Source organism: Esox lucius, chromosome 14, assembly GCF_011004845.1.
Source record: "Esox lucius isolate fEsoLuc1 chromosome 14, fEsoLuc1.pri, whole genome shotgun sequence".
In the NCBI taxonomy this organism is placed as follows: domain Eukaryota; kingdom Metazoa; phylum Chordata; class Actinopteri; order Esociformes; family Esocidae; genus Esox; species Esox lucius.
In genome coordinates, this window is record NC_047582.1 from 8001145 (window position 1) to 8071544 (window position 70400).

The 70400-nt window shown below is 41.6% G+C and overlaps 4 protein-coding genes across 4 annotated transcripts; 1 reads left to right on the top strand and 3 right to left on the bottom strand.

Moving 5' to 3' along the window:
* The first annotated feature begins 5229 nt into the window (after window positions 1–5229).
* On the top strand, window positions 5230–10284 carry LOC105027922 (cathepsin L1). The gene is made up of 8 exons (XM_013137021.4): window positions 5230–5310; window positions 6282–6421; window positions 6620–6742; window positions 7628–7780; window positions 7996–8220; window positions 8536–8701; window positions 8984–9101; window positions 9344–10284. Exons 2-8 carry the CDS (start codon window positions 6293–6295, stop codon window positions 9441–9443), a joined length of 1014 nt encoding a protein of 337 aa, XP_012992475.2. The 5' UTR covers window positions 5230–5310; window positions 6282–6292; the 3' UTR covers window positions 9444–10284.
* Window positions 10285–12808: 2524 nt separating this feature from the next.
* Window positions 12809–17448, bottom strand: LOC105027923 (fructose-1,6-bisphosphatase 1). Its single transcript, XM_010900301.4, has 7 exons — window positions 17153–17448; window positions 16255–16417; window positions 16046–16138; window positions 15796–15936; window positions 15562–15699; window positions 13651–13770; window positions 12809–13435 (listed from the first exon to the last, which is right to left on the bottom strand). Exons 1-7 carry the CDS (start codon window positions 17320–17322, stop codon window positions 13247–13249), a joined length of 1014 nt encoding a protein of 337 aa, XP_010898603.1. The 5' UTR covers window positions 17323–17448; the 3' UTR covers window positions 12809–13246.
* A 3265-nt stretch (window positions 17449–20713) lies between these two features.
* On the bottom strand, window positions 20714–43063 carry thbs4b (thrombospondin 4b). Its single transcript, XM_034297073.1, has 23 exons — window positions 42680–43063; window positions 29353–29550; window positions 28774–29021; window positions 27980–28079; window positions 27593–27675; window positions 27432–27483; window positions 27088–27239; window positions 26841–26978; window positions 26419–26496; window positions 26024–26176; window positions 25785–25889; window positions 25475–25582; window positions 25232–25391; window positions 24506–24624; window positions 24295–24347; window positions 23752–23945; window positions 23132–23310; window positions 22988–23036; window positions 22690–22886; window positions 22363–22535; window positions 21672–21811; window positions 21365–21488; window positions 20714–21073 (listed from the first exon to the last, which is right to left on the bottom strand). The coding sequence occupies exons 1-22, from the start codon at window positions 42756–42758 to the stop codon at window positions 21427–21429; spliced, it is 2820 nt and encodes a 939-aa protein (XP_034152964.1). The 5' UTR covers window positions 42759–43063; the 3' UTR covers window positions 20714–21073; window positions 21365–21426.
* A 13618-nt stretch (window positions 43064–56681) lies between these two features.
* Window positions 56682–64469, bottom strand: zgc:73226 (uncharacterized protein LOC402792 homolog). Its single transcript, XM_010900304.4, has 6 exons — window positions 64269–64469; window positions 60139–60292; window positions 59846–59936; window positions 59579–59658; window positions 57691–57837; window positions 56682–57484 (listed from the first exon to the last, which is right to left on the bottom strand). The coding sequence occupies exons 1-6, from the start codon at window positions 64309–64311 to the stop codon at window positions 57436–57438; spliced, it is 564 nt and encodes a 187-aa protein (XP_010898606.2). The 5' UTR covers window positions 64312–64469; the 3' UTR covers window positions 56682–57435.
* Between the last annotated feature and the right edge of the window lie 5931 nt (window positions 64470–70400).

Here is a 70400-nt window from a genome sequence, read left to right on the forward strand (position 1 = left end):
CTATAATGATTAATTGAATTGGGATTCATTATTGATGCGCTAGAGCTTTTTTATCTGTCACTATTTCATGTCAAGTTGAAAGCTCTCTTCTGGGTTTCTGCAGATTGTTCCAGGCCGTCTACACACAGGCATCTGCTGTTCATTCTCATCATTATTTTAGTTTCATATGAATCACATACCAAGATTTGACATCAAGGGACTTTTATCAGTGGCCAAGAATAAAATAAAAGGCTCAATAAAAAAAATGAAAAGGTTCTCAGAGGAGCATTTATAGTGAAATGCCAAGTTTCCACTGAACTGAACTCAGATATGACATCATAATAACAGCCATCAATCATTACAATTACGTGAGCATGCATGTGTGGCTCTGTGAGTGCGTCCACGTAAGACTGCGAAAGTTTGCACACACACACAAGCACCCATGCACACAGAAACAAACCGGAAATTTGCACTAAAGCTCTCAAGTCCCAAGCAGTCCCATATCAGGCTGTGAATCTAGATGATTTTGGGACTGAATGGGACCTTTTTGCTCAGTTGACCCTTAGTGGTTGCCCTTCCTACAGTTTAGACATAAGAGCAATGGCTTTCAAAGCCCTGTTGTTCTGTGAAATAGAACTATAATAATGACCTGCCCAAATGATCTGCCGTTAAATGACTGTTGAACTAACATCAGATTGTTTCTGTGTGAGTCTTTATGGCCCATTAGCACTGTGGCGATGCTAACATTTCTGCCAGTATGAAACAAATGTGTGTGGGTGTTTTCGGTGTGGGTGTGTGTGTAAGCGTGTGCTGCCAGTGCCAAAGGCAATCAGGGGAGTGCAGAGAAAGGCAAAGGCCTGGCAAAGGACCTGAGTGCTGGCGGCAAGGGAGGCAAACGGGAGAGAAAGGGGGCAAAACCTTTGATTCAGGAGTGAATGGACCAACGGACAAGACAGGCAGACTCCTCTTTCATTTGACTGCACTACTTCTTGGTCAGAAACAAATGTTCCATAATGCAGAGCTTGTCCTGAAACAAACCCGATAACAAACATGTCCCCCACAAAAGCTGTCTTCAATCGAGTTTTTACATGAACACGCTTCTGCCTTGATCGAGGCCGTTAAATGTGATCTTTGCTCACATTATGCTTACATATTCATAGAGGAAAACAAAGTATCAGAATGTCTGGGCAAGCAGTGTTAACTATATGTCAAAAGGTGGCTTTTACTTATTCTACTTCCTCTCTTCCTGCGCTGAAAGATTGCATCGAAACAGTAGCCCTTCACATATTAAAAAGGGGAACTTTGATAGAGAGCTCTGAGTTTTAGGAATTGCATACTGCAGCAGGTCATTAAAGCGCAAAGCCCCTTTGCCAACAGAAATAAAATTTCTCGTTAATTGAGCTCCTATCTCAAGTCAAGGTTGTGTTGTTTGTCTCTAGTTTCAGCACTATGTCAATAGACTGCAGGGGCTCAGCGCAATGTTTTTTGATGGATGTGTGCATTTGGGGATGTGTGTGTGTGTGTGTGTGTGTGTGGAAGAGTGTGTTTCAGCTCGTGTTAATTTGAGAAGACAGGTGTGGTAGTGGGAGGCTGTGGGGCTCTGCCTCTTTCCAAATTGACATGTAATGTTTTTCACCCAGAAACAGAGGCATGTGTGCATTAGAACTCTGGCAGTGTTAAATAGTGCTAAGTTGTTTGTTTTTATTGGGAGCACATTTATTATAACACAAGAGAGCCTGTTTATTACCACTGACATACAGTAGGACAAAAGTCAACAATGCATTTTCTACTATACTAAAGTTTACCACTTTTTTATAATATCAAGTTAACATTTTTCAGAGTTGCCTAAACTTGCATCTGGTGCATGGACATTCTAGAATTCTGTTCATTTTAGGCTTATCAACTTCAGAGTCAACTCTATAACTAACTGTTAAAGGTTGCCCTCTAGTGGAAAAGAAAAAATAAGATTGGCAATGAAAAACAAGTAGGTGTTTAAACATTACATACAAAACAATCATAGAGAAGCAACCACAAGTCAATGGTAGGCTTGGAGGGAAATTGGAGTCAGCAAAGGTAATGGTCACATGGCTTTATTGTCAAAACATTGTAATTGGAAAAATCTATCAATACCTGGAAACAAAATCTATACTAGTCTGAGTAGTTGTGGCCTTGAATGCTTATTGCCATGGTATAAGCTGTGGATACCATGGGTATGATAAAACATGTATTTTTACTGTCATGATTGTGGTGATAACAGGTTTATATAGGCAAGAAAATGATCATATACATTTTCACACTGAAGAAGGCAAAAAAAAAAAAAAAAAATTAATTATGACATTTTGTCATTACGGATTTTTTTTAATGTGAACTCACTGCATTTTTTACGAACAGTCCTTAGTCATGCCATGGTCATGTGTCACACACACTGCCAGCTTTTAAAATGGAACCTGTGAATAATACCTTTTCATACATTGTCCAGTAAAGATTTGTACAGCAAATCACTGTAATTGTGATCATCAACGCCACACTGATTGTGTTCTGAGAGAGAAACTCCTCAGGAATACGTGATCATTCTCTGTGTTTCTGTCGAGACACATCAATGAAGTAGTCCTCTTAGAGACCACTTTATCTACCCCCATCAATCACCACGTCAGAATACTATGTAAATCCAGTTTGTGTCCTATCCAATGTCAGAGACAAACAAGCCTTTAAAACAAATCAATTCAAATTCAATGTTCTTCCACTGACACTAAGAGTTTCATAACAATTGTTGGAATCACTGTTTCTCTTGCTTCATTTATCACTCTAATACTGCTCTTCGCGTATTGGGATTATTCCTTCAGGCTACATGTTGTCTGTAATTTCAAACATCCAGTTGGAAAGTACTTATTGCTGTTTTTTATCATTATTTTCTTGATACAGAAGGCTATAAAATTATTATGAATCTGTATCTAACTAATACAGACAATTTAAATAATTTTATCATCAAAGTAGCAATCTACATTTTCCATAAACATTTTGGAAGTCTTTATAGATGTAAACTTTATTGAATATTATTTAAGAAATTTCTCCAGCAGCAAACATTAATTAATCAGGTATCTTTTGTTTTTTGTTTTCTTTTAGAATGACTGACAAAATGTTCTAAAGCAAAAGGTAAAAGCTACATTAGCAATAGTTAGACCTGTGAAATGTATTAATCTACAGGTTTCTCTGGGTTCTGATCTACTGGGTTTAATCATAAACAATAGGTTAGGAAATGCTTTGACATATACTCTGTGTGAAGCTCAGGTGATGCTCTTTCCGAGATTGTGTAGACTGAGTAATTGGGCTTTCTTGATGAATGACAACTTGATGTAATTTTCTGCCCTCTTCTATTTGGCTTATTGCACATTTGTTATTGCCATTTGTACCGCATTTGCCTTCATTGCTCATCTACACATTCCACTGGTAATATACATGTACTTAATATTTATAAATACTTTATAAGTACAGTTAAAGGGTTTCACTTTGTTTCTTTTGCTTCCTTTCATCCTTCCAGTACTGCTCCATTCCATTGCTTCCCCCTTTTGGTTGTCCCTCGTGCAGTTTTTTTTCCCATCAGTTATTTTGTGACACAACAGGTTATCATAAAATAATCAATCCTTATCTAACACAGACAATGTCCTTCATTGAAGGACAGTTACCACATACATTTTGGAAATCTTTCAGGATTTAACCTGTCCAATACTAATCAACATTATAACTATGAAGTATATAAAGTATGGACACTCTTTTAGAATAACAGGCAGTATGCTTTATATAGCTAAATGATTAAGGCAATTTAACGCAAGAGTTATGCCTCTTCAATGTATTGATCACAGAATTTCTGATGATTTTACTATAGTGGGTGTCATCATGAAAATATATGCAAATTATTTTGTCTTTCTTCCAGCCAAATGCTCCATGTGACGATCATGTGGGGCTAACCTGACGGCCCTCTTTTCTATGTTAATTTGATGATTGAGTGATTGAGCTTCATGATGGATTTACTCTAAATTTTCATCTATTATCCTTCTAATTGACTCTGAAGACATTTTCAATAACAATACATTTTAAAGTGTCGTTTGGTGGAGTGACGTAAGACCAATGATGGTTGGCACCAAATCTATTAGTCATGCACTTCCCAAAATTGGTTCTGGAGACCCAAACGGGTGAACATTTTAAAGTTTGCCCTAGCACTACACATCTGATTAAAAACAACAAATGTACCAATAAACATCCATATTTTAGTATAGTTTTAGGTCAAGGTAAAACAGAAAAAGACTGTTAAACTTGGTTTCAACAGTAACAAGTTTGGGAAACGCTGCTTTAGCCTATCAGACCTTTGGTGGCATTGCCACACAGTTGTAGGTCACACAAAAATCTATCAGTATCTGAGGAATGCAGAGACAATCTCAATTGATTTTTGCATTAAATATACTTATCTGTGTCTTTACTCATTTGTTTTTTAAACCGTAGCTATTATATTAATCTATAATGTGAGTCCGAACAACTGTGTGCCTCACAGAGCAGCCAGATTATCAGCATGTCAGCCACAATCTAAAGTTATGTCATAAAACAGAAGGATACTATCAATAAGTTGCATGGGTTGTGTGGCATTTGTTTGCGTTTTTTGAGTGTAACCTTTCTAAGCAACCTAGTTTATTTCCCATGCTAACTTACCAATTGAGGCATGTTTACCTATATTTCAGGCCTTTTTTGTGGATGTTTAAACAGATCAGCTGCGGGCCCAATGTTATCTAAAATGGGTGTTACACATGAAGATGTACTGCTGAGTCCAACAAACATGGTTGTGAATGTGTTTGCTGTATCAAATATCCTCTGCGGCCTGCCCATGATAAGAGAACTACACCGAAATAGGTAACCTTAACCGACAAGGAAAGAATGTTGACAAAAATGACTTGATGATAAAACTAATAATTTTAGCATCATTATTTCCCGTGTCAACACCAAAGACGTTTAATATTAGGTCAACACTCATCAACTGATCTAACATCCACAAAAAAGTTACATCAAGTTCCGATGAAGATCCGCTGATGCACAGGATAACAGACAGATTATCACGTGGGCATCTATGGTTTACCGGGATGTTTACTTGGGGCGGGATCTGCATATTATTAAGGTCCTCTTTAATCCAATCACACCCTCTGTTGTGTGACATACAGACAACTTTAAACGAATCACAACCAGCCCCTACTGCAGAACATATTACCTGGCTTGTATAAAGTCAAGTGCTGTTTCTACATGTGAAGTACAGGAATCTTCACACTTTTACTGCAAGTCTACTGAGAGGTGAGTACTGCCCTAAGGTCTATTTGGTTGTTTGTACAGTATTCTGTCTCTTTTCATTGGGTGATGGTTATAAACGCTGCATTAAACGCAAATCATACAAGCTACAGTTTCAGAATTTGTAGGTTTCTGTTACAAAGATTTCATTGAATGGTTTGATGGATATATAAGTATTACCCTACGATTTAAAATAGATAGTAAAATGTTTCATATGAAATTTCTATTGTTTCTGTAATTGTGTCTAACTATAATATGGCTTTTGTGGTCACAATTGGGGCATGTAATGAAATGTGTCTTGAAAATATCTCGTGATGTTTACGTTTATTTCGTTGCTGCAATAGAAACCGTTAATTTCATGGAAAAGGTGATAACGGCTGATTCAATTTCATATTCGATTTCCTCTTTGTCTTTGCCCATTCAACGGCGTTGGGTCTCCTGTACGACTGCCCAAACGAGATAAACCAGAATGCTGTAACGTTAGCCGAAACAAGGAGCATTCCTCTGCTTAGACATAGTTTAGCATTTATATGTATATTTTAGAAGCTCTAATCCATAGCGACTTAGTGCGTTTATTTTCCACACTGGGGCCACATTGGAATTGGACACTCAACCTTTGCTTTGTAATGGCAATGTTCTACCAACTAAGCTACACCGAGCCCTGCAACTATAACATGAGATGCTGAGAACCTCCACTTGCCTTGAAGTATAAATACAAAATGAACTGGTTGATTTCCTAATGATTTTGACCATCCTGACAAATGATGTAAAATATTAACTTTTCCTCATAGATAGAATACAGTGTGTGTCTCATGTTTTATCCTCCTCTGTGGGTTCTAGGTTAACATAAAAACACTCATAACATATCAGTCAACCAAGTGGCCCAGGGCTGTCCTGGGGCCATACTGAGGGATGTGACAAATAGCTTCTTCCCAGTGAAATACATAGCTGACTGTTACCTCTGTCCTCCTCCACAGCTGATTGAGTCATGACGTCATTGGTCTTGGCAGTGTTGGCCCTGTGTCTGATGGCTGTACATGCAGCCCATGTGTCGAGCCATTGGTTGGATGGTGACTGGGAGATGTGGAAGGGCTTTCACAAAAAGGACTACAACAAGGTGGGTGTTTAAGTGCAAGTAATGGAAGAACATGGTTATCGGAACCTTTCAGTAGCTGCCTACATGCGGCCCCTATCGGTGCATTGACATACACAGAACTGGAAATGACACGTAAATTATTGCATGTATTTCAGCCATAGCTCTGTGGCAGTTTACGACTGCGTACCTCCTCTGATGGTTTTTCACTTCCTGTTTCAGAGTGAGGAGGGTTGGAGGAGGATGGTTTGGGAGAGGAACCTGGATAAGATTGAGCTGCACAACCTTCAGCACTCGATGGGAAAACACTCCTACCGTCTTGGCATGAACCACTTCAGTGACATGGTAAGACAGTTCAGTGACATGGTAAGACAGTTCAGTGACATGGTAAGACAGTTCAGTGACATGGTAAGACACTTCAGTGACATGGTAAGACAGTTCAGTGACATGGTAAGACAGTTCAGTGACATGGTAAGACACTTCAGTGACATGGTAAGACACTTCAGTGACATGGTAAGACACTTCAGTGACATGGTAAGACAGTTCAGTGACATGGTAAGACACTTCAGTGACATGGTAAGACAGTTCAGTGACATGGTAAGACACTTCAGTGACATGGTAAGACAGTTCAGTGACATGGTAAGACACTTCAGTGACATGGTAAGACACTTCAGTGACATGGTAAGACAGTTCAGTGACATGGTAAGACACTTCAGTGACATGGTAAGACACTTCAGTGACATGGTAAGACAGTTCAGTGACATGGTAAGACACTTCAGTGACATGGTAAGACAGTTCAGTGACATGGTAAGACACTTCAGTGACATGGTAAGAAGAAGAACACAGCTGTGATATCTTACTGTGAACCAGGAGTCGTGCTTCAGGCACCCTGTCCAAAACCAGTTTGGCTGAAGCAGAATTTTTACATTGGCTAGACTAGAGCACACACAGTGTAGAATCCGGAAACATTTCATTATGAAAACCTAGATTCAGGTGGCAGGGTTGACGAAAGAAGCAGCATTGTATTAGATGCACGGGTCTGGTTTCTTTCATCAGCGCTTTATAAAGAAAGAGGGACAGATCCTGAGACACTCATCTGTGTGAAGTGCAAGAGCTAAAAACAAATCCTAAGACATAAAAACTGTTCATGTTATCAAAGAACATTCCATGTTCTGGTCAGGGAAGACATTACATCTCAATATGGGTTTTTCCTGATTCCTTCCTGCATAGACCAACGATGAGTTCCGGCAGCTGATGAATGGCTACAAGCACAGCAGTGCGAAAACGCGCATGCGCTCACTGTTTATGGCACCCAACTTCCTGCAGACTCCTGCAGCTGTAGACTGGAGAGAGAAGGGCTACGTCACCCCCGTCAAGGACCAGGTGAGACCTGAATCACAGTCCTTCCATAGAACTGTCTGGTTCCCAGGACATCGACATTTACAGCAGAAGATATTAGGAGATGTTAGCCAGGTGCTACCTAGCGTATACAGATGAATACGTGGTCGTTACTATTGTGTTGTTATTGCCAACATACATGTCGGTGTATTCGCTGAAGTGAGGCACTAATGAGATGTTCAACAATCTCTCCCCTTCAGAGTTCGTGTGGGTCATGTTGGGCGTTCAGCAGTACCGGAGCCTTAGAGGGCCAGCATTTCAGAAAGACGGGCAAGCTGGTGTCTCTGAGTGAACAGAACCTGGTGGACTGCTCTTGGCCCCAGGGAAACCAGGGCTGTAACGGGGGTCTCATGGACCAGGCTTTCCAGTATATACAGGAGAACCAGGGCATAGACACAGAGGATTCCTACCCCTATGTTGGCGAGGTACGGCGCAAGTTTTGTTACATTTTAATCGCATCAGAGAAGTGGTTATTTTAGCCTGATCCTAGCTCTCACAGGTCATCTCAGCTCTATGCGTAGCCTTGTCATGTGGTTGGTTTAGAATCCTTTTCAGTTATCTGCTGCCAACCAGTCTGACTAACCTGTCTGAAATGTTTCTCCACCTCTCCATTTTACCACCTCTCCATTTTACCACCTCTAAATTGTATTGGGATTTATTTTACAACAGTGACAATATTGCTAAACTCTTGGATGTTTTTCCTCACTAATGTTGACTATTAATCCTCTCTGACTATTTAGGAGGGTCCTTGCCGCTACCGAAGTGAGTTCAGTGCTGCCAATGACACCGGCTTCGTGGACATCCCCAGTGGCCAGGAGGTGGCGCTGATGAATGCAGTGGCTGCTGTTGGCCCCGTCTCTGTCGCCATCGATGCTAGTCACGAGTCCTTACAGTTCTACCAGTCAGGTGACTAGAAATTAGCTGTGCAGCGTAAAATATGTGTGTCTTTGATTAGCACATCACATCCTTCGTGTAACACCCTGTAGTTACTACTTGCAAATGTGTTGTCTTTCAAAACTGATGCCAGCTAGCAGCTAACTAGTAAATGTCTTCAAGTCAACTAGTTACAAGCCAACAAGTAACTACATTGAAATAACTACCGTAAGCTTTAAAATCGGGTACATGTAAACTATTCTCTGAGATGAACACTGCCACTCAGCCCTTTGATCTAACAACATTACGTTACAGGGATCTACTATGAGAAGGACTGCAGCAGTGAGCTGCTCGACCACGGGGTTCTGGTTGTGGGATACGGTTTCAAAGGACAGGATGTGACTGGCAACAAATTCTGGATCGTCAAGAACAGGTACAGATTAGAGATTTTCGGGAGGTTTTACATGCTACACGTCACCTGCGAGAATGGTCCATTTTCTAATCGGAGAATATTCCTCTCGACAACACCAACGCCTTTATTTCAGTGAAATGTTGGTGTTGAACTTGGCTCTATAAGTCATCAGCTCCTCTATAGCATCAGTAAATTGCAATGTATATATTCTTATTTGCCTAAGCAAATTAGATGACACATTGCTTTGTATGTCTTTTCCTCAGTTGGAGCAGCAATTGGGGAGACGGAGGCTACATCTACATCGCCAAAGACATGAATAACCACTGTGGCATCGCCACGGCAGCTAGCTACCCGCTTGTCTAATACAACACGAAAGAAATGTTTCAGTTAAAAAAAATCTGAGAAACATTTTCTAGAACGGCCACAATGACTCATACTGTCCAGGTCTCTAAAGTGAGGCTATTGCGGCGTATGCTCCTAAATATTTAACTGAGCGACTTGGATTTGCATTTTGGGAGCAACAGTGGCATAAACAAATCACCCCGATAATAATTGTTGTAATGATTAGGTTTTGTTTGATCTTTCCACCCCCCCAGTACATCAGAGAAAAAGACAGAGCTGTTTACTTGAGTAGCAGACTACATCAAAACAGATTTTAGGTCAGACAGTTCAGCCGAATGTTCAATACAAAGACTCTTATGCCTACATGGCAGAATGATTTCATGACTGTTGGGCCTTTGATGAGGGCATGGGGCACACTTGTCAGAGATTTCCCCTAGATCTTAAAAGGGCTTTTCTGATGGGGTTCAACATTAATGTTGTTTTTGGAACATCACATTTTGTAGGTTTTCTTTTTTAAAACTGTGGTTGTTGAAGAATGTATAGAAAAAGCAACTTAATAATAACAAAACAGACTAAAATTAGAAGATTATACAGAGCCATATGAAGAAATATTGCTCAATATGATGTTTTTTTTTTTAAAGCTGGGCACACCAGCTGACCAATAGCAGATCTAAGTGTAGAGCCCAGGTGGTCTTCTACATTGTTTTATACTTGATTTTGTGGTGTGCATTTTATGTAGTATATTCGTTCCGTTTGAGTTAAGGGCATGTTACTGTTGTGACCACTGATGCTGACATTCCTAGTTATCGGCCTTTTTTATTTACACAGATACATGTGAGAAAAATAAACATTTTAAATTGTATTTTTTTTGTGTTTGCTGTGCTTCTTTTGTGAGGTAGTAATCAGTTAGCTATAATATGTTGATAACTGTTGTCATTGTAGTCTTTGAAGACTAAATGATTAAAAATACAAATTTTCAGCCTATGAAACTTGTTTTTGTTTTTTGCTCTTAGGTCAAATATAAGGTCACTGTTTGTCTAAAATAGTCTTGGTAATTTGATTTCCCACACAGCCTGTATCAGTATCAAAAGTTTTCATAGTATTAGTCATGTACTGTCCCCAATCCTCATGTACACACAGCATACATTAAAAAACAACAATGGTTTGAATATGGTTGAATATCTTTTCATATTCAAGGATACATTTCATACCAGCATTTAAGCAGGAGTTTCTGTGTATTGCCGCATGCTTACAAGTGGTTGTTTCAGTAGATAAGATTACAAGCACTTCAGAGCAGCCACACCCTATTTCGAAAATAGTCTTCATGGCACAGATAAGACTAGCTTTAGCCTGGTGGAAAACACTGTAATTTACCAGTTTAAAACTCTGGACACGTACAATAGCCTGTGTCTTATAAAGAGAACACAATTACGTCAGAGGGATGTTGTTCATCGCGTTTGTCCAGTGTATATGGAATGTCTAGCTGGTCCCAATTTGAAATCTCAACCTTGTGCTGCCTTTATACTGACTGCAGAAGATTAAATGACTTTGCTAACACAATCAACTGTATTTCAAGAGATTTTTTGTCCCTTGGCGTTAGCATTAACCAAAGAGCAAATAAGTCAGTTGTCGTAGTGTGTCTGTTTGTTTGATGACACCAGATATTTACTGTAATTACCCCTGAAGGTGCAGTCTGTAGCCTATTTACAAAGTGTGGAGCAACAGCCAGTGATAGCACTAAGACACTGAGAAAAAACAGGGCTGTACATTTTTTTGGCTTAGTCTTTGAAAGGGAGGGAAAATGTGAGGGAGAGAGAACGGTGCAGCCGGTTTCCTACGTGGTCTTCATCTGCAGACAGTGTTTCAGTAAAGACACTGCATAGTAATCGAGAGCCAGGAGCGTGCCAAGTGGAAGTGATTAAGCTTCAGGGCTGTAGGACTCTGTGTTCCATCTAACAACCCATGTACTTTAAAGAAATTCACTGGCGTGTAACAAGCGCATATTAACACTATTCGGCTATAAGTTTCATTTAACTCAATGTTCCACTTTCAGTAAAGAGATTCTGTAATGGGGGCAAGGCAACCGCAGTCAGACAGACCTGTTTTCCAATGCAGGGGAAAGCTGATACGTGTAATGTGCTAGCCTCTTCTCACGCACAAAATGAGTACAGATTCCCATTCAAGATGCACCTGCCAAGTTTCCCATGCATCCTGTGACTCTGACGTGGATTGGACTGATTGGTGTTGGAGCACACATTTGAAGCACAGGGAGGACAAGAAACTATTTAGGCCCATTTAAAATGGATGACCAGGGTTTTTTAATGTCATTAAGTAGTTGTTGGGATAGGTCATTATTTTTATTTTTTTACACTGATACCATGGCAACCGACGTGCACTGTAGTGCTCTCAAAGCCTTTAGAAAACATCCCATTTTACAGTAGAGTAGATTCCCAGCCGAGCAGATACATCATAAATCTAATGTGAATTATAAGATCAACAAGTCATTGATAACAGTGTCCCTATTTGAATGCTCTGTCATTCTCACTGATTTATGACACATGATGATGATTACTGCAAGCGTTTTCCTGTCAGATCCATTTACCGCTGTATTGGCTTTTTAACAGCAGCACTAACAGCAGAAACTCTTTTCCAGTCACGGGTAATTATTTCTGCTATTTCAGCTTCAGAGATGCCAATCTGATGACTAATCACACTGAAGAGAACTAGAGAGCGCATGCTGTTTTCTTGTTTTTCTGTCACGTCGAGGGTCCATTTTCCCAGACTCAGCACTGTTAGACCGCATCACCTAGGCCTCAGGGTGACGGGCCGTGGCTGAGGTCCGACGATGGTGCTTGTAGTGTTATGGCCTAAAACATAACGTATTGTGTAATTTGGAATCATATGCCAACTCGTGTAATGTCGAACAAAGGCTGTTCAGTTGTGGTCAGTCTCCGTTCTCGCCCTCAGAACAGCTTGGCCGACTAATACCTCGCTTCCAGTTGGCTCATTCATCCCTTACATTTTTATGTCACCTTGCTGTCGCCTTTCATTCAGAGTGCATATATTTATGTAAATCCCACCTTATTCTGTGTTTGGGAAGGTGTTACCATTCAACTTGCTGGGTAAAATAAAGATGGGCATTTTTTTCCTCTATTGGCTATAGTCAGATTTTCCTAACAAATTCTTATATTGTGAAACACATAGCAATTAAGCACAATTATAAACATCTGAACATGATTGACAACCACATCCAAGGCTTTAGCATGGTAGTTATACAGTATGTGTGCTAGTCGAGTTCTCTTTAGCATCAGTGTCAAATGCATGGATTATGAACTGTGAGCATCCCCTCCTGGTGAGTTAGCAACACAACATAAAAAACTATTAAACAGATTTCTACATTAGATTTTATTCAAAACTCCTTAATGACCAAATTAAATAAAACATGACAATCCTTCATTGTATCATTACATTTGGGCCATGAGGGGGTTGGCCTCTCAAGTTTAGTGATCCCAACTAATCTAGGTTCACAGTAAGAGACTTCGATGGCGTCCTGGTAGTTAAAACAGGCTTCCTCCCCTCTCTGAACTTGTCCAACGAGAGCAGGAGAGGAAAAGAGAAACATACTTTTTCCCTCTCCAGTGACTTTGGTTTAATACCTGATCAGTAAAAGGGGGTGAAACACAACTCAGCTTGTTCACGGGAATCAGTCAGAGGAAAGCGCACCACCGATCAACAAGTCACCTCAACTTTCATACAACTGGGTATGATACAGTGTATGTATCCAGTGAAATACATCTATCCAGTGTGAAGTGTATCTATCCAGATCACATGCGGGTCTTTTTGTAGACGGCAAGGTACTCCTGGACATCTTCAGGAGAACCCAGGACCACAGGGACTCGCTGGTGGATGTCGTGTGGCTGGATGTCTAACACATTGATTTCCCCTGTGGTGGCCATGCCCCCAGCCTGCTCCATGATGAAAGCCATGGGGTTGCACTCGTACAGCAGCCGCAGCTACACAGGTGGAAGGCAAACCATGGTCAGGGTACATTCAGATGAACTTGTTTCGTTAATAGTTTTATTGCTCATCTCTTGGTCAGTCGAGAATGTACTGAAAAATGTGCACTATCCTTTTGGTTTCTTCTATGTAACCTAATGTTTCATAAAGTTGCATTTTCTTTTTAAGTAGTTATTAAATGAATGTGAATTGAAAGCTCTGCTCGATTCACCTTGCCCTTGGGGCTCTTGACATTGGCTGGGTATAAGAAGATGCCTCCATACACCAGAGTTCTGTGCACATCAGCCACCATGGAGCCAACATAACGACCACCATAAGGGGCACTTCCATCCTGGGGAAAAAAAGTATATATATATTTCATGTTAAATTAGCGTTATTTAACCAGGTAAGTCGATTGAGATCCAGTTCTCATTTTCTATCACGACATGGCCAATGGCATTTCATTGCAAAACAAAGAAAATACACAGAACAACATCTTTACTGTATGGAAAATATATAGGAACAACGTTGCCAGAAGGCATGGGAGAATCCGCGACCAAGTGGAAAATGGTCACAAGCTTAACACCACACATCGTCCTGAAAATAATATCCCTGCAATGAAGCATGGGGTGGCAGCATTCTACGGGGATGCTCCTCTGTGGCCAGTGCAAGGTGTTTTTGCCACAGCGCTCCACAAAATAGACATAATTGTCAAAGTCTACAAATTGTTCTAAATTAATTTAAATAATTGATTGCATAAATATTCACCCTCTTTAGTCAATTTCTGGGAGCACCATTACAAAGAATAGGAGAAAATATTGCACAACTGGGAATCTGTGTAGGCTGTCTTCAAAAACTGCGTATCCAGATGAGAAGGGTACAAGTGACCAAAAAGCCAACGACAACTCGTTACAAGAATTGAAGTCTTCCACAGCTGGGGGAAGGTGGCAATAATTCCAGTTTGGTGGGGGGGGGTTGCCAGAAGGCATGGGAGACTCCGCGACCAAGTGGAAAATGGTCACAAGCGTAACACCACACATCGTCCTGAAAATAATATCCCTACCGTGAAACATGGGGTGGCAGCATTCTACAGGGATGCTCCTCTGTGTCAGGGCCTGGAAAGCTTGTGAATATAAAGGAATAAATGGGTGCATCAAAGTACAGAGAAGTTCTGAAAGAAAACATGTGGAAGAATGCAAGAAACTTGTGACTCTTCCAGCAAGACAATGACCCCAAACATACAGCCAAACCCACACTGGAGTGGCTTAATAACAAAAAGGTCAATGTCCTGGAGTGGCCCAGGCAAAGCCTGGCTCTCAATACAGTTGACAATATCTGGACAGCATTCAAAACTGCTTTTCAACAAATGTCCCCATACAACTTGCAAAGCTTGATAGATACTTATCCAAATAGAATCATAGCTGTAACTGATGACAAAGGTCCCAAAAATTTACTAAAGAGGGTGAATATTTATGCAAACAATTATTTAAATAAATTTAGAACAATTTGTAGACTTTGACAATTATGTCTATTTTGTGGAGCGCTGTGGCAAAAACACCTTGCACTGGCCACAGAGGAGCATCCCCGTAGAATGCTGCCACCCCATGCTTCATTGCAGGGATATTATTTTCAGGACGATGTGTGGTGTTAGGCTTGTGACCATTTTCCACTTGGTCGCGGATTCTCCCATGCCTTCAGGTAACCCCCCCCCCCCCAACCCCCCCACGGCCACCACGGGGGAGATAAATGTGTTGACAATATCTGGACAGCATTCAAAACTGCTTTTCAACAAATGTCCCCATACAACTTGCAAAGCTTGATAGATACTTATCCAAATAGAATCATGGATGTAACTGATGACAAAGGTCCCAGAAATTGACTAAAGAGGGTGAATATTTATGCAATCAATTATTTAAATTAATTTAGAACAATTTGTAGACTTGGACAATTATGATCTATTTTGTGGAGAGCTGTGGCAAAAACACCTTGCACTGGCCACTTTACACTGCCCATAGAGTAAGTGGGCCAGAGTTATAGTGCAAAACAAACACCTTCTGCCCCGTGCAAGTCAGATATCAATGGGACCTTGTTAAACAGTTGACAAGGTTAAATGAATCATTCAGGAGTACAGCTAGTGAAGTACCTCAGGGAATTTCTTCTTTTTCAGGTAATCTGTCACGTCGGGGTAGAAGTGCTGGGCGTAGCCTTCGTTCAGACTGTAGATCTTCCCTCTCTTCTTGATTTTCACATTCTTGTCTGTCAGGATGAACTCCCCGATGGACTAAACAGACAAAGATAAAAGACATGACTGAGCAACTGTACGGACTTCAACATGACGCGTTTCATTAATTCAACACTTTTCATTTTTGGAACTCACAGGGTCGAGCATGAAGCAGTTGACCCCTTGACCTGTGGAAAGCACCATCATGGTGGCACTGCCGTACAGGGCGTAACCGGCAGCAACAATGTGACGCCCAGACTGCAGCGCATCCTTTTCATTTGGCTCGTTATCGGTCGTCTGGGGACAAATGTGAAGATACTTGTTACCGTAGGCAACTGACGAAGAGTAAAATCGACTGACTAGCGGAAACAAAACAAAAAGCAAACACAAAAGAACAAACACAGACCTTTCTGTAGATAGCAAAAATCGTGCCAATTGACGCAAGGCAGTCGATGTTGGACGATCCATCCAGTGGGTCGAAGCAGACAATATACTTTCCCTGTGGATCATTAACAACATAGATGTGGTCAGAATGACCTGACAAGACATTGCCTCCCTTTAGTCTAGGCCCCCACAGCAGATTCCCGACCCCTCCAAATACAGACACATGCCTACCCTTTTCTCTGGCTCCACGATGAGGGCCCTCTCGTCCTCCTCTGACACCAGCACACAGGAGGTGAAGGAGGACTTGATCATGTTGATGACCAGGTCATTGGACAGAACATCAAGCTTTTTCACCTGGTCTCCTGTCACGTTGGTGCTTCCAGCAATGCCATAGCTGGTGAGATGAGGGAGAGACAGAGGGTCAATTATTTATGGGTTGGTGTTGAAGTGGCCACTGCTCTGGGCTAGTAGGAATGCAGATTCTAGTAGAACAGACAGGTCACTGAGTAACGCCATCTTCAAGCCAACAGTAAAATAGGAAAGTCCAGGAAATAGGTCTACTTCCTCCTATGAAGACAATAGGCAGCTTTTAAATACAATGTGTGCATGACTTGTAAATAGCATATTACAATAGCCCAGACTTGGGTTTCTGAAAACATTAACAGAGTCCAAAGATGCATGAACTGAACACTGACCAGAGCTGATGTCGACAACAAGGCCTCACTGATTACAGGGAATGTCATGCACAATATCCTACTTGGTAAATATTTGATTTAGTCTCCACGCCCAAGTGCGTGGTTGGTTGATCCCTGAAATGATTGTTTATCTATTACTAGAGCATTTCTTTATATCCTTAAATGCCAGCAGCGATACCAATATCTGCAGTGAAGATCAATGACTAGTAGCCTAAGGTGGTCCCATGGTCTAAGCCGGTTAATGCTCCAGCAAATCTGGCAGCAAATCAGAATAAAAAACTATATTTCCCCACTGTTTCCACCAAATAAAGCATAACAATAGATTACAAATATATTTTAAATCAATAACTGACATTTAAGCATAATCACTGTCATTTTGAAAGTTCATACAGATGGCACATCGCTACTTTCACTTTTGCATGCAGCAAACCTACAGATTGGCAATCCCAGCTTTCCTGACTGCGGTGGATATGGCTTTGACGGCTGTGCATATGGAGTTTAGGAGGGTTGTCAGTTCTCCCGTTCCTTTCGCCTTCCTTCCTTCCTCCAACACGAATCTCGTGAGGGTAACGACATTAGTGTCGAATGCACCCCGGTCAGACATGGTGACGTGCTTTACAGATTCTCGAATCAGTGAGCCGCGCAATGTGTTCTTTCTGCTACAGATGTCAAGTTGGGTTCCTCAAGTCAGCGTCGTCCCAAAGTTAAAAAAGAAATGAAGAGGGGACAGATCTGGAAATACAGGGTGTGCAGGTGTTTGAACCAATCACAAGTGGTCTACAACCAGGGGCGTGGTCGAGAACATCTAGCTGAGCAGGTTAGCGATAAGGCAACATTAACAGTAAATGAACAGGTTCTCACACATTTTTCAGTTAATTCTTTTTTTCTGGTTCCAAATAGCTACTCCTCCTTTCAGTCATTCTTACCCGTTGGGTGATTTCACACATCTGAAAGGCCTGGTAAGCAATATGTTGATACACCTGGCCAGTAGCCATTTAATGTGGTTATTTTTCCTTATCCCCGTCCTGTGGTTTAAAGATAAGATTACAATGAATTAGTACATTGGCGTGATGCAAGCTGAAATGGGACCATACTGTAGGGATCTAATCTCCTTTTGAAGATTCATCTGCTAACGTCTTCTGTCAGCATGATATATAGTCTCAATAATCCATTGATCATTTACCCTAAAGACGGATCTATATTATATGGAACATAAAGAACAGTGTGAAGTTAGGTGTTCATTTTGAATGAGAGAACTAGATTAAATGCAAGTCATAAATTCCATTACCATGGAAATATAGTATCTAACCACAGTAGACCTGGACTACAATGCAAGGGAATGCTATCAGTGGACTGATGAAGTTAACGTATGTCTAATATTTGTTCATAATTTGTATTTGTATCTCTTTCTTCAGTGTTCAGAAATCAGCCTGACATGAAATGAAAGATATTACAAACTACTTTGAGAAACTAGTTAATTATGTAATCCAAAATAGAAAAGGCGATTGTAAACTCCTATTAAGATCACTACGGTACATCAGGTTTTGTTGTAAATTACAATGATGACTGAATGGCTACAGCCCAGTAGCACTTCAGTTCTCATAAAGTGCATACAGAGGCTTGTGAAGGACCGCATCACCTCTATAATACCAGCCACCCTGAACCCATTGCAACTACACATATTGCTCCAACAGAGCCACAGTTGTTGCTGTCGCCAACGCACAGTTCTTGGCCCTATCCCACTTGATAAAGAGGCCAGTGCTGTTCACCAACAACAGCTCAGCTTTCAATACAGTAAAAGTTGTCAGGAAGCTGTGGGACCGGGTTGGAACAGGGCCTGCACAATTAGATCCTAGACGTCCTGATGGTGAGGGTTGGTGACGATGTCCCTCCCAACATGGTGGGCCCCCCATGGTTGTGTCCTCAGCGTAATGTCTGTTATCCCATGACTACGTGTCTGCTTATGACTTCAACCCAGTCGTCAAGCATAATGCAGAGACGATAGTGGCAGGTCCGTTCTCAAACCATGATGAGACAGCCAGAAGGGAAGAGGTCAGAGATCTAGTGGAGATCTGGTCTCTCAACGTCAAAAGGAGACAGGAAGGAAAGTGCACGCTCCTACATAACAAAGTCATGCATACACTCATTCCGTCCATGATGTGTTATAATGTACATTCCACCATGCATTTGTAAATTAGTCATGAAACTTGTGTGGACTTTTCTCTTGTCTTATATTGAGATTGACATTTAACCTACTGGGTTGATTATACTGAAACAGACAGATATTTCCTGCGCCTGTAATAACATCTGTTGTGCATGTGACAAAGAAAACATTTGAATTGGTTTTACAGCTGAGAATGAACCTGGTCAGTGATAAATCAGTGTTCCATTAATCACCATCGACCCGGGTCAGGGAAGCATGCTTTCTTTGCATGCTCCTCAGAGCACAAAGCATTGAGTCTAAAGTACAGGTCTTAGGTCAATCCATTGTGCACTGTTTGTGGCTTATTAAAGATAGCTTTCTTCGAATGTCTGAATTAACACACTAATCCCTGCATAGTGCTCTACCTTATCCCTACAGGCTCTGTCCAAATTAGTGCACTTTAGAGGGCATGGGATGCCATTTTGCATGATCCCCAAAGCTGATGACGAAGGCTAATGGCAAACACAGTTAGGTATGATGAGATCTCAGGGCTGGGGTTAAAGGGTTTTATTACACAAGCTGGGCAAAACATTTCTGATAGGGGGGTTTCACAACAAGAGGCTGATTTGAACTTTGTATAGGAGTCGCAACTGAAGTCTCAAAGCCATTAGTGTGCTGATTTCAAAATGGCTTTGTGCTGTTTCTTCTGCTCAGGTATAATGCTTCAAATTACTACATTCTTATGCGATTTTTAGTCTTATCTTAAAGGGGTTATAAAGTACAATTTAAAGAAATATCATCTTCCATCCATTTTCAACACTTTACTGTAAAATATGTTTTTAGGATCTACAGACAAATTAAGTTCAAGGACAAACAGCTCTCATTTTATTTAATCAATCATTTTATTTAATAGGTAATTCAATTCAGAACCACCAGACATTTTCTAAGAAAACCAAACCAAAGACATTTGCTGACATTTGCCCAGGTCCCCTTTTCGGGTGCAGCCGGAGATCCACTACAAGCGCTGTGGCTTGGAGGTACGCCGCAATCCAGTGTGAGCTCGTGCTAGTGGCTTGGCGGTTGTCCTTTTCAGACAGACGACGATCTGCGCCTGCTGGGCCACCAGCTTCAGCAGGAGCTGGGATGTTTCCACTAGGTCACCAGAGTTTCAGCTGAAAGAGCGTTAGGTTGGATTCAAACCCACGCTCCTGCAATTGATGTGTACTGGAGGCAGAGGCTTAGACTGCGGGACCACCCTAGGCCAAAGATGATTACTTTTCAAACCAGGCTAGACAGCCCTCTGAGAACCCCAGGTCACTGAGTTTATAAGTTGGGATGCGATAGTCGACAGAATCAAAGGCTTAAGCCAAATCAATAAAAACATCCGCACAATACTACTTTCTGGCTAGAGCAGATATGATGTAATTTAGGACCTTTAGAGATGATCGGATAGACCCATGGCCAGCTGTTAAGCCACACTGAACCACAGAGAAAACATTGTGGGACTCAAAAGGGCGGTTTAACCGTTTGTTGACCGGGCATTCAAAAACTTTAGTCAGGCAGGGCAGGACTGAGACAGGCCTATAACAGTAAGGGTGTAGATTTACGCCCCCTTTGAAAATTGGAATGTCCGTGACAGCTTTTCCAATCTTGTGGGAAGACACCCAGCATCTGGTGATGTCTATGAGATACTTCAGGCAATCACTGCATTCAAAAGATGTTAGAGCATGACAAATTTACTCTTTGCATAATGTTAATCTGTTCAAATACTCATGGAGTTCATTATATGTATTATATTACAGTAGGTATGGGGTTCAGAAAAAGGCAAGAAAACTTTACAACATTTGTCATAACATTATTTATTGAAATTCTCTAGTCGATAACATTACACTTATGAAAGAATCAACATGAATTTCAAACATATGAACAAATACATCTAAGACAAACCAGGCAGAAAAGCATATTTCATGTGGGAGTCATTAAAAAAAGTCAAGCATCCCCTTCCATTTGTGGACATAAGCAGTGTTGGCCTGGTCCCAACTCTGTTTGTGCTGTCTTTCAAACAAGGCAAACAGATTTGGGACCAGGGTACAAGAGAATGTAATTGTAATGTCAATGTAAAGTCCCCATAACCTGACTACTGTCCTGTGGTCCATAATGTGTAGTGATGTAGTACAGATTCTGGGTCTGGTGTCACAGCTTAAGTAGAACACTGATAAGGGGGTGAAAACACAAAATTACTTTGAGGAATGTAGGAAAACTAACGTAAATGTAATATGCATGAAATGTGATATTGATCATAATTTACTTTCTACAATATCTATGATATTTGTTTCCTCTAGTTCTTAGTCAGACCACTGAGGAAAATGATTATAACACTCAGGAAGAAAAGCTGATTTTATGTTGTCTTGAGAGGGTGGTAGGAGAGTAAAAACAGACACATACAAAAAGTATTGCTCCTATACACACACACACACACACACACACACACACGTTTACTCACTCACACGCCAGCACACACACGCATGGAGAACCTCTCTTTCAGTCCAGTCTGTCTCTTCAGCATTAGAAACCATCATTGCCAGTGTGCTGAGTGCTGAATGCTTGGAAGTCCTCAGGGATGGTATCTGTGTAGTTTAGAGATCCAAGGGTTATGGCTCAAGTTCAGGTCCAAAGTAATCTCAGTCAAGTTAAAACCGAGGACGCCAGTGTGGCTGAATCCTTAATAATTTCACTCATTTTGGTTAAAACCAGACAGCAGGAGCGGTCATGAATGTATCAACGATGAGCGATTCTTTCAATGTACTTACCATTGCAGCGGTACTTCAGGTTGGACCAGATGATGTTCTCTTGAGAGAAACAGAACACGCCAAGTCGCCCTCCTCTCATGGTGGTGTCAATGGTCACACCAGAGTCAGCCACCAGCTCTGTCCCCTCATAGAAACGGGCCCTGAGCAGAAACCCAACAGACATGAACCATTGATGTTGAAAATATTAGGACATTTCTACAACCCACTTTCCCCAAGGGAGGAAACAAGGTTAAACAATAATGGTAACACTTGAATACTGCTGTAATTCGTTGGAAGATGCTATACAATGAAGCATTGAACCACACGTTGTCAAAGGACCCGCTAAGTTAATTCTATAACCCCCATTAAAAAACAAAGTGAAAACGTTTTTTCATCGTTTTTCTTATTACCACTCTCGAATTCGGACCCATGTATGTTCTAGTAAGCTGAAAAGCATCCTTGATGGTGTCAGCAATCAACAGCCAGAAATTATAGTAACATTTGATTGGTCAAGAGACACTGATGATGCGTCATATCAACTTCAGCTTTCCTTAACTTCTGTGAAATTCAATAGAAAACACTGCACGCAGCTCATCACGCGATCGGCTCACTGGCCCTAACCCAGAGCCAGAGTTCTTACGTGAGAGAATCCCGAAGGCTAAAATATGACCAAATTAACCTGTTGGTGTAGCAGCGATCTCGGCCGTCTCACCTGATGTAGCCGACCTGGGGCCGGTGCTGCAGGTACCAACGGTAGGAGATCTTGTCCTTCCAGCCCACGTTCCTCGGGTCCTTCCACAGCAGACGCACCTGGTCGTTGGTGTCCCCCGTGTGCCAAAGGGAGTTCCTGAGGTGTTCCCCGGGACCCGACTTGGACTTCACCGCCTGGCGACGGGGAGGTACGGAGAGTCAGAGTGGTGGTGGGGGGGGGGGGGGGGGGCAAGGGGGCAGTTAGCGCAAAAAGAGAACAGTACATTTGGGATGTTGGCTCTCGGTTTACGGTGAAACGCGCAAGTCGCCGCGCACACGCCGCGCACACCTTGAGCTGGATGCCAGGCTCGGCCACGGCCCTGAAGGGTGTGGCCTGCCAGTAGGTCTGCTCCGTCTGTTTCCACATGACCACGTAGAATGAGGAGGAGTCCTGGTAGCCGAAGATGAAGCCTGCGTAGTCGTCGTCAGTCACCGTGTTGACGTGGAACGTCCCCTCGAAGTCCACCCCGCTGAACGCTGTGTAACCTAAGGAACAGAACAGAGGTCGGGACGAAGCATACGACTTGGCACAGCTACGGATATTGTAACTTGGTGCGTTATTTGACGATTCCCGACGCTTTTCTTACCGACAGCGAGTCCAGGGTCACTGTTCATGGTCTGCACAATCTCCATGCCCTGTTTGAGGGATAAAACGTCAGTCGTAAATGTCCCATAATTTACGCTGCGTTGAAAGTATTCTTTTTTTGAATTTCAGTGATTGACAACCTGACCTGATTAAGGACAACCCAGTTGGGGTCAATCTGGGCGTCGCCTTCCGGATCAAGCACCACTGTCTGATAAGCTCTGAAGTCTGTCAGAGTGACCTCTGCATTCTCAGGGCAGTTGTCTATCCTGTCGATGATCTTGTCCTGGTCAAAGTCTGACTCACAAATATCTCCAACACCATCGTCTGGGAGCAAATGATTAGAAATGATTGGCTGAAGAAAGTTCTAAGCGTGGACATTATACAGAAAAACTGCAAGGCAGAGAGTTTAGGGTTGGTGGGTTGAAGATCAATGTTTAATGGTGACTGTGTATATAGACTGTCTGCCAGCAGAGAGTTACAGTGGATTTGCAGGTTTCAAAGCTGAATGTGATGCAGACCCTTGTCAGAGCCCTGGTTCCTGCCTTTCCCCTGTTTTCATTGACTCAGTTTTATACTGTGTTGTCAAATCTACTATTGCCTTCGTGTCATATAACGTGTCAACCTTCACAGAGACTAACTGGCCAAAGCGTGAAGGTTTATAGTAGATTATATATGACCAATCTTTAAAAAGCCTTACTCTCCTTTTGGTTGGGCAATTTGGTTGCAGAGGGAATACAAAAGAGTGAAGGAAAGGTTTCGACGAACTGTTTTCATCCAGCTGGTCTGGGTTTGGAACCAGCCGGCAGTTATCGGGTCCCGGTGGCAGGGTGTCCGGGATGTTGTCGTTGTCATCGTCGTCATCACACTCGTCCCCCAGGCCGTCTTTGTCTGTGTCCAGCTGGGAGCTGTTGATCACGTTGGGACAGTTGTCCTTGGTGTCCTGGTGACCGTCACCATCACTGCAGACCGGTTGACAGATAGGGAGCAGGGACGAGAAACATTGGGGTCAGCTCATCGCTTGTACGGATGGAGTAACTGAGCCCTTTCTGCTGTCTTGTTGACCGCAGTTTAGTCTGGGAAGAACTGGCTGGCATCTCTTTATTTAAACATCGGACAGGCTAGTTTGTATCTGATCGTTTCATACAAACGACATACTGTAGTGGACATTTTAAACGAAGGGATGAGATCGCTTTGGCTGCCATGAATCGAATCAAATAAACTACTTCAAGTGAATTATCAAGTGAAATATCATTGTGGATATTTGAAGAGGGATACATTTTTGTGTTCATAAGCTGAACTACTTTTTACCTGTCTTGGTTTGTGTCACAAGAATCCCCAACCAGGTCATTATCGATGTCGGACTTGAAATCAGAGCACAGATTTGTTAAAATCCCTTTTGACCACTCAGTTTTTACATTTAACACATGGCAGGACAACTGAGTTGCTCCATATCCCATTCTATATATGTAAACTGAACAGGTCTCAGAGCCCTAATGGGGTCCTGTGGAGGCAGCCTGACCTGGTTAGGATTAGGGATATCAGGGCAGCTGTCACAAGCGTCTCCCACTCCATCTCCGTCCCGGTCCAACTGGTCCCGGTTCACCACCCGCTGGCAGTTATCCAGGAAGTTCTTCAAGCCTGAAGACCGATTAAGTGACAGAGTTTGATTTTGTGAAGTTATCCAATACGTTCCCGCCACACTGCAGAAGTGACCGACAAATGCATGTGTTTTAACAAAGAGGACACCTTTAGAATCGGCGATTTGTCTTGTTCGTGTGAACACAACGCTTTGAATCTCGATGGGACAAAACACATACCTTTGTGCGGTGAGTAAAAAATAAACATGATTTATGGCATTATTATCAAAAAGCAAACGCGTTGATGCATTTGTCATCTGTGCGCTGTTGCTAGAAGTTCCCTAGGCGTGCCACTGGAAGGGGCTGTTGCACTTGGAATCTGAGGCAACTCTCTTAAAACGCACTGGGCCCTGTGTATGTCATGTCTCATCTGTCTCAGGGATGCAACAACACTGTGATCATAAAGGTCAGGCCGTCTGTAGACAGATTCTATAAAAAGCTACCCGGCCAGTCATCTGCAGAATTAAAGAGCGAAGGGGACAGAAGCATACTGGCCTAATGTTTCAGTTATCTTCATAGTGGGGTTTTTAGTGTTGGGTTAGTTTCTGGAACTGATGGCTGTCCGAACACACTGTAGCTCAGCGGTGTTGATGTGTCACATCGCATACCGTCTCCGTCCATGTCGTCATCGCAGGAGTCTCCTTTCCCGTCGCCATCCGTGTCCCTCTGATCGGGGTTCTCCACGGTGCGACAGTTGTCACAAGCGTCACCATGGCTGTCCTTGTCACTGTTCCTCTGGTCCACATTGGGCTTCAGCCAGCAGTTGTCCTGCCCGGGAGAGAATGTGAGGGAGCTGGGCCGAGCTGACGTGTGCGGGAGGGTTTAGGGGTGTAACTGTTCGGAAGTTGTACCTGGTCATTCGGAATACCGTCCCCATCTGCGTCATCATCGCAGGCGTCCCCTTGACCGTCCTTGTCGGCGTCCTCTTGGCCGGAGTTGGGAACGCGGACGCAGTTATCCTGAAAACAGAACCAGTTCATTTAAAGGTCCTGTCGTTGTTTTCCCTGACACCACGTCCAAACAAGACAAGGGGAGAGGGGGGTTGGGAGAGGGATGAAGTGAGAGAGGGGGCTCAAGAGTGGAGAGCATTAGAGTTAGAGCGGTAAGGAAAGAGAGATCGTGTGTGCCATTTAGTTGTGTTTGTTGCGTTGTCATGGTTACCTTTTTACAGAGCACATCCTTGCACTTGAGTTTCTCATCAGGGTATCCATCAATGTCAGTGTCCTTCCCACACAGGTAGCCATTACCAGCCCAGCCAACCCCACACTGACAGGGAGAAGACAACACTTTAGAGGCAGAGTGCGGGTGTGTGAGTTGTGTGCGTATGTGTGTGTGTGTCTGTGTGAGAGAGAAAGAGATTTATTTTAATCAAAGCATGTTTGTGATCTGTAAGGCACCACCTGACAGCTGATGGAGCCGTCTCTTTCTTGGATACACTGGGCGTTGATATCACAGGGATTGGTAAGACTGTTACCACAGCTCCTGTCCGGCTTACAACCCTTCACCTGGTCCCCCGTGTATCCCGTCTTACAGCCGGCGCAGACGTAGGAGCCCTACAGGTGGCGGTATAGGGTGAAGGTCAACGGAGACATGTAGGTGTACATGTATTGATGGTAAACGCAGTGAGATATTTAGGTCGGAATCCAAGAACATAATGTTTCCTATGCATCCTTTTTTAAATGATGCAATATTCGGTAAGGATTCAGACATGAGCCTGGATAGCAGATTTGCTGGTGCTTCAAGCTATTTCTGTTGCATGATTACAGAGGTCATGGGTTTTGCTGAGGCAACTTACGGCGGAGTTCTGACAGAGAGAATTAGCAGTGCAGCCGCCGTTGTTAGGTTCTTTACACTCATCAATGTCATTACAGACCTAGGAGACAGATATACACGGTTAAAACAGATGGCATACTATTTCCAGTTATTATTCATAGCTTGAAACTGCTTTTTCGGGATCACCAACCCTAATAACAATGTCACCAGGCCCGTTTCGTTTTATGGTCTTGACCGAAATCTATTGGAGCTGACTGACCTGGAGCTGTGGTGACAGCTGATGGAGCCGTCTCTTTCTTGGATACACTGGGCGTTGATATCACAGGGATTGGTCAGACTGTTACCACAGCTCCTGTCCGGCTTACAACCCTTCACCTGGTCCCCCGTGTATCCCGACTTACAGCCGGGGCAGACGCAGGAGCCCTACAGGTGACATCGACTGACCTGTTTGTTTGTCTGCGCGTAGACCACTCCCACCCCTTCCAGGGCCACGCCTGTGTAGCCGAGAGGACACGCCTCACAGCGGAACCCTGGGGCCATGTTCACACACTTCACCCCCGGAAAGCAGGGGTTAAACTGACACTGGAAAGAGATGGAACATGACTCCTGGTTAGTACTTACCTTACAAATACATTGCATACTTGTGGTGGACACACACACCTCGCGACACACAAACACACACGCACCCTACCTCGTCCACATCGTCGCAGCTGAAGCCGTCGCCCGTGTATCCGTCGGGACAGGGTCCACACTCGACCCCTTCTTTTGTCTCAACGCACATGTCGTCACGGAAACAAGTACCAGGGGCACACTTGGGCATCATGACCTCGCTTCCACCAAGTCCTTCAGAGACGCCCAGAGGAAGTCCATTGTCAGTACCAGTTGCTTTCTCATGTATTACTTATTAATGTGTTCTAAGTAATCATACTTTTGAGCTGACATAGTCAGGAAAAAAAAGCATTTGGACCAATCTATAAACTAGTGGAACGTTTAAATATTTTGTAATATAATGGTGGTAGGATTGGGAGTTCTTACCACATGCCTGGCACTCAGAGATGGTGTTTCTGAGAAACGATGTCTCTTTGACCTTTAGAAAGAAACAGAAACATGTTTTCCGTTTGAATGCTTTTTTTTAATACATCGGGCCAGGAGGTGCAGTGTAACATTTCCCAGATGTGCTGAAGCATCATAGTTACCTGCTGAATAAGGACATCTTTCAGCTCATTTATCACCTTGGTGAGCTCCAGCATTTGAGTGGACAGCTGTTTTGTGTTGACCCCTGCATGGGAGAACAGCAAAGGGGGAGAACATGATGGAAGCATACCAGAAGGTTACATGAGCGTCACAGGGCGTTTCTGGTTTGAGCTCCCCTTAGCCTACATTAACGGTTTGTGTGAATAGTCAGTAAAAATATTAACATTCTACCACCATTTCATTAAAAAAACATTCATTGCCTGTCATTGAAGAAATGGCTTTTGCTTTAAAACCAAAATGCTTTCTGTCTGAACATGACAGACGATTGTACATTACATTATTTATTTTTTTAAACAAGTGGCTGGGTGTTTTTCATTTTAGACTCTTACCCAGAGTCTGCACTGAGTCTCCTTGTTGGTGGCAGTTTTGTAGTGAGGCTATATTCTCAAACGTGTCTCCCACCACCAGCTTCAGTTCCTCCAGCTCATCCTGTTTGTGAAGCAACCCAACAACAAGCACACGTTGAGTTGGCATCAGTACTTAAGGAAGGGCTTGATCAAGACAAGGTGGCTGCTTGGTTTGTTGTCTGGCGGCCAGATTTGTTCCTGCTGTAGCCGACACGAAATTGTTCACAAATCTTTTATTTTTCTGTGGGTGGGGGGGTGGTTATTATTTATCCTGGATCCCTACAGGCCTTAGTTCACTCTTATTACAATTGATTCTGCCATAAAAAGGTACCAAACAAATAGTCAAAACTGAATTGATTACATGTATTAGTATAGCTGGGATATCCGATTGAGGGTTTTGTTACATAGTAGCCCTACTTTATTCTGTGTGTCTTTGTTAGTATAACCACAAGGATTTAGTCAAGAAAGACCAGGCTAGAATTTAGGGTCATTTTAATTTGGAAGGAGGATCGGTGAGTCAATTAATTACAACAAATCCGCTGTCCCTGAGTACATGGAAGCAATGGTTTGTTCAACCCGGGTAGCTCTGGTCGAATGGCTTAAAGCAGAAAACAGACTGACACCCAATTCTTGGTTTAAATGTATGGGATTTTATAGCTACGCATGAATATTTCAACAGGGCCTAAACGGTTAACGGTAGAGTACTATAGAGGGAACCGTGTTATTTCAGAAGAGAAAAGTAGGTTGCAATACTGAGTTGAATCCAACAGCGTCACCTCTGCTTTGCCCTGCATGCTCTTCAGCTCCACCACACCGTAGCCTGCAGGGAGGCCCTGAAACACGGAGGGGAGTTCTCGGACCGTCTCCACCAGTCTGCAGTCCAGGTGGAGTTCTAGCCCCCCAGGGCCCTGCTGCATCCCCTTCAGGTGGAAGAGTAGGCGGTGGCGCTGGCCGTCCACCAGCGGAATGTTGTTGAAGGTTATGGAACTCATCCTCCGGTCGCTCCTCAAGTAACGTAACACGGCTGAATGAGAGCCAGGGGGAGGGGCGTGAGTTGAAAAGTGTCACTTCAACTGCGTCAACGAATTGAATACATAAAAACTTCAATGGATTGAACGAGAAAAAGAAAATAAATACTATTTTCAACATCACAGAAAAGCACTTAATATATTATGCATCCCTCTCTAAAGCACCCGGCAGCTCACGTGTTGGACGGAGCTTTGATGGGCAAATTCAATATCTCTGAATTAATCATGCTGAAAAGAAACCATTTGATGTGTATTTCCAGCATGCAAGTGGATAAACCATTGGTTTTAATGGGTATAATGTCGGTCTTTCTCTTTCTTATCTCTTACCTCTGTTGAGCTTCCCAAGCACAGTGAACTCAAAGTACTTGCTGTTGTCCTGGGGGTTGTAAAGACCAAACAAGATGGTGGCAGTCTTGGACTGCAGCTTGAAGGTGGTGAGGATGAAAGTCTCGTTCACTCCCTGTTCCACCAGGCCTCCCTGGAGCAGGTCTGGCAGACAGTCCGGAGAGTTTAGGAGATCGTAGACTGAGGGAAAGAAAATACGTTGGAGGAAATATGAAGTCAGGTGACTGTTTAAGGAAATATGAAGCAACAAAGTGAAGTAACACAAATAGTAGGAAATGATGAATATTGATTATGGAAAATTATTCAGTCATTCTGTGGTTCAGTAGAGCAAGAATGCCTGAGTACATAGACGGATGGCATGGTTATTAAGTAAGGGATTTTTTGAAAGTGCCTGTGGAAGAGTCCTCGTCAATAATACTTTATAGACTGAACTAGGATGGAGAAACATAGCTAGGGGGAAATGTTACATGGTCTCTCTTTCAGGATCCACATTTACACTTTCATCTGAATGCAAATGATTGCTGAACTAGAGGTTTTGGTTTTTTCGTGAAGATAGCAAGTGGATAAACCGTATAAGGCAAATTTCATTTATGTCATCAGTCATTTTGGAGGTAATATCTTTTAAGCAATACATTTTTTTCAATGCACATACAACAAGATTGGCTTTAAGATCAAGATCTGGATGAATTCATCTCGGCCCAAATAACCCTGCAGGTCTTTTGCTTGACCAACTTTACCACAAAAATAGCCTTTATGGATTAACTGTGCCGAGTCCTATGAGGGGAATGTAGAGGCCATTGAAGAGTTAAGCCCAAGGTTACAATTGTAGTCCATTAAAGTTCCTTGGGGACACTGCAGGCCACATGAGGATGTGCCTTGGATCTCTCTCTGCCGGTTTGAGGCCCTACATGAATACAAAAGTGCCTTAGCAGCTGTCTACTAAGGCACACTGTCATGAGGGCACCAAATTGCTCCCAAATGCTTCTAGAAAATTGCCCTCATCTCCCCTCGTCATCTCAGCCAAAATAGCAGGGAGTGATCCCTGCACAACATATCACGTGCATGAACGTGTGGTGTGTGTGGGTGTCTGCGTGTGTTTTTTCAGTTTCAGATAACTTCTGTTGTCCTGCCCCCAGTCTTTCATGCCGTTCCATCTTGCCTGGCCCGGATGGTTCCAGCTCATTGGGGGGAGCACAGGGAGCTTTTAAAGGAGTGCGGTTAAACGTGACTGCAGGCCTCCTTTTCATGCTGTTTCCTGCGGTCAATCTCACAGACAGGCCTGGTTTTGTGAAAGGCTTCACTATTGTCCACATCACCTGTGGTGGAAGCTCAGGCAAACACTAACAGATAGATCTCTGTTTGGTTTGACGTGACTTGGCGGAGGGACTGGGAGTGCACCAACGAAACAAACCAACTTCTATGCTCATCCGTCAGTTGGACATGCTATACAAACAGACACTCTCTTCACTTTTAGAGTCAAGGCCATGTATAGGTCAGGATCACCTCACAGAGTACCATGAGAAACGGTCTGATTTTATTCCCGGAGCTTCCGCCTGTCCTCTCATGATCCATCAAGCTATAGAAAAACCATGTTCCTGAAATCCATCTAAAACCACATCTAAATCCATTTAATACATCTGGGGCCGGCCCACCCCTTAGGAACAGTAGACAGCCTGCCTAGGCAACCCAGATAACCAGGACGCTACCGAAACTAACTTTTATTCCATATATACTTTATAAACAGTGCCTTTGGAAAGTTTTCAGACCTCTTTACTTTCTTCACATTTTATGGTGCTGTTTTGTCCAGTAATGTGAAAAAGTAAGTACAACCCCTGGAATTCTGTATTTATTTTGGCCACATGGATATGTAAACTTCACTTCAATACTGTTGACAGATCAAGGTGACCTGATTCATCAACTGAAACTCAATGTTTATGGTTTGCACTCATTTGTCCATAAAGAATATACAAAAATGTATTTTCATAGCACAGAAAAAGTAAGAACACCTCTAGCGTGAATAGCTAGGGGTGTTTATTCTAACGGTCTGTAAGTCTCTTACATAGACTGATAGGAATTTTGGCCCACTCTTCTTTATAGTACTGCTTCAAATGTGTCATGTTCGAGGGCTTGTTTGGCACCTGTCTGTAGAAAGTTACTTCACAGAATATGAGACAGCAAAAACCAAACCATGAAGTAGAATAAACTCTAGAGCTAAGTATAAATTCTGGTGAAGCATATATATGGGGAATGTAACAAAAAATGCTAAAGCATTGAAGGTTCCCAGGATCACAGTGGGTTCCATTATTGTGAAATGGAAGAAGTTTGGAACCACCAAGATTCTTAAAACTCCTAAAGTTGTCTGTCTCGTCAGGGAGATGACCAAGAACCCAAAGGCCTCTTTAATAGAGCTTCAGAGTTTCTCTAAGAAGATGGGAGAACTTGCCAGAAGGTCAACCATCTCTGCAGCACCCCTTCAATCAGGCCTTTATGGATGCCACTCCTGCAGTGAGGGAAAACATGATTTGATCTGCTGATTTTGTACGTTTGCCCAATGACAAAGAAATGATGAGTCTGTAATCTTAATGGTAGGTTCATTTGAACAGTGAGAGAGAGAATAACAACAGAAAAATCCAGAAAAACACAAAATGTTATAGATTGATTTGCATTTTAATGAGTGAAATAAGTATTCGAGCCCTCTGCAAAACATGACTTAGTACTTGGTGGCAAAACCCTTGTTGGCAATCACAGAGGTCAGATGTTTCTTGTAGTTGGCCATCAGGTTTGCACACAACTCAGGAGGGATTATGTCCCACTCCTCTTTACAGATCTTCTCCAAGTCATTAAGGTTTTGAGGCTGACGTTTGGCAACCCGAACCTTCAGCTCCCTCCACAGATTTTCTATGGGATTAAGGTCTGGAGACTGGCTAGGCAACTCCAGGACCTTAATGTGCTTCTTATTGAGCCACTCCTTTGTTGCCTTGGCCATGTGTTTTGGGTCATTGTCATGCTGGAATACCCATCCACAACCCATTTTCAATGCCCTGGCTGAGGGAAGGAGGTTCTCACCCAAAATGTGAGAACCTCGCTGCATCCATCGTCCCTTTGATGCAGCGAAGTTGTCCTGTCCCCTTAGCAGAAAAATACCCCCAAACATAATGTTTTCACCTCCATGTTTGACGGTGGGGATGGTGTTTTTGGGGTCATAGGCAGCATTCCTCCTCCTCCAAACACGGCGAGTTGAGTTGATGCCAAAGAGCTTGATTTTGGTCTCCTCTGACCACAACACTTTCACCCAGTTCTCCTCAGAATCATTCAGATGTTCATTTGCAAACTTCAGAAGGGCCTTTACATGTGCATCATTGAGCAGGGGGACCTTGCAGGCATGTGTTTCCAATTGTTTTCTTGGTGACTATGGTCCCAGCTGCCTTGAGATCAATGACAAGATACTCCTGTGCAGTTCTGGGGTGATTCCTCACCGTTCTCATGATCATTGCAACTCCACAAGGTGAGATCTTGCATGGTTGATTGCTTCTGTGGACAGGTGTCTTTTATACCGGTAACAAACTGAGATTAGGAGCACTCCCTTTAAGAGTGTGCTCCTAATCTCAGTTTGTTACCTGTATAAAAGACACCTGGGAGCCAGAAATCTTTCTGCTTGAGAGGGGATCGAATAATTATTTCACTCATTAAAATGCAAATCAATTTATAACATTTTTGACACGTGTTTTTCTGGTCTCTCACTGTTCAAATAAACCTACCATTAACATTATAGACTGATCATTTCTTTGTCAGTGGGCAAACGTACAAAATCAGCAGGGGATCAATTAATTATTTCCCTCACTGTAAGTAAAAGTCACATGACCTGCCGCATGAAAGGCTCTGAGAGCAAGAGAAAAAAGATTCTCAAGATTCTCTCAAACCTTTGGGTCTGAATGCCAAAGGTTATGTCTGCCAAAGAGGTGCGAGCATCATGCTATGGAAATGCTTCCCAATGGTTGGTATTGGAAGATTGGTCAGGTTTGATGGAAGGATGAATGTAGCAAAATACAGAGAGGTCCTTCAAGTCATCCAAGAGGATGAGAGGATCTACAAGGAAGAATGAGAAAAATGCCCAAATCCAGGTCTGCAAAGCTGGTAAAGGCATTCATAAGACGACTCAAAGCTGTGATCACAGCCAAAGGTGCATCTACAAAATACTGAATAAAGGGTCTGAATACTTCTTTTATATTTCACATTTTCATTTTCAATGAAATTACTTTCTGAAAAAAAGGCACTTTAGTTAAATGACTTTGCTACTGAATGAAACATGATTCAAAGGTGACATGATCACCACATTGGAATTGCCAAGATCTTTCAAAAATACTTCAAAAGGTAATCTCAATTTGACCTCACCTCACCTTTGATATATCACCACCAATCACAATGCACAGTGGGGTTTGTCAGCTGCAAAGATATGGTAATGTGACTAACGTTGAATGTGAGAGAAACTGGATAATTTTAGTTCTTTGGTTGGTTCAAAACGGGATTATGCAAGTAACTGTTGGTGGCCACAAAAGTTAGTTGTTCTTAAACAAAATGGATTATTGTTTCTTACAATAAATATATACTTTTTTTATTTTTATTTAGGCTACAACATGACTGTTAATAAGAAATTCTCTCTGAACATTTTATAACTGAGCTGACAGGAGGAGGCTTTAAATCGGATTGGGGGAGAAAGAACATCAATCATAATCCTATTTTTTTACACAGAAAACATTTAAGGTTAACCATTCATCATCATAAAATGGGAAAATGTAAATGTTTTGTTGCAAGCTGGGGGGCCCTGAACAACATTTTGCCTAGGGCCACCAAATGGCTGTGTTGGAAAAATCTACTTAACCACCAACAGTTCACATTTGCTCCACCTGAACAGCTGCACACACACAGATCTCTACCATGTAGTTTGTCAGATTTAGCAAAAGGCCACATAAACTACCACATAAAGCAACAGTTTCCTAAGATAAATTATCAAAAACAATAATATTGTTGTCTGATAATTGTATTTACTGTATAATGTGCCATGGAGCAACGTAAGCAATGAATTTAAAAAGGCTATTCTTCAAGAAAAAGGCATTTGTTTTACAACTGAAACATTTGTTTGATTACTAGAGGCCAATTATAATTGCTACTATTTTTCAACAAAGACAACTGCAGCTGTGTATCTCTTAAACACACTACAATTTAAGATTTCTGCATAGCCAATGTGGAGAAATACAATGGATATAAAAAGTCTACACACCCCTATAAAAAATGCCAGGTTCTTGTGATGTAAAAGAATGAGACAAAGATAAATCATGTCAGAATTTATTTTCCACCTTTAATGTGACCTATAATGTTAACTATTCAATTGAAGGGGAAAAATAAAAAATAAAATCTGATTGCATAAGTGTGCACACCTTTATACTAATACTTTGTTGAAGCACCTTTTGATTTTATTACAGGTCTGGGCTCTGGATGGGCCATTCCAAAACGTTAATCTTCTTCTGGTGAAGCCATGCTTTTGTGGATCTGGATGTGTGCTTTGGGTCGTTGTTGTGCTAAAAGCTGAAAATCCTCGTCATCTTCAGCTTTCTAATGGACGCCTGAAGTTTTGTGCCAAAATTGCCTGGTATTTGGAGCTGTTCATAATTCCTTCCATCCTGACTAAGGCCCCGGTTCCAGCTGAAGAAAAACAGCTCCAAAGCATGATGCTGCCACCACCATGCTTCACTGTGGGTATGGTGTTCTTTGTGTGATGTCCAGTGTTGTTTTTGCACCAAACATACCTTTTAGAATTATGGCCAAAAAGTTTAAACTTGGTTTCATCAGACCATAACACATTTTCCCACATGCTTTTGGGGGACTTGATGTTTGTTTTTGCAAACTTCAAAGAAACTTCAAAGGCTTCCGTCTTGCCACCCTACCCCATAGCCTATTTATATGAAGAATACGGGAGATTGTTGTCACATGTAGCACACAGCCAGTACTTGCCAGAAATTCCTGCAGTTCCTTTAATGTTGCTGTAAGCCTCTTGGAACCCTCTATGACCAGTTTTCTTCTCATCTTTTCATCAATTTTGGAGGGACGTCCAGTTCTTGGTAATGTCTCTGTTGTGCCATATTTTCTCCACTTGATGATGACTGTCTTCACTCTGTTCCATTGTATATCTAATGCTTTGGAAATTATTTTGTACCCTGACTGATATCTTTCAACAATGAGATCTCTCTGATGCTTTGGAAGCTCTCTGCTGACCCTGGCTAAGAAAATCCTACTAGAACGGCTGAACTTTATTTGTAATTAATCAGAGTCACTTTAAATGATGACAGGTGTGTAATGACTTCTATTTAACATGAGTTTGAATGTAATTGGTTAATTCCAGAACACAGCCACATCCCCAGTAAAAAAGGGTGTGCACACGTATGCAACCAGGTTATTGTAAAGTTTCTTTTTTTCATTTTTCCCCCTCGAAGATTTCAGTTTGTTTTTCAATTGAATTGTTCACATTATAGGTCACATTAAAAGTGGAAAAAGTTTTGACATTATTTAACTTTGTCTTGTTCTTTTACATCACAAAAACCTTGCATTTTAACAGGAGTGTGTCCAAACACAAGGTGGTGGTGCGACAGAATCTAGTAACTTGCCAATGGGTGAGTTTGGCATCACAGCTCTCAACACCCTCGGTTTCTAGCTGTGTAATGGAGATCAGTGGTTACCTGGAAGTACAGCTGAACAATATCTAGTGCTTTTTCTATTTTCTATTGAAGTTAAACATGCGTTATTGTCAACTTATTTCTTTGTGTCATAATATCCCACCGTTTTATTTCCGTTGTATATCGCCACAATTATAAATACTTTTTTGAACTGCCAACTGGCCTTTTTAACTTCCCCCAGTTGTTAGCCTACTTTACTAATTACTTGTTAATCCGGTGAATATTTATTATTTACTGTGGTACAATTATTCTCTGAACTTACTGAATGATAAATCTAAAGAATTGTTTTTGTTGATGATATTGTAGTAGGTACAGTGTTTGGACACAATAGCCAAGTTAACTAAACCCGATAGAATGCAGTGGGGTCAAGTTGCAACTAGTGTGGGTGGATTGGAGTTCCAACTTGAAATTAAAATTAATCATCTGAAACATTGCCTGTGAGCTCCCAAAGAATAGCCTGCATTTCCACAGAACATTGACCTTCATGACGAAAAGCTATTCTTTGGGTTCTTAAATTTTTAGGACTTTAGAGCATATATTTTGTTTATTTACTGAATTATTATTTAACCAGGTTACTTGAAGAAGTTTGGCTTAAAAAGAGTGATGGTCATGCAGAGGATATGGTGGTGTTGTGGGGCTGTTTTGATTAGGATACAGTGGATATAAAATGTCTACACACCCCTGTTAACATGCCAGGTTATTGTAATGTAAAAGAATGAGACAAAGATAAATCATGTCAGAACTTTTTCCACCTTTAATGTGACATATAACGTGAACAATTCAATTGAAAAACAAATTGAAATCTTTGAAGGGGATATTTTTTTTACTCACATTTTGGGTACGAGTCTATTAGCAGGGCACATTTTGATATGACAATATTTGCCCACTCTTCTTTGCAAAAGTGCTCCAAATCTGTCAGATTGCAAGGACATCTCTTGTGCACAGCCCTCTTCAGATCACCCCACAGATGTTCAATTGGATTCAGGTCTGGGCTCTGGCTGGGCCATTCCAAAATATGAAACTTATTTTGGTGAAGCCATGCTTTTGTGGATTTGGATGTGTGCTTTGGGTCATTGTCATGCTGAAAGCTGAACTTCCTCTTCATCTTCATCTTTCTAACGGACGCCTGAAGGTTTTGTGCCAAAATTGCCTGGTATTTGTAACTGTTCATAATTCCCTCCAGCCTGACCGGTTCCAGCTGAAGAAAAACAACCCCAAAGCATGATGTTGCCACCACCATGCTTCACTGTGGGTATGGTGTTCTTTGGGTGATGTGCAGTGTTGTTTTGCACCAAACATACCTTTTGGAATTATGGCCAAAAAGTTCAACCTTGGTTTCATCAGACCATAACACATTTTCTCACGTGCTTTTAGGAGACATAATGTTTGTTTCTGCAAACTTCAGCCGAGCTTGGATGTTTTTCTTTGTAAGAAAATACTTCCTACCCCATAGCCCATTTATATGAATACAGGAGATTGTTGTCACATGTAGCACACAGCCAGTACTTGCCAGAAATTCCTGCAGTTCATTTAATGTTGCTGTAGGGCTCTTGGAAGCCTCCCTGACCAGTTTTCGTCTCGTCTTTTCATCAATTTTGGAGAGACGTCCAGTTCTTGGTAATGTCTCTGTTGTGCCATATTTTCTCCATTTAATGATGACTGTCTTTATTGTGTTCCGTGGTAACAATGAGATCCCTCTGATGCTTTGGAAGCTCTCTGCGGACCATGACATTTGCTCTGAGATGCAACTAAGAAAATGTCAGGAAACAGCTGAACTTTATTTGAGATTAATCAGAGTCACTTTAAATGATGGCAGGTGTGTAATGATTTCTATTTATTATGAATGTGATTGGTTAATTCTGAACACAGCCACATCCCCAGTTATAAGAGGGTGTGCACACTTATGCAACCAGGTTATTGTAAGGTTTTTATTTTAAATGTTTCCCCCTTGAAAATGTTTCAATTGAATTGTTCACATTATAGGTCACATTAAAGTTCTGACATTATCTATCTTTGTCTCATTCTTTTACATCACAAAAACCTGGCATTTTAACAGGGGTGTGTAGACTTTTTATATCCACTGTACATGGTTTTGTGGACTGCTCTGTAGGTGTCAGTAATTCCGCAGGTCTGTATTACATATATATTTGTATGTGTTATGTGTGAATGACAGCTTGTGGTAGTGGAGTCTGTAATGTCTCAGTGGATTCCAGTGTGTCTGAGTGGAGTCCTGGATGTGTGGGTGGATTCCGGTGTGTCTGAGTGGAGTCTGGTGTATGTGTGTGGAGTCCAGTATGTGTTGGTGGTGTCTAGTGTGTGTGGGTGGAATCTGATGAGGGAGGGTGGAATATCTTGTGTGTGGGTGGAGTCTGGTGTGTGTGGGGGGAGTCCGGGGTTTGTGGGTGGATCCTGGTGTGTGTGGGTGGAGTCCAGTGTTTGTGGGTGGATCCTGGTGTGTGTGGGTGGAGTCCAGTGTTTGTGGGTGGATCCTGGTGTGTGAGGTTTGACCCTGGTGTGTTTGGGTGGAGTCCGGTGTTTGTGGGTGGACCCTGGTGTGTTTGTGGGGGGATCCTTGTTTGTGTGGGTGGAGTCGGGTGTTTGTGGGTGGACCCTAGTGTGTTTGGGTGGATATCGGTGTTTGTGGGTGGATCCTTGTTTGTGTGGGTGGAGTCTGGTGTTTGTGGGTGGAGTCTGGTGTTTGTGGGTGGATCCTGGTGTGTATGTACAAATTTTACATCTGGTGTAGAAGACCTGGATGATGAATTCTGCTATTTGAAATACCCTCTGTAATCTAGGGTGGTGCAGTGTCCATACCAAAATGGGGATGTGGCCGGTAAAGACGCTCTCAGTGATGCAGCTGTATAATGTTTTGAAGAGCTGAGGGTCCCAAATCTTACCAGCCTCCTGAAGTGGAAGGGGAACTGACACAATTTCTTCATGACTGTGTATTTGGGTGGGATGTATTATTAATTAATTAGAATTAATTAATCCCTTGGTAATTTTACATGCTATTAAACAATTTATAACATTTACTTTAGGAGGTATGTTTTATATTTGTCAAGTCTCAAAATAAATACATAGACATAAATGAATGCACGTTATATGATTAGACACACCTCATGTCACACCCAGTGCTTAATTTGTGCCCAATCCAGACGGATCCGGGACCTCCAGATCTAGATTTGTACTTAGCGACTCTTATCCGGTACATATTGGGACCTGCACAGAATTTGATGGATAAGGTTATCTGCCTTAATCAGTATAAAACATTAGAGTTTGACCAATAAAGAAAATAACTTAAATATATCTATTAGAAAAACAAAACTGCCAACTGTCTATGCAGCAACAGGGCTTTCAAAAGGGCAGGTGTTCACCAACTATGGTGGACTATTGATAGTGAGCTAATGTTAGAAATAATTTCTAAAAGACAATCAGATTTGTTTTCATTGTTTAAGCCATAGACTGTATATATAATGGACGATGCCCTTTCGCTCTTTTCCATTGGTGAAAAATGAAGCCACCAGTGTCCTGATACGGCGCTGACATCTTGGACTTGCGTCTGCGCAGATAGCGATCTTGGGACCAGTTCTGCGCAGTAGTTATGCGCAGTAGCGAGCAGGAAGTAAAGCCGTAAAGCCGCGAAATCAACGGCCCCACCCCTGTGCCCCGCCCTCACTCTCCCTCGCAGAATGCGCATACCGTAATCAATCGCAAGTCCAAGTACAGTACAACCTTTGCTTGTTAAACCTAGACGATATGTTATAGCCTAACTTACATCATGTTTAACCTTAATTTAGAATAGGCATAATACAAAAATAATTGGTAACTTCTAGCTAACGATCACCTGCTAGCTATTAACATGGCTATTAACGAGGCTTGTTGTCTTTTAGCTAACGTTAGCTAGCCCATTACATTTATTTACTAATTAAATAGCTTATAAATTTAACTTACCTAAAAAAATTCAAAGATCGATTGGAAATGCCAGATCGGTTAGCACAATGTACTGCAGAACAACCCATTATGTCCGTGTGAAATTATAGAAATTTAGAGATTAAATGTAAAGTTCCAATCTCCTCAGTCCTCCGAAGATTCAGTGGCTCCTCGGCTCAGATAGCTGTCAATCACAGCTGTGAATCACGACGTCACCCCACCGTTTTTAGAGCATTAAATAACTAACTAAAAACAAACTTATTTTAAAAACAAACTCTTGAATTTACATTAGGGTGATACAAACTACAGTAAATGACAGAAACCAGCTTCGGAAAAAATAGATTTGAAGGGTAATTTAATTGTTTAGTTGGTCTCGCGTCCCATTGAATAACATGGGGAGGGTGGGATTTATGACCTATACTGGGACCACTCACCAGGGGGCGATCGAGACGTTTTGGCTTCACTTTTCAGGGCTTGTGCGGCACGCTTGGTTTAAGCCCGCGGGTCAGTAGACCCAGGGAAGGAGAGCTCCATGGCTGTTATCTGGAGTGTCTGACCAGGGGAGGAGAGCTCCATGGCAGTTATCTGGAGTGTCTGACCAGGGGAGGAGAGCTCCATGGCAGTTATCTGGAGTATCTGACCAGGGGAGGAGAGCTCCATGGCTGTTATCTGGAGTATCTGACCAGGGGAGGAGAGCTCCATGGCTGTTATCTGGAGTGTCTGACCAGGGGAGGAGAGCTCCATGGCTGTTATCTGGAGTGTCTGACCAGGGGAGGAGAGCTCCATGGCTGTTATGTGGAGGCTGTTTGACCATTAATTAAACAGATATGAATACAACATTTCCGTAATCTGTGGAAGTCTTGGTGACTATGGTCCGATCATTTTGGTGTGATGTTGTAGTTAGCTGGATTGGATGCAATGCTTGAATTATAATAAGAGATGAGTTTGGTTGAATGTCCCATTATTTAATAATGTGGGCACAGACCTGTTTTGGCAGTGATGGCAGTTATGGATGTGTTAAGGCATTGTGTTCATTATATTTATCCTTTTTCTGCTCATCACGCCGTTATTTCAGTGCTGTTATAGTTCATTTGACCTCGTTCCTTCCAAAGATTTCCAGGATCTGCATTCACTTTGTAATCCAGGACCTCTAAATTGACAAATGAAGCACTGGTCACACCTCACCATTGTTTGGTGTGAAATTGCAGACAAAAACTGTGCAGTCCCTTATGGGATTCCATTTTGCTCATTAAACTCGTATCACTGAAGTCTCACTGCAGTTGGCCACTGGAGGGTCTAATGAACCCTTACATCCTTTGACATTTTAATCCCCTCAGCTTTGGCATGCTTGGACATTAGCTCCTCCCTTTCTGTAGTCTTCATGGATGCCAGCCATCCTTTCCAATAAGTGCTATTAGACGACCCCATGATTCTCAGTGTCACAGTTTATTGCTTCTAACATATTCATTTTTTTTTTTAAATTGCATCGTCAAGTGGCCGAATCTGGGCGCTCGATCAAAAAGACTGAGTTTCCCAGGAATTTTGAAAAAAATATATATAGTTGGGAAATCTTTCCAATGTGTTCCCATAAATAAACCAAGAGACATCATGTGTCTCAATGTAAACAACGTACACATTTTTTCCTATAAGTCTTTTTCTGGGAGTAATTCCAGTCGATTTGCAGTGTACAAATTGTTTTGTGTAATCATTGTAATTATGTTCCAGCCCCCCCAACCATCTGTTCCAACAGAAATGAATAACGGCCTATCCCCGGTTTACATGGTTTTGACTTTATGTAACCCCGTTATTATGTTATTAGTATTAAAATATGCTAATGCATATATTCCATATGATTATGCATACCTGATGTTACGTTTTTTCATATGTTATTTTTTTATTTACGACTCATTGCACCTTTATCTTTTGTTTTCTTATAGAAACCACAGCTAATGCATGTTTCTCTCATTACATTTAGATAGCAGAGTTAACAGTAAATTGCTAGCAGCAAGAAACAGGGGGCTAGAGTTGACTCACAGCACACAACACACAAAGTATCATACTTCCACACTCCAGTATTCCATTAGTAATCATTCCCATGTGTGTGATTGAGGTGCCAGTGAACTAAGGCACAGGACGGTTAGTACACACACACACACACACACTCAAAGGCACCTACCTACACACTCAATTAGTACACCAGTCAGAACTCACTCATCATCTCATAGTCTAAATTCAGTGCACAATGTTATGCTGAAGGATGTCTTTTCAATGAGAAGTACGCAGAGGAATATTTATCAGAACATTTGTTCTTTGTTGACAGAGTATCAAATGCCCTTTTGGTTATATTGGATTGAGTTTCAATTATATTTTCAATCACAGTGTCTGTTAGATCAATCATCTCCTGAGTGCTTCATTGTTTTCTGTTGCAATCCTCTGGGGTAGAGTGCTGAGAGCTTTATTAAACAATGACATTACAGTCTGTATATACAAAATAATTTGTCTCAATTTGGCTGCCATCAAACACTTAAAAAAACTTTTAAACTCTAATTATGAAGCAACCACTTTTAAATAATTTGAGTTGTATATTGCCTTGTCAGAACAGACTTCACCAACTGCATCAAGATCACATTGGGATTGTTATTTGCACTTACCTGAGCCCTGAGCTCCCACGTCCACACATAGGTTGAAAATCAGCGGCAAAATCGGAATCAGTATCGTCCACAGCTCCATTCTGCCCTCTCTCTGTCCCTAGACCTGTTCCTCTGGAGTGACTGAACCCTGTGGGTCAGAGTGGTGGTCCTCCTGTACTGTTGACCGGAGTGTGTGTTTTGCTGTGTCTTTGGCTCACAATACAGACAGAGGTGAAAGCTAGGCAGTCCTAGTGAGGCAAGGAACAGCTGCTGTGTGGTGGGTGACCGGGAAAGACTGTAGGCTGAGTAAGGGAGGAGGAGCAGGGCCGGAGCCGGTTTACGTCTTGCTTAAACGGGGCACATGTAGAGAAGGAGTGACCAAGACATCCTCCACCGTGCTGGCTCTCATGGGGATGGGTGGGCGGATGGATGTGTGTGAGCATGTGTGTGTTTGTGTGTGTGTGTGTGCACAATCGTGCTTGTGTCTGGAATTGTGTCGGCTTGCGTTTGCATGCAGGAGCTCCATCGCCGTTGAGGAACTCGTGTTGGTGTGGTGAACAAGTCAGATGAAAAAGTTGACTTTTCAATGTGTGCCACTATTGGTATTCGTTGAAGTTCAGTCGAGAAACGTGTTAATAGTACAGTGATGAAATCTGACTCGTGGCAGTCAGGAGGCAATTTATTGGCACACACCTCCTTCGTCCGAAGCACTTTTAGGGATTCTTTGAGATTTTCAGGGGTTCAGATGCAACACCTTTTTCCAGCATCCCAGCTTTCCCTTCATCCCCAGGCTCTGAACAGGAAATGAAAAACAAATTAAAGACATGATCCGTAATTTGTTTTTTGGGAAAAGGGAGACGCTTGGTTTTGATAAAAAGCTGAAGGATAGAGCTGGAGAAAATGAAATGTGCTATTTATGCAAAGACTAACAATCCACAAGATTAACACCTTTGGAACAATGCTTTGAAGCTCAACGTTACCACAAAGAATTTGAGTAAAATAATATTTTGGGATTGATAGAATGATGGTGTTTTATTTCAAGAATCATTAAAATGACCACTGAATATATTTACGTATCCCAGATTGTATCTTTAACAAGACCAACACAGTCAATCAATCAATCAATCAAATGTATTTATAAAGCCCTTTTTACAACAGCAGTTGTCACAAAGTGCTTTACAGAGACACCCGGCCTTAAACCCCAAGAAGCAAACAACAGTAGTGTTGAATTTCAGTGGCTAGGAAAAACTCCCTAAGAAGGTTGAATTTTAGGAAGAAACCTAGAGAGGACCCAGGCTCAGAGGGATGACCTGTCCTCTTCTGGCTATGCCGGGTGAGATATTAAGAGTCCAATTGGAATAATAAATACATTTCTCTGGGCTAATCCAGAGTCTATTTGATTTTAGACTAGGTCAGAAGTATGACCAGGTGGACAAGGACAGGGACAGCAACGGGCCCCCCAAACCAGGTAATCCGCAGGTGTGGACCAGGACCTCATCTCTTCCTAAAATTTAAAACTGGAGGAGGCAGAGAAAAGTTAGTAGTGCATTCCTCATATCCCCCAGCACAATAATATAGCAGCGTAACACCTTGGAACTGAGACGGGGGGGTCCGGTGACACTATGGCCCTACCCGGGGGAGGCCCTGGACAGGGCCCAACAGGCAGGAAATCAATCCACCCACATTGCCAGGCATCAACCAAAGGGACACCCACCAACCGCAACCCCCCTGAATGAGGGCCGAGTATTGCTAGCAGCGTACAGCCCAATTGCACAAGTGCGCAGTCAGAAGGGCGACAACATATTTGGCCCCAAACTACACATTTGGTAGAGAGGAACGAACAGGAGGCTTACTAATGATATAATAATTATAATCTCCTAGCAATCCATGTACCCTTTGAAGGTAAAGTCTACATGAAGGGAAGAAGTGCCACTGTACCCTCCAGCACCATTGGAGGTGAGGTGCCTCAAGCAGCATTTTAAAACAGTATTTCATATTCTGCTGTTTTATTCTGCGTACAATGACGCCCAATAGGGTAAGAACAGTGTTCATTGTTTGCAGTAACTTTGTTGTTGTAACATCCCAATCGGATGTCAGTTTCCCCATTAAGGATTCCAGCTTTTGGATGCTTGTTCCCCGTTAAAGATTTCAGGGCATTTGTGGTTCAAAGTATTTCAAAGTCTTTGGTTATGCTGCTCCTGGGTTGTATCAGGCGACTAGACGTGTGGTCAGCGGGGCATTCTTCAGTCATTAAGTTTTAACTGGAATCCATTCAAAATGCAATTCAGACTGCTCCTTAAATGGGCAAACAGAAGAAGCTAGCTAGAAGATACATCAACATACAGTGGTGAGAAAGGGAGTAATAGTTTCTCCGTGACTATTGGTATAGCCTATCTTCTGTGTTGAAAAAAGGTGTTCTGTGTGGGTGCTTGGATGTCTCTTCTGCCTTTTGGCAAGCGTGAACTCATTACATCCAAGCAGTTAACAGAGAGAAAGCAAGACACTGCATATTTACACCTCCTCTGATTGGTCGACTTATCATTAATGCCTTCCCCAGAAGGTTCTGGATCCCCTTTGCCGGAGACCCTCGACTGAGTCACGTCATCGTCTGGTCGGTGAGCTCAGACTGAATCTCGTAAACTGTGTTTGCATCTGCCCAAACCCCAGCCCCAGAGACGACGGCTGCTATTCTTAGACGGAAGACAGATGTGAGAATGTGCAGGTTTTATACACACAGAGACACGAAGCAACACTCACACCAATACACATTCACACAAACACATTCACACCAAAGGTGTGTTGCAGATACCCTACTGCATGGTGCTAATAGCTCAAACTGATCAAGTTACACAACTTGATTTGGTTGCAATGAGGAGAATTTATTCATCTAATTAGACATCTATCAAAGCTCAGGTTGCTCCAGTGGAGGGAAGGGAACTCCAAACCCCAAATTACAGCCCCCACATTAGGCTTGCTCTCTGTCATTACACAGGCCTCTGGAGCCGAAGTCTTAATAATCTCCCCACATCCTGTAGGGTTGTTGGTATCCGTCTGAAAACACCCAAGCCAATTTTCTGTGAGACACGATGGACATACTGATACTTTCAGAATAATCTTCTAGGGCAATGCTGGCTGAGAATCGAAATTGACTTATACTTGAGCAAAGCCCCTACAGTAGGTGCTGTATGGGGTGAAGGATGTCATCCATCTTACTCTGTCTGACTGTTTAGGTTCCACGTTGTTCCAGGTCAAGAGTATGAATTATACAACGCTTAATTTTCAAGGGTCAAAAGAGGACCGGAAAATATATTCTGAATCAATGTGTGTAAATGAAGATTTTAAAATGTAATGCATACAGCATTACTAATGCAGATTTATTCCATCTTTAGCTGTAATCTTAGGAGGTGGTCTGACAAAGAGGCCTGGTAGTGTAACCTGAGAATATACTCAACCTGAGGCAAGTCTGCTTCTTCCAGGACAGGACAAAATTTAGGCAGGTCATTCTTCATTTAGCTATTTACTTGTCATATCTGTTAATCTATGTAATTAGCAGTAATGGTAGTAATAGTGGTAGCTGTAGTAGGAGTAGTAGGTGTGGTAGTATTAGTAGTAATGATAGTAGTGGTGGTTGTAGTGTTGGTGGTAGTAGTAATAGTTGAAGTGGTGGTAGTAGTAGTAGTGGTGGTAGTAGTAGTAGTGGTAGTGGTGCTGGTGTTACTAGTGGTAGTGGTGGTGGTACTAGTAATGGTTGAAGTGGTGGTAGTTGTAATGGTTGAAGTGGTGGTAATAGTGGTAGTAGTGGTTGTAGTGGTGGTGGTAGTGTAATAGTTGAAGTGGTGGTAGTAGTAGTAGTGGTAGTAGTGGTTATTGGTAGTGGTTGTAGTGGTGGAGTTGTAATAGTTGAAATGGTGGTAGTGGTAGTAGTAATAGTAGTAGTAGTGGTATTGGTAGTGGTAGTAGTGGTTGTAGTGGTGGTGGTAGTAATAGTTGAAGTGGTAGTGGTAGTAATAGTGGTAGTGGTGATGGTAGAAATAGTGTCAGTAGTAGTAGTAGTGTAAGTAGCAGTGGTGGTAGTAGTAGTAGTAATAGTGATAGTAGTAGTAGTAGTAGTGGACATAGTAGTGGTAGCAGTGGTGGTAGTAGTAGTAGTAATAGTGATGCTAGTAGTAGTGTCAGTAGTAGTAGTAATGGAAGTAGTAGTAGTGGAAGTAGTAATGGAAGTAGTAGTAGTGGAAGTAGTAATGGAAGTAGTAGTAGTGGTGGTAGTAGTAGTAGTAATAGTGATGCTTATAGTAGTGCCAGTTGTAGTAGTAGTGGAGGTAGTCGTGGTAGTAGTAGTAGTGGTGGTAGTAGCAGTGGTGATAGTAGCTGTGGTGGTAGTAGTGATGGTAGTAGTGGTAGTAGTAGTAGTGTTGGTAGTAGTAATAGTAATAGTGATGCTAGTAGTAGTGTCAGCTGTTGTAGTTGTGGAAGTAGTAGTGGTAGTAGTAGTGGTGGAAGTAATAGTAGTAATAGTGATGCTAGTAATAGTGTCAGTTGTAGTAGTAGTGGAAGTAGTAGTGGTAGTAGTAGTAGTGGTGGTAGTAGCAGTGGTGATAGTAGCTGTGGTTGTAGTAGTGATGGTAATAGTAGACGGCAAAACTACAAAGACAAAGTTTGGGGAGACAGAATTAGAAAACGCATCATTGGAAAGCATTTCTAAACCCTGTTGACTATAGGGTGTGTGCATTGATCAGTAGAGTGAAGTATGGAAAGGGAGAGTGCATATTGTAACCTGGGAGTGTGATTGGAGAGTTCCATTTGTGGCTGCTCTGGGTTGTTGCTCTAGAACGTTTTAATGCATATGCTATCATAGGCTGAGTTATTGATCAATCATTTAGTTATCAATAAGTACATTCCTTTAAACTTTCAAAACACTTTTAATATAATGCAATGTTAAAAAAAATATGCTAAATAACTATCCTACAACATTTGTGGAGGCAGCTTTAGAAAATTAATTTCTAGTGTCCCAGGGCTATAAGCTGTGTGCATTGATCAGTTTAGTGAAGGATAGAAGGGGAGACATCAGTTTGTGGCTGTTGCCAGTTACCGGTCCAGTAATCTGCTGTCTGGTTCAGTGGAGCCAGTCTGCAAACTGGGTATTTCTGCAGGGATTTAGCAAATGTCAGGCGTATCTGCTGCCGTCTGCTCTCCGGGATGTGATTCGGAAGGTTTCAAGCGCTTTCTGGTAGCTTGTGTACAACCTAGAATTATTATGCCGGGTCTTTTTTGGACACACTCCAGCTGGGAATTCTGGGAGGCCATGCTGCCAGACATGGACAGAACACTCCAAAGCTCATCTTACGTAGCCAGTGTAGATGCCCAGTAGGTATTTTGTGGTTCCGGAGAAGTGTGTAATGCGCTCTTGAAGAAACAGCTTCCAGCAACCATCTTTGGTCATGGTGTTAACCCGGGTGTTACGCTGCAGGGTTTTCTGGACAAGCCACGGCATCTGACCTTGGATGTCTTAGACAGGGTGACGTGGATGATGATGATGGGTGGTGTATCAAGATGTTTTTTAGAGTATGTGATGTACAGCGCAGCACATTCCTTATGGACGAGCGTGTTGTTGGAAGATTTCCAGACAGGCAGTTTGTCCGGATGCTTTATCATTGATTGCGTTTGCTGCAGTTGGATGGTTTGAATCAGATTAATGTCATCTGAAGGTAAGGGGTCAGTGAGGATCCCTTGGGCTACCCCACGTGAGGTTGTCCCATTTAGATGCTTATTAATCCTGTCAAAGATAATGCTGAAAAAAAGAAAAATGTTTTAACCTTGTTGAATGCTTCGCTAAGACCTATTCTTACCAATGAGTAATTTTTCTGTGCCTTTGGAGTGTCTAAAAAGCTAATAAGGGCATTGGTGGTGGACCAGGCTTTTAGACTTTTCAAAAGACATGTCCTTGAGTATCCACCTGGAAGCAAAGCTTTCAGCAATCTTTGTGAACTGGGATGTCAGATAGATTGATCGCAGCTGAATTTGTATGCAGTCATACCCGACCATTTTCATGTGCTTGCCCAGAATGTCTACCTAGCAATAAAGTTGCCTGCAAAATCACTTAAAATGTCCTCCACTGTGGACATTGTAACATATACTTAATGCTTTTCCTGGAAACATAATTACAACGCAAGATTTACGATGTAGGTGTAGCAACGGTACCAAGGTATTCTCAGAGCTGCTACACTATATGCAAGCGGGAAACATTTTTCAAAAACAACAGGGCCTTCAGTGCGCTACAGTTATTCTCAGTGGGGATTGCCAAAGACTAGTTGACGGAGGCCTCCTCTCAGACAATGGTAAGAGGAGCCAGGTAATGCTCTCACCAGATGGACCCATCCAGTCAGCCCACAGACTAGCCAGCAGCTGTTCCACGAACTGCACACCGGCCACATTCAGAATGTACATCATCTCAGTGACTCACCATCCTCAACATACACCTTTCACCCCCACCCTCGACCCACTCGCCCACTCTCTCTCTTTCTCTGTCTGACCATCTCTCTGTCTTCCTGTACGTGTCTCTTTCTCTCGGCCATTTCATTCGTGGCCAGGTCGCTCTTCTTTTTTCTCTTTATCTCACTTTCTTGCTGAACGAATTCACATTTCTGTTTGGTCTTTGTCTAAAGTCACACATCAAAGAATGGTTTGACCCAAGATGTGAGGACAAAACCCACTGGTATTTTGGGAGTGTAAGTTTCTAATAGTAAGGGATACATGGAGAAAGTTGAATCTTTCTACAATGAAAATTAATTAAACATATTTTTTCATGTGACACATTCCTGTCTTTGTGTGGCCATTTTGTGTCTATAGAACTTTGTCACCATTAGCGATAATGCTAATGGTAAGCAGTCTTTTGGTAGAATTCCCAAAAAATGTTTTAATGAATTGTTAATTACAAACTAGCATATGCTTACCAGACAGAATTGTATCATAATTTTTAAAATTAGTTTTGCAAACATCATCGTGTGTGCTACAAGATCACCATTAAACAACACAGCCTCTGGCTAGATGCCCATTATTAAATGGGAACTGCACTCAAAATTCTATATTTCTCATATATTTACTGACTTCAGAAGTGATCTGGTGATGTGGTGTAAGCGCACTTGTAAAACATAAACTTATTTTCTGTTTTGTTTTTGAGCAAAAAATAGAAGAAATTGGAAACTTGGAAAGATACATAGGGACAGGGGGAATGAAATTAAGCAAATAATTCAACCATTACGTACAAAGCCATCTTTCATATTATGTCTCATTGGGTCAAGCATGTCTAGGCTGGAATTGTTCAGGATACCAATTCATTTAAATTGAAAATGGCACTTACTTGAGTGCTGAGGTACTTATGTTTGTCCAGTACATAGTAGCCTTTGTCAGTCCACAGAATAGATGACGGGCTACTGCCAGGAATACATTTGAGAGAAATGTATTCCTAACAGAGAAGAGACGGCACATGGAACATGGAAAGTATTATGACGTTGATTAGTCGGTTCCATATTCTGGCCCTGTTACACACACATTAGTAATACAGTTTGACTCCATTTTAGGGGGTTACAACATTTACATTGGAAATTGTTCTCCATACCCATTAACCTAACCTTAACGGTAACCCAGATTCTAATCCTAAACGTAACTAAAAATAGAAATTCTCAGTGAGTACTGCATAAAAGGTCCTCACCTGTTAGTATTTTACGTACACAGACATTTCTGGTTAGTTTGTCTACAGTCTGGCAACGCTGTAGATTAAGCCTGCTGCCTGCACATTTTGGCTAATGTCAGGGGGCAAAAACCCCAGAACAAACTAGTGCCAACGAAAGAATCTCTTTCATCCCTGTGTTCACCTCAGTGTGCTGACTGTGCACAGCCGCTGATGTGATCAAAAGAAAAAGAACATAAGGTGTGGGGAAAGACTGGCATTGATGTTATCCAGAGAGTAATAATGCCGTGTTGTGTTGCCAGGGCATCCATGAGTGGGCTGGATCAATGAGGTGTCTCCCTGAGTGGACACTATTTTAACTTACACTCATAGACGTTTATGCGGCATGTAGGCTAGTTGTTAGAGCAACTTGATCAAATCCAGCCAGGTGAAAAAATGTCAGGCCGGCAGAACATTTCCAGCTTGAAAGACTCTCAGAACATTTTATAAAAGTTCAAGATGGAAACTTGTTCTAATGGGACCCAATCTATTTTAAAATTGGATATATTATATCTTAGCTTTTTTGTGAGTAAATTACATTCCTTTCTATCATATAAGTTCTTACTCATCAAATCAAAAACTTCTTAAATATATATGCTAAGGACATATTCTATAATATAATATTAACATTGTGGATTTCTTTGTTAATATTCAAGCATTTGGATCTTCATAGGTTCTTGAGCAACACCAACACATCTACTGTACATCATGCAGCTACAAAACTGTCAGTGTCCAACCTCAATTTGTGATGTCCATCAAATAGACCAGATGAAAAGGAATTACATTTACTGTAATTGGTGGTAAAAAGAAAGTTAAAGCCGTAGTTGTTAAGTTGCTTAGCTCCAGAACTGAAATGAAACCTGGTTATTTCACTCTTGACCCAATATTTGCTTTTCACATCTTTAGTTGTAGGTGCTTAAATGCCACCTGGAAAACAATTTGTTAATTTTACAGTGACATTAAATGTATTAGATTACACAATGAAACAACATTCCCACTTATTTTTTCATTTTCAACAATCCCATATTACAATTTTGTATGTAAAACATTTGCCAATAGCAATGTGAATATACAGCTCCGGAAATAATTAAGAGAACACTGCACCTTTTTCTATCTTTTCCAAAAAAGTAGAAAAGGAAACTTTTGAGTAAACAAAAGTGTTCAATTTGTAGTGGTCTCTTGATTTTAACCCTTCTGTTCCTCACTCACAACCTTCCTTATCAACTTTTTTGGAAAAGTGGTCTCTTCATTTTTTCCGGAGCTGTATACTGTTAAAAAAAATGAAGGGAACATGTACTCATCACAATATAACACCAAGTCAATGAAACCTCAGGGATATCAATCTGTCCAGTTAGGAAGCATAAGCGATTGTGAATCAGTGTCACTTGTTTTAGTGCAAATGAAAGTGACAACAGGTGCACTGGAGAGGCAACAGCAAGACAACCCCCAAAAAGGGAATGGTTTCACAGGTGGTGGCCACAGACAATTGCTCTCTCCTTATCTTTCCTGACTGATTCTTCTTTAGTTTTGCTAGTGTGCTTGTCACTACTGGTAAAATGAGGCGGTACCTGCAGCCCATTCAGCTTGCACAGGCAGTCCAGCTCCTCCAGGATGGCCCATCCATATGTTCAGTCGCAAGAACATTTACTGTGTCTCCCAGTGCAGTCTCAAGAGCATGGAGGAGATACCAGGAGATGGGCCATTACATGAGGAGAGCTGGACAGGGCCGTAGAAGGGCATCAACCCAGCAGCAGGAACTTTGTGTGAGGAGGAACAGGAGGAGCACTGCCAGAGCCCTACAAAATGACCTCCAGCGGACTACTGGTGTGCATGTTTCTGAACAAACCGTCAGAAACAGACTCCATGAGGATGGCATGAGGGCCTGACGTAATCTAGTGGAACCTGTGCTCACAGTCCAGCACCATGCAGCTCCATTGGCATTCGCCAGAGAACACCAGAATTGGCAGGTCCGCCAATGGTGCCCCGTTCTCTTCACAGATGAGAGCCGGTTCACACTGAGCACATGTGACAGATGTGAAAGTCTGGAGATGCCGTGATGAACGTTATGCTGCCTGCAACATCATCCAGCATGACTGGTTTGGCGGTGGGTCAGTGATAGTCTGGGAAGGCATATCCTTGGAGGTCGCCAGACCTCCACGTGCTAGCCAACGGTACCTTGACTCCTGTTAGTTACTGGGATGAAATCCTCAGACACATCATCAGAACTTATGCTGGTGCAGTGGTCCCTGGGTTCCTCCTGGTTCAGGACAATGCCTGAATGTGGCCAGAGACAAAGGCATTGATGCCAATGACTGGCCCTCATGTTCCCCAGACTTGAATCCAATTGAGAACCTCTGGGACATTACGTATCAGTGCATCTGACGCCGTCAAGTAACACCACAGTCTGTCTAGGAACTCACTGATGCCCTGATCCAGGTCTGGGTGGAGATCCCTCAGGACACTATGAGCCGTCTCATCAGGAGGATGCCCAGACGATGTCAGGAGTGCATACAGGCACGTGGAGGCCATACACACTACTGAGTCACATTATGAGTTGCTGTGATGAAATTCACACAAGTTGGAACAACTGTTTATTTAGATTTTTGGAGTGAGTTTGAATCCAGCCCTCAATCGGTTGGGGATTTTTCTTTCAAAACGCCATTTTGTTCTCAACGACTTGCATAATGTACAGTATAGATTTTTATATATTTTGTTCATTGACAACCAATGTGTGATTTAGGTGTTCCCTTAATTTTTGCATGTAGATCTTTATTAAGAATACTGTGATTCAATTTTCCTTTGTTCAGAGAATAAAATTACAGTACATTTAAATGTTCATTATCATTTAAGCACATTTTTGCTTGCAAAAAGTTGGTTAGATTGGGACTGGAGAAAGAAAGTGTCTGAATGAGGGACATGATGAAGTATCCAAATGCTGCTTTAATTTTAAATGATTTTGACATGTGACAATGTGATTTTTCAATGTAATTATAGGAATGTAACGCCCATAACTACCTTTCCCATTGGCTTCTTTGTTTAGCGATATTTGATGGTACTTTGAGATATATTGTTCCTGAAGATAAATTCATTAAGGAGGAAATTGAAGGCACACATATGGGGAAGTGAACTTCCTTGAGAGGGGATTGGTGTAATCTGGTGACTTTGTTTGAATGTTTAGCCATGGATGACATGTCAATTTAAATGCATTCCTAAGTCCGGACCAAGCCGTTTGAAACTTGAACCTCTATTTCCTCCTTGGCGGTACAGAAGGGCAGAAAGATAATGCCTTTTACAGAAAGACAGACATCCTATTTCTCTCTGAAGCACAGTTTCAGGAAATGAATGGATTTCGACTAACTGGTTGAATTGCTGTCCTTCACACAATTTTGGATCCATATTAGCAAAATGACAGTTTCACTTTTTAGATGAAAATAAATATAATGACAGCACTACTGTTCCAAGTGGTTTTGTAAAATCAAGCCTTGATGCTAGACCATTGTGTGTTCAGCCACTGTGCCCAGAGAGGTTGAAAATGCACTATGGAATTGAAACTTCACTTCCTTACATTACAAAAAACATGATTCTTCAGGTTGATGAACCATTCAGTGAGGTCTTACACTAACATATCATTAGCACTAAGTCTCAAAGTTCAGAAATCGTAACCTAAAATATCTCATAAAAAGCCCTGAGCTCTGTTGACATTGTTTATGCAAAGAACATTTTACAAATAATCAGGATTCCAAATCAATAATAATAATGAATATTAATTGGAAAATATCAGGGATGGCAACTGAAAGGCAGAACTTCATCTGCAGGTTACTGGTGGATTACCTAAAACACTACTAATAAGAGATGAAATGCATCAGTGGACAAAACAAAAAACCCATATAAAAAACCAACCAGATTATTTGATCTTTCCTTATTGGTGCCTAGTGATTATGGTCCCAAACAGCTGGCCTAGATTCTCCTGCTTCTAATAAAATATCTGCTATTGAAACTGTAAGCTGCCTGAGTAAGAATTGCTGTTATAATCTGAGTGTTTTGAACCCTGATTCCTGATTGTCAGTACTTTTTACTGTTGTAATGGTATGGATAAGCAGTTATATTTAACTAAGGCATCTCAGAGGATTGTGGTATATGGCAGTGTCATAGCTACGGGCTGTGTCCAGGCACTCTGCAATGCATTGAGTCATGTATAACAACAGCCCTTAGCATAGTATACAGTATACCACACTCCTTGAAACATTTGACCTAATTCTGCTGCATGCTACTCGTTCAACCAGGACTTTTTCGTGCACGAGAGGTGAATGCATTCCTTGGCTAACAATCACGATTGAGCTCACAGGTGAACAACATACCAACAGGAGTTGCTAGAATACAACAAGACAACTCTGTCCAACAACCTCGTATCGATCCTCCCCCAGGAGTTGTCGCTATGCATTGAATGGCGTTTGACCAGCACAGCTAGGAGGCAGTGACTAAAACCTAAAACTAAAACATTTCATTGCCATTGGGGACATACTGTATGCGTAAACTTTGTCCCCCATGCATTTAACACATTTAATCAGTATTAATGATTAACACAGGACTGATTAAAAAACATTTTCCTGGTCTGTCCTGAAATGGGCAGTAGGCTATTTCATGCAGTAATCCTTTCAGATGCAATTTTTTCTCTTGTTTTTTTAATGGAATTAGAATTATCTTCATAAGTAACATTATTTTACCCAGAGTCTAAAGATGTATTTTTAAATTGGATACCCCGCAGCAATCCTGCTCTGGGACACTTACCACATGAAACCTGGCCTGTTTGAATCGCCTCTTCTCGCGGTTGGCAAAAGCTCAACCAGAGACTAGAATATAGCAGACTCCTCCACACTCACCACCCACCAATGTCTGTTACTATGCTCTGATTATGTCTGGAGGCATTAAGTGTGAAATTTCTATTTCACACTTTGTTTTCATGACTAGGTTGTTTACTTGAAAAGCATGCAAACTAGGAACAAAGTGTCCTAGAAGGGTCGTAAACTGTCGGAACATACTGTAACTATGCCCTGACGACACACAACTCCCTGCAAAGAAGAAGGCTATAGGGGCTTACTGAAATTGCCTGCGTAAATGTCGGGGGGGTGGAGTGTGTGGTGTGCTGGAGACGACGGGGGGTTATGGTAGAGCCTGTACCACCTGTGAATGCCTGCTGTGTGAGCTGGCTGACGGTGAGAGAAACACAGACGGGTACAGGGTGGGATCGCTGTCCGACCATCTGCTTAGAGCTCCCCTTAAAAAAAAAAACTGTCCTCCTGCACAATATCCAGGACTTCAGAGGATGTTTCTTCAGTTTTCCTGTGAAAAGCGGAACGCTCGTTCTTCAATGTAGTTTGTTCTTGAAACCGTGCGAAGACGGCATGTTATGCGCACGTACATGCGTGCCTGTGAAAGAAGGGGAAAAAAGAGAGAATGGATACCAGGTGTTTTGGTTTTCTTCCAACAACAGTCTATCCTAAAGAGTTGTGCTGTCAGCTCGATGTGTTTGGGCTAGCATTGTTAGCCCAGCAGGAGCCTTCACATCAAACACCTAGAAATGGATTAAAAGCCATGATTCTTAACTAATGGGGGGCAGTTTACCCTAAACAGAAACATTTGTATTGCAATTCGATGTTAAACAGTGTGTAGGGGACAAACGTGGCTGGTGTTAGGTTCGTGGGAAAGCAACAAGCATGAAAGTTGTTTCTTGATTCCATGTCAGCGTTCTCTTGTTAAACCAAAATGCTTTCTGAAATTATGTCAGGAGGACTGAGAATGACAGATGGATATAGACAGTCTGCTCTTGATGATGTCACTCCTATAAAACTGTGTGAATGTGTGGGTGATGGCAGTCTGGACCTTAAGACATACACGTAATACTGAAGTAGCAAGGTGATTATTTGCCAGATAATCACTTTGATACACAATGATTCACCTCTCATGGAAAAGCTGTAAAATGGCCAACAGATGTTGTAGTTAACGATATAGATAAATGGCTTGCCAGAACTAACATTACTGAAACAGCCTGTTAGTCCTTCTTTCCACTCATGTATGGCTAAATAAGAATATATTGCGTTTAAACAATGGCATCACACAAACAACTGGGACAGATAGCTGATCGAAGACCTGGGGTATTTTATACAAATGTCTGACTTTTGAGTTATGTTTTATTATATTATGGCGTTCTACAACTTCTGGAAGGGTAAAATCACAATAAAAGCAGGGAAAAGAACAGAAAAATGAAAGTAACATAAAAAATGGATGACAGACATGTGGAGCTGTGTGAATAATACATTTTAATGGGGTTATGGTTGTTCAAAAAAGTTCAAACATTCAGATGGTTATATTGGACAAAGAGCACAACCACTTGTTTTTGTTATGAACCATTAAGAACATTATAGAAACCATTTGTCAATGTTATACAAAGCATTTGTTAATGTTAGACAAACCATTCCTCAACGAAATATAAACCATTTCTCAATGCTAACTAAATCATCACAGTTCCCGCATTTATGCCCCAGAAAGTGGATGACAGGAGTCATGGTGGATATAAAATGTTGAATTAGATTTTGTAAAGTTACACAATGCACTAGGCTATGTACCCTATTGTAATACCTTTTCACAACTTAATTGGGTATTTAGGTGGCCAATGCTCTCTCTATACATTCTCCATGTCATCGCTCATTTCTCCTTGTTAGTTTGAGGTCTTACTCTGCGGGGAGAGGAATAATAACCTCTGTCTGAATCATTAATAAAATTGGTGTTGAGTAGACTCTTGCCCTGAAAAACACACACACATTCATACACAACCTTGGGAAATTTCAGATTCGGATGATGGGTTACTGACTGACCATCTGACAGACATACTAAGTGCAGACAGACAGACAGACAGAGAGACAATGGTGAAGAAAGGCTGGGTCCTAAGTTGCCCCATGACAGGGAGAAAGGGGGGCAACAAGAGTTCTATGGTGAGGGTGGTGATCCTATTGGCCTGCTGTCAGCGAATGGGAGCGCTGCCCTGAAGCACATGTCACAGAGTACTAGTTGTAGAGGCAGCCAATCGCTTCCCTATGTAGATCCTGCAAAGGGAGTTGGAAATATATGCCGATAATGAGTGATAGTAAGAATAAAGCATTCATTGTTAATTTGCTATTTGATTACACATTTTAATCTCCTTGTATGAAAACAGATTGCTGTCATTAGGAAATAAATCAATTTTTTATGTAAAATAATTGGTGACTATATATTGTGTGTGAGTGTGTGTGTGTGTGTGTGTGTATTTTACCCCAGTCCCAGTGTGAGCAGGTGTGAGGCCAGCATTGAGGGAATGAGGATCATGAGGACGTCAGAGGAGAACAGGCCTCTCCTCATCACCTCACTCTTCCGTACACTCAGGGAGGCTGACTGTTTTGGGTGCTGGAACACAAACTCCCTGGAGAAGAGAAGCAGAGGGGCAAAGAAAGAGACAGACTGATCAGGAAGAAGAGGAAGGCAGAGAAAAGGAAAGACTGGGGACCACATCAGTTCAACACCAAAATGCACGTTTGGTAAAAAAAAAAAAATGCTCTCAGTTATAATATTGAAGAATTCATACTGAGATGTTTAGTGTGGCTCAATGCAATGAGGAGAATATACAGGGGATATAAAAAGTTTACATTCCCTTATTTACAATGCATCTTATGTTTATGTAAAGACTGATATCAAGACAAATCAGACATTTTTTATTGATTATGTCATTACCAATATTTAAGTGAAAAACAAATAGATAATTTGTCAGAACATTCAAAAAGAAAACTGTCATTGCCTCGGTTTCATAAGTGTACACACACTTAATGGGCATGGTAACTGTTCAATTTAAAAAAATCATATTCCAAATCATGTACAACAATATTTGCTGTCTCCTTGATAGCCCTTGACAAAGATGGCAAAAATGACAACTTTTAAGGAACTGCAGGAATATCTTTCAGGAAGTGGGCACTCCGTGCATCTTACAGTTTCCCACATATCTAAAATGTGGGGTAGTGTGGCAAGACAGAAGCCATTTCTCACAAAATAAACTACAAAAATAAGAAGTGTAAGTCTGTTCTAATTTCTAAATCTTTAAAAAATGTTATGGTCTGATAAGAACCTTTTGGCCTCAAATCCAGAAGATGTTTGCTGAAAAGATAACACAGCTCATCACCCAAAGGACTCACTACATATCGTCAAGCATGGTGGCGGCAGAATCATGCTATGGGTCTGCATCACTTTAACTGGAAGTGGGGCTCTGGTCTGGATATAAAGGACAATAAATAGCTCAAAATAGCAACATATTTTGGGCCAAACCCTGCTGAACTGACAGAAAGCTACAGAATTTCACTTTTCAACATGACGATCATCATGAGCACGCATCCAAATCAACCAAGGAATTGCAAAAAGGAAAATCAATGTACTGTAATGGCCCAGTCAGAGCACAGACCTCAACCCTTAAGAAAATCAATGTCCTGTAATGGCCCAGTCAGAGTTCAGACCTCAACCCTTAAGAAAATCAATGTCCTGTAATGGCCCAGTCAGAGTTCAGACCTCAACCCTTAAGAAAATCAATGTCCTGTAATGGCCCAGTCAGAGCTCAGACCTCAACCCTTAAGAAAATTAATGTCCTGTAATGGCCCAGTCAGAGCTTAACCCTCAACCCTTCAGAAAATCAATGTACTGTAATGGCCCAGTCAGAATCCAGACCTCAACCCTTTAGAAAATCTGTGGACCAACCTAAAAACTTTGGTACACAGGAGATCCCCCTTCACAATCCAACTGATCTTGAACTGATCTTGAAAGGAGAGTGGGATGAAATTGCTAAATCCAGGTGTGGTACGTTAATAAAGACCTATTCAAACATTGTACATTAGTGCACATTAGCAGAAAGAAGTCAAACACTGTGTGAGCCAATCATCTGTCTCAGTGGAAAAGAACAGCCTGTCACGTTTCAATGGTACTGTACACAGTTTAATTTATTATGTATATAAATTACTACATTCACTCTAGCAAATCCACTGAAGTAAGTGGTTGTTAAGCAGTTGGGTTTGTGTGTAAGAATGTGTTTCTAGTGCAACTAGGGGTGAAAAGATTTGCTGAGGCAAGATCAATTTAAGGTCACTGAAAAGTTCATTCCGGATATTCTGTGCATATGTTCTCACTTTGGTGGCAGGTTCTCGGGCCGACTGGACCAGTCCCATACCCACTCAGAGCTAATCCTCCTGTCCCCTTCTTCTTCGGACTAAGTTGGAGAGAAAGATGGGGAACAAACAGAGAAGAGAAAGAAAGGTTTATATCAACCAGTCACCAGCTAGTGTAAAAGTTATGTACATTATAGGCAAGGCCGGCTCTATCCTTTTGGGGGCCCTGGTTGACATTTTATTTGGGGCCCCCTCTCCTAGTGGTCCTTGTGTGTGTGTGTTTCCTACCTGTATGGTCACACAGTCTGTGCTGCTATTGCTTCCTTCACTGTGAGGGGGGGTGGCAGCGGTTTGTGGAGGAGTCCCCACCTGCGGAGGGCTGGACACAAAGGCAGAATCAACAGGGCCTCAGTTCTCAGTGACAACGGACAGACGCACGCAGGAAAACAGTTTTGCATTGCTTTGGCATGGTAAACAAACGTTTTCCCACACCGCTACAGCCCAGCTGAATTGACACTGACTTGAGAGATGGAGAACGAAAGCTGAACGAATTGTTGTTTAGTGTTTGTGTGTCTACTGACCTGTCTCTACTCCTCTCACACTCGAGCTGTGCCTCCTGTAGGATTCTTTCCAGCTCCCCCTGCAGGGCCCAGGAGGCTGTGTCCTGTTGTTGTCCTGTCACACTCTCCCTGCTGCTCACCGCTGATATCAGCTCCTCCAGCTCCACCCATGACCCTATGAGAAGTGGACAGACAAGCAGCCTCTAAGAAATGTTACCAGTGGGTTAAAGTGAGTTATTCAGTAGAAATACTTGGAAGTGGAGAGGGGTGACAGGAAAACTATTTGTAGTTGGTATTTTAATCCTAACGGAAATATGTAATCCTATACATTTTTTATTTTTTGCTTTTTAAGAATATATATATATATATGTATATGTCTACACACCCCTGTTAAAATGCCAGGTTTTTGTGATGTGAAAGAATGAGACAAACTTTTTCCACCTTTAATGTGACCTATTATTTGAACAATTCCATTGGAAAACAATCTGAAATCTTCTAGGGAAAAAATTAAAAATAAAAATCTTACAATAACCTGGTTGCATTAGTGTGCACACGCTCTTATAACTGGGGATGTGGCTGTGTTCAGAATTAACCAATCACATTCCAAAAAAAAAATATTGAAGTCAGTACACACCTGAAATCATTTAAAGTGATTTTGGTTAATCAAAAATAAAGTTCACTTGTTCTAGTAGGATTTTCCTGACATTTTCTTAGTTGCATCTCAGAGCAAAAGTCATGGTCCATAGAGAGCTTCCAAAGCATCAGAGGGATCTCATTGTTGAAAGATATCAGTCAGGAGCAGGGTACAAAATAATTTCCAAAGCATTAGATATACCATGGAACACAATGAAGACAGTCATCATCAAATAGAGAAAATATGGCACAACAGAGACGAAAAGACGAGAAGAAAACTGGTCAGGGATGCTTCCAAGAAGCCTACAGCAACATTAAAGGAACTGCAGGAATTTCTGGCAAGTACTGGCTGTGTGCTTTATGTGTAAGCAATCTCCTGTATTCTACATATGAATGGGCTATGGGGTAGGGTGGCAAGACGGTAGCCTTTTCTTACAAAGAAAAACATCCAAGCTCGGCTGAAGTTTGCAAAAACAAACATTAAGTCTCCCAAAAGCATGTGGGAAAATGTGTTATGGTCTGATGAAACCAAGGTTTAACTTTTTGGCAATAATTCCAAAAGGTATGTTTGGCGCAAAAACAACACTGCACATCACACAAAGAACACAATACCCACAGTGAAGCATGGTGGTGGCAGCATCATGCTTTGTGGCTGCTTTTCTTCAGCTGGAACCGGGTCCTTAGTCAGGCTGGAGGGAATTATGAACAGTTACAAATACCAGGCAATTTTGGCACAAAACCTTCAGGCTTCCATTAGAAAGCTGAAGATGAAGAGGAAGTTCACCTTTCAGCACGACAACGACCCAAAGCACACATCCAAATCCACAAAAGCATGGCTTCACCAGAAGAAGATTAACGTTTTGGAATGGCCCAGCCAGAGCCCAGACCTGAAATCGAATATCTGTGGGGTGATCTGAAGAGGGCTGTGCACAGGATATGTCCTCGCAATCTGACAGATTTGGAGCACTTTTGCAAAGAAGAGTGGGCAAATATTGCCACGTCAAGATGTGCCATGCTAATAGACTGTTACCCAAAAAGACTGAGTGATATAATAAAACCTAAAAGGTGCTTTAACAAAGTATTAGTTAAGGGTGTGCACACTTATGCAACCAGATTATTGTGAGTTTTTAATTCTAAAAATGTTCCCCCTCAAAGATTTCAGTTTGTTTTTCAATTAAATTGTTCACGTTATAGGTCACATTAAAGGTGGAAAAGGTTCTGACATGATTTATCTTTGTCTCATTCTTTTACATCACAAGAACCTGGCATTTTAACAGGGGTGTGTAGACTTTTTATATCCACTGTATACAGCTCTGGATTCAAAAAAATGAAGAGACTAATGCAAATTGAACGCTTCTGTTCCTCACTTGAAACCTTCCTTTTCAACTTTTTTGGATAGGAAAGAAAAAGTTGCAGTGGTCTCTTCATTTTTTCCGGAGCTGTATATATATCTTTAGTCAGTGGTCTAATGAAATAAATAGATTTTTTTCCTTTTGTTATATTTTAAACTAGATTATTTTACTCAAGTAGTATTTCACAGGTCCCTTTCTAAGAAGGTATCTTTACTTTTAATGCAATTTACTTATTTGGCATATTTCCCTCTGAATCATGCCAACTGTAAAATCTGAGCTAATTCTGGATTTCAGTTAATCTTATAATCATTTTTGATATCCCAGAATAAATTAACAAAGCCTAAATGTGGAATTCACAAACCAGGAACATTTGGCAACATTGCCTGTCAACTACCTTCCATGTATGTGAGGTAAGAAAGTATCAGCAGCCTATATATAGACCAACATAGCCTTATCTAAAGAGATTGAGTAATTGTCTGTTGCTTGTCCATCTCCGCAGTAGATGACCTAAGGTTAGGACATGTAATGCACAGGAGTGCAAAGCAGGGTCAATGAGTTAACTGGCTAACTTGCCTAACATCGTGAAAAGACACAATAAGCTTATAACCGTCATGTTTAATTGACTCAGCAACTAATAACACATCAGAGTTGCTGTGTAACTCCTGTTGGATGTGTCTCCTTTCGTGCATACCATTCCTGACGTGCTGCGGTATTGGACAACTTCTAATGACCTTCAGGTGACATCAGGCAATTTGTGACAATGCGGTGTGTTTTCTCTGGTCCCTGGTTTAGCTCGGGTGTGACACACATGCAAGCAAGCAGGCACACGAACACACACACCAACGCACACACCAACACACACACCAACACACACCCGAACACACACACCAACGCACACACCAACACACACACCAACACACACACCAACACAAACAACAGAGCCAACCACAGACAGGCTGGCAGAGGGCCTACTTATGTAAGATCTTATTTCTGTATGAGATTAGCCACCTTTTCCTCTTCCCTCTCATCTCCTTCCCTTTCCATCTCCCACCTCTCTGTCTCTGTCTTGCTGAATTGCATGCATATAAACATCATCACCTGCTCTCAGCAGTCATCCTCTCATCCTCTCTTTTTGTCTTGTCCCCTTTATTCTTCGCTTTAGGGATGTGAGAGACCCTGTAAACAGTGGACCGGGGGGGGGGGTGATTCTGTGCCATTGCCCTAGTTTTCCTCCCAATGAGAGAGAGTTATGACATAACCACTGGCTGACAGCCTTCTCTATCTCTTTGTGTACGTGTATGTGTGTGTAGTGTGTGTACGCGTGTGTGTTTGCGTGCGTGTGTGTGTGTTGACCAGGCTGCATTGCAGCAGCACCCAAAGTCTGTCAATAGTCTAGCACCCGTCCATAGAAGCAGCGCCAATCGGGGTTATATAACACAAGTGTTAAGTCACAGATGTGATATTATGACTTTATGAGGCTGTGTAACCACGGCCTGTTTATTATTCCCATGTGGTTATGCGTTGTGCTATATTGACATCTAGATAACATCCCCCACATACTGTGGAGCCTATAAACAAACGGTACAGTAGGCTACAGTATAAGCTTCAGGGAAATCTTCTGGGCTTAATTGGCTTAGAGAGATACAAACAGGTGAGTCATGAAACCCGTTTACACAATGACCAACTTCTGGCAAAAATGTAACTCTTTGGGTTACATTTCTCCTGTTAACGTCCTTTTTTTCACACATTAAATCCATGACATACATACGTCACAGTCAACAGCCATACTAACACATGTTGCACCTTAAGTCATTCAAATGTGGTAAACAAACTGATGAGGTCACTGTGCATCCATCATTAATTGATGGTTACCAAAAATATGTATCATAGGCCTAACGAGGATTAACATAATTTATACATCAACAATGTTATTATCTTGACAGAATTTTCTCGTAATGATTTATTAAATATTTTAACCTAGAAAAACAAGTGAACACAGTGCATCCCACTGGTAAACACAGAGAAAGCATTGTCATAGGGCAGTTTTATCAACTTTCCACAGTTAGAACCACAAAAAACAATGATCATTGACCTAACTTAGCATTGACCCAATAATAAATCATGTTTCATATTTGACACTAAGTAAACACCCCTATGAACCCTTACCGTACAAGGTGTCCTCGGGAGTCTGTGAGCCTGACAGAGACATGGTCAGCGGTCTAAGGATGATTTAAGTTCAGAGTGAGATTCCAACACTGACAAACACAAACAATGAGGAGGAAAACGGTATTCTAAGCTGCCTATGTGGCTCGCACATTCACTGTTGTTGTCGTAGCGCGTTAACACTGTGATGCTCTGCGCGCGCTAATCTGCCAGAACCCCCCACCCCCACCCCTCCCACGTGCGGAGGACATTGAGGTAAACAAAACAGACTGACAGTAGGCCTAGGGGCCATTCAGCAATTTAAACTGTCTGACTGCACTTGTGCAGTAGCCTATATGAGGTTAAAGCAGATCATTGACGTTAACTCCCTTGAACTCCATTTATACAATGTCACATTGAATGTGTTTTGAACATTACATCGTTTAGGGAGTGGATGCGGACTGCATCTTTTTACGGATCTTTAGTCCGTTGGACTGAAAGATTAATACTCATATGCATGGGTGCATCAGATGTGTAAATTCCCTGTTTGCTGTCTGAGAACTACTCTATGGAAAATGGCACTCCTTTAATTAAGTTACGTCAAGGCTTAATTAATGTCTACAAGATCACATAATAGTCGCAGTAATTATCACACATAGCATAGCATAAGCTTACTGTGGGCAAAAAAAAAGTTTATGTCTCGTATGTCCAAAATTCAACAGCACACGTGACTAGGCAAAATACACATGTAGGGCAGACTGGGGTTGGTTGTTAACAGGGGTTAATTGGCACACAGCTATTTCCTGCTCCTTTGAAGGTCACAGAAACAAAAATGTAAATGTAAATGCTTTCTTGACCTGCTCATCTACTATGTAAAAAACATCTGAAAGTCACAAACTTTTTTGGTGGGGGTAACATTTCAGTTTTATAGTATAGAAAGTAAAAAAGTGGTCTGTAGATTAAATGTATTATAGACAGAGATATTGGAAATGTGTTACTTCTAGTTAATATACATAGGAATCAGCTACATTTTGATATAAGATTTAAAAGTCTGTGATGAGATGTTTAGTGAAAAATATGGTAAGACATGCATTAAACATGTTTCTGTGTCTCTCTTTGTATGTATGTGTGTGTGTGTGTGTGTGTTTGCAAGACTAACTATAGTGTTTCGAGGCTAGGTGTGTTGTTTTGTGCAGCTCCCTAATATACACTTGTGTAGTGTTCTACTAAAATGGCAGTAAATAAGATTCACTCTCCTTGCCTTATCTGGAGTTAGCTAAACTAGATGGTTGGGAAACCCGTAAATGCCACAATAGTGTGGTTACTCTCCCTTTAAAAATATTGTGGTCCCTCCTGGTTATGATTTTGAATGGTCAATGGCAAAAGTAATTTGACATTCCTACTGATGAATTACTTAAAGATGTTTGAATAATGGTTCTTGTTTAAATTACATGTTCAAATTGTTTCTATTGGCTGTTTCATTTTTTGTAACCATAGCGTTTTAACATTGTGCCAACCAACCCCATAATGTGTACAAATGCACAACATGACGAAAATCACAAATCACCTAATTTAAAAAAACATTTGTGTGCATTAAAACATATTAACCTTTCATTAGCTACTAGTTAGAATATTTTAACAAAGATTATGCCAGAGAAATAGGGCAGAGAGTGAAAAGTGTGCCAACCAACCCCGGACTCCCCTAGTGTTTGCTATAGTTTGTTTAAACCATCTGCTCTAAACTCATTCATTGCATTGAAAACAATATTGTAGGCTACTTCGAAACATTGTATTCCTCTAAGTGTTTTAAATTAATACTAGTATCCCCACAAAAATCTCATTTAAAATTGTTAGGCAGAGATATGCTGCCAAGATTTTTCACCAGTAAAACATTAAGACTTATCATTATTAATGAATGAGGTGTTGTTGTCTGACTATTTAGTAGGTTATATTATTATATTTGGTAAGTGTTATGCTTTCTTCTTCTGTTACAATATATATATATTTTTTTTTTACCATTTTAGGGTAACAAAAGTATTTGGACAGTTGGCTTCAGTTGTTTCTAATCAGGCAGGTGTGTTTGTTTGCAATGTTAGTGCATGCACAAGAGAGCTGCAAATGTCTACTCTTGATTCTAGGCTTTGCAATTGGAGTCTATAGCTTTTGTGACAAGAAAAGTGTCAGTGTAGGTATAGCTGGCTATCATTAGGTGGACAAGTATACAACAAATATATCATAGACATAGCCACATGATTAGGCATGCCATAATCGACTGTTTGGTACATTAAGAAGAAGAAAAATAAAGAAGAAAGTGCTGGTGACATTGGCAAACCACTTGGTAGACCAAGGAAGAGCCCTATTGTGAATGACTGAAGAATCCTTTCAGTGGTGAGGAAAAACCCTCAGAGTGCAACAAATCAGGAACACTCTCTGGGAGGTATGCACAGATCTTACGGAACTGTGATATTTATGGCCCAGCACAGCATCAGTGGAAAAAAGTACCATTCACAGAAGTGTAAACCAGCAAAACTTCAAAATGGGAACACCAGATAGATACAAAATACAAACCCCTTGTAAGCCTCCAGGACAGAAAATCCAGGTTACAGTTTGATAAAAGAAAATGAACCCACAAGAGCCTGAAGAGTTCTGTAAAATCATATTATGGAGAGATAAGACAAAGACTAGTCTCTCCCAGAGTGATACAATGGTGGTTGTAGTGTTATGGTTTGGGCGAGTATGACTTCAGCTGTAGGCTACCTGGCTCACTTGTCTTTATTGATGGAGTGTCTGCTGATGACAGTTGAGGTGTACTGAAACATCATGAATCATGCAGAAACACTTCATCATCCAACTGGACAATGACCCTAAGGAGTTATTTAGGGACCAATGGGGAAAGTCCTTGAAAATTCTTGAATTAACCATTCTGGATCAATAATATTTCACTTGCTCAAGACAAAACTGAATGAAATAGGAACTGAAAATGAATGCAGACCTGCCAGAGCATCAGCAGGGAAGATAACCAGCGTCAGGTGATGTCTGTTGGTTGCAGATTTCAGTAAATCTTTCCATTCAAAAGTACTATTGCATTATGTGACTTTTTTGTACAGGACAGGAGACTGTGGGAAATTGTGCTGTAATTTTCTGTAAAAGGGGAGCTTCCACAGCACAGGGGTTGAATAATTTTGCAAGCAACACATTTCAGCTTTTTTAAATACAAATATTTCCCAAAATTATACCAACATTACCGTATAATAATAGATTTTGACCTTATAGTGTTTTTAAATAATTCAAGGGGTGATTAGTAATTCCAGGTTTTACTCATTTTTATCTTTAAATGTTGTGATAGTTGATACTTTGGTCCAACAAAATATATTATGTACTGTTATATATTATTTTTTACATATTTATTTTGTGATTTTCTGAAACCCATGCTTTAATTTGTATCATCAAATGAAGTTGTGACAGCTTGGTGTGATGGCTAGCTAGACAATGATTCATACATTTCATTCCATTGAGAAGTAACGCGGGAACTAGAGACAGTAGCACTCCTCTGGCTCAGACTCATTCTTTGCTTATGAAGTAGGCTTAGTGGATGTTGTTGTGTCAGTAGAGATTGCATAGCACAAGGGTGCTATGACGCAAAGTGGATGTGTGATTCGATGTTTTTCCTCTTTCCATTTCAAATTCATCATCCTCTTCAAGCACACAATGACACCGCATCAGGCGATGGATAGAAGACATATCTAATCAATGAGCCGGCAGTAAGAAGAGTAGAAATATTGATTATGTAGGCGATTATGCACCTCTTCCATTGTTGTTGTTGCTTTTTGTAGGTTACACAACTGCTTATGCAGTTCTGTATGGGCAACACTGCCACCTGGCGGTCACAGCTCTTCAACAGTGGATATGGGGCTATATTATGGAGAAACAAATGCTTCACCAGACACAATAGTATTATTCTTAAGTCTATTCATACATGTTTCCTAAAAAATTTAAGAATTTTAAACAAATGGTTTAATGGTACTGCACCTACACTAGATTATAGCTTTCATGCCTAGACAAGCCTATAAATAATACTGATTTTTTTTTTTGCAACGAGACACTTTTAAAAACCTTAGACAATATACAAAATGTGATGAGCCATCTAATGCAATTTGTATTGACTGAAATACAGCAGTCATGAGTTTTAAAACTGTTATTATCACAAAAGGCCTCGTAACCAAATGCTGAAGAATCAGTCTTCCTGTCATAATAGTGCTTTGCTTTCCGTCCCTGGCCGACCCTCAGGCCCCCACCAGCCATGAGTTACCCTGTGCCAGGATCTAGCTGAAATTTGCATTCCCTAACTGTTCCTTTGCCCATTTCCTTCCCCTTTCCTTTGGTTTAACTTAGTTTTTAAATCTCATCTGACCTCCTGTGCTGCCCTGAGACTCAGACACAGTCTAAGAAAGTCATAACGAGAGAAACACAGAAGTTAGCCATTCATCAAAGGAGCTTAAGATCTCTGTAACAATGTTCCTTCTCAGGCTGCATATATCTATCTTGTAGTAAAAGAGGTGCATTCTGGGATGACATTCTTTAAGAGTCCAGCAAATGACCGTCTGGGGTGCTCATCAATCATGCTTTACGTTTGCAGATAGCAAAATAACAAAACCTTTTCAGGTAATGGCTATGGTTAGATCCTCCCATTAGACATGTCCCTGACTCTACAAGACTGCATTAGGAGATGATTGATGACTTGATCTGAGTCGGCACTAAAGGCTTCTGCTTAAAATTCGTTTCTGTAGCTGGCTGACTTGATTAATGAACGCCAATAAAAACAAGTTGTGCTCCTCCAATAGCTCCCGTGGACCCAGTGAAAACGGAATCTGATTGGTCGGTCCTGCCGAGCCGGCTTGGATTAGTGTCATATTTAATAATTACAGTTCCGGGTCTGGCCCCTAGAGGACGGACACCCGATAAAGAGATCCGGGATCAACACTTAACCACCGTAATCTGTATTAGTAAACAACCGAGGCCTATTGCACTTATAATCTCTCTGTTCACGCTTCTGTTTAATGAACTGAGGGACCCGACTATGGTCACGTTTTTTTTAAACTTAATATCTGGCTCAAATCCACCAAGGATGAGTTCCAGGAGCTTCAAGTTAATTAGGCATCAGTAGCTGTCCTCCTCCTTTCCACCTCCACCGTTGGCACTCATAAACTTCTTTATTTATCATCATAGCCTGTAATGTTATTCACAGTCTTTACCGGATCTTCAATCAACGGGCCGGTTTTTCTAGTGAAGTTTTAAATGTACATTTGAGTCTGAAAGTAGCACGACCGAACTGATAACACGAGGTACAGAGAGAGACAAGAGATAAGATAAATAATCAGCGTTGATAAAGTAGGATGAGATCTGTCTACAACCCCCGCCCTCCTCCCCCGGGCGTTCAGGCATTTACCTTATCTCCTCATCCCCTCTCCCAGAAAGCCCCACTACACTAGGTGGATGACACTAGCTTGGGGTGACAGGTACTGCAGGAATGATGATACAGTCTCGGCAATACAAGAAGAAAATGTCCCTAATCAATTGGTTCTAGCGAACAGACTGCGATGAAACATAACCTACTCAATTTCCGTGTAAAACGGAGAGAGATAGAGAGCAACACCCTAAGCGTGACAGAATAAAATAACATATTAGATTTATCCAGTTTGGCGTGACATCACAGCGCGCTGCTTAATTTCCACGTAAACACTGGCACGCGCCAGGAATGTGCAAACGCTTATGGCGGCAAAGTCACACACACAGAGGGAATAGTCACATGCGCACAGAACACACAGACACACACACACACACACACACACACACACAAAGACCTCGGCATAAATTACAGCCATGGCCGAATTAATGTATGAATCATAACTGGGATAAAAGTGCTGCACGGTTGTTTTTACAATTAGCATCAAGGTGATTGGGAACATGTTTATCACATAGATATACTGCATGCATGTAGAAGTGTAGTCTAATCTTCTATTTTAACTGGGTGCACGACTATGAATAGTAATCTTGGGATCCCATTCTACGGTGTATCCTTTAACCATACGCGCCTTCTCGTTTGTTTCCCTCATCATGATTCTCGGGCTGCGCTCTCCTGTTCATCTCCTGAGCAAC

What these genes read in the sequence shown, in the direction of transcription:
- LOC105027922 (XM_013137021.4), top strand. Translation starts at nt 6,293, where the DNA reads ATGACGTCATTGGTCTTGGCAGTGTTGGCCCTGTGTCTGATGGCTGTA. An exon ending in TCACCCCCGTCAAGGACCAG is followed by an intron (nt 7,781 to 7,995) that starts GTGAGACCTGAA and finishes TCTCCCCTTCAG; the next exon opens with AGTTCGTGTGGGTCATGTTG. An exon ending in CTTACAGTTCTACCAGTCAG is followed by an intron (nt 8,702 to 8,983) that starts GTGACTAGAAAT and finishes ATTACGTTACAG; the next exon opens with GGATCTACTATGAGAAGGAC.
- LOC105027923 (XM_010900301.4), bottom strand. Translation starts at nt 17,322, where the DNA reads ATGTCTGACCGGGGTGCATTCGACACTAATGTCGTTACCCTCACGAGA. An exon ending in AAAGCTGGGATTGCCAATCT is followed by an intron (nt 16,418 to 17,152) that starts GTAGGTTTGCTG and finishes TCATCTCACCAG; the next exon opens with CTATGGCATTGCTGGAAGCA. An exon ending in TCGTGGAGCCAGAGAAAAGG is followed by an intron (nt 16,139 to 16,254) that starts GTAGGCATGTGT and finishes AATGATCCACAG; the next exon opens with GGAAAGTATATTGTCTGCTT.
- thbs4b (XM_034297073.1), bottom strand. Translation starts at nt 42,758, where the DNA reads ATGGAGCTGTGGACGATACTGATTCCGATTTTGCCGCTGATTTTCAAC. An exon ending in GCATGCAGGGCAAAGCAGAG is followed by an intron (nt 28,080 to 28,773) that starts GTGACGCTGTTG and finishes CTTCACAAACAG; the next exon opens with GATGAGCTGGAGGAACTGAA. An exon ending in TGACCCTGGACTCGCTGTCG is followed by an intron (nt 22,887 to 22,987) that starts GTAAGAAAAGCG and finishes TCTGTTCCTTAG; the next exon opens with GTTACACAGCGTTCAGCGGG.
- zgc:73226 (XM_010900304.4), bottom strand. Translation starts at nt 64,311, where the DNA reads ATGTCTCTGTCAGGCTCACAGACTCCCGAGGACACCTTGTACG. An exon ending in TCCCGAGGACACCTTGTACG is followed by an intron (nt 60,293 to 64,268) that starts GTAAGGGTTCAT and finishes CACTTCTCATAG; the next exon opens with GGTCATGGGTGGAGCTGGAG. An exon ending in CCCGAGAACCTGCCACCAAA is followed by an intron (nt 57,838 to 59,578) that starts GTGAGAACATAT and finishes TCTCTTCTCCAG; the next exon opens with GGAGTTTGTGTTCCAGCACC.